Source organism: Capsicum annuum, chromosome 7 (genome assembly GCF_002878395.1).
Source record: "Capsicum annuum cultivar UCD-10X-F1 chromosome 7, UCD10Xv1.1, whole genome shotgun sequence".
Classification (NCBI taxonomy): domain Eukaryota; kingdom Viridiplantae; phylum Streptophyta; class Magnoliopsida; order Solanales; family Solanaceae; genus Capsicum; species Capsicum annuum.
The window spans coordinates 134,927,109-134,999,197 of NC_061117.1; positions in this window are offsets into that span (position 1 = coordinate 134,927,109).

Genomic DNA, 72,089 nt, shown 5'->3' on the forward strand with positions numbered 1-72,089 from the left:
TCAATGACCAGTTGGTTTGATTAAGAGATTTCCCATTCTCAAATAGAAATATAAGTGGTTCACAATGGACTTTGTTAGTGGTTTGCCTCATATTTTTGATGGTCCCAATGGTATTTGGGTCATTGTAGATTATTTGACTAAGTCAACACTTTTCATTCCCATTGATATTCCCTTTAGTGCTGAGAGATTGACCCATATATATGTTCCGGAGATAGTCCATTCGCATTACCTATGTTCGAGAGGCAAATGGTGTTCATGCGCCTCAAGTCAGGTGGATCTTAGTTCAACCTTTCATTCATAGACAGATGGTCAGTCGAAGTGGAATATTTAGGTCCTTGAGGATGTACTCTGAGCCCACGTTATGGATTTTGTAGGCCAGTAGGAGCAACACTTAGCCTTTGAAGAGTTAGCATATAATAATAGCTATTATTTGAGTAGTAAAATGGTTCCTTTTGAGGATTTGTATAGTAGGAGATGTCTTTCTTCGGTTGGATAGCTTGAGACTTCTGAGGTTAGACCTTGTAGTATTGATTTGCTTTAGGAGTTGTTAGATAGAGTCAGGGTGATTCAGAATAGGTTCGGAGTGGCTCAGAGTAGGATGAATAGGTATGTAGACTGTAGGCTTTGTTCCTTGAGATTTTGACTTAATGATCATGTATTTCTTTAGGTATCACCCATGAAAGGTGTGATAAGGCCTTGGAGGAAGGGCAAGCTTAGTCCTAGATATACTAGACATTTTTAGATTCTTCATACAGGGTGTGAGGTGTCTTTTGAGTTAGCTTTTCCTCTATATTTTGTTGCATTAAGTTTTCAATGTTTCTATGTAGCGATAATACATTCCTGATCTATCTTATGTGCTTTGATGGGACTCAGTCTAGTTAGAAGAGCTTCTGACCTTCGTAGAGAAGACAATGCTTATTTTGGCTAATGATGTTAGGAGGTTGCGCACTATAAAGATTCCTGTAGTTCAAGTTCAGTGGAGGTACTTCCCTGTGAGGGAGGACACTTGGGAGATTGAGAGTGAAATGTGGACCTAGTACCCTCATATGTACAAGACATCAGGTACATCCTAGTCCTTAAATTTTGTGATGAAAATTTATTTAGTAGTGAATATTGTAATGATCCTTTAGGTTATTTTCCATATTTCCACTTATTTTTCCATTAGTGCTTCTCTACAGCTATCCCAAGTCATTTATGACTTGCCGAAACTGACAGTTTAGCTACCAGACAATTCTTTTGGTTTCTTGAGCCATTTTTCTATTTTGAAGTCTTTGGTGATTCCAAATAGCAATCAAGCAAAAAATTCGTGAAACATTCTCATATACTAATTATGACTATGTTAGCAATTTCGGAATATATATTTTAGGCTAGGTGAACCTTTGGTTCAGGTTTTGAGACACTCAAACTCATATGAACCTATTGGTTAAAAAGTTAGGAAAATGAAATATGAGTATGGGACTCACATTTGGTCGAAATGACCTCAAATGGAAAATCCAAGTGTTCCATTAAGTCTGGAACATCGAATTATGTATGGTTACATAGTTCATTTGCGTATACAGGATTATGGATGAATCCTAAGGGCTTGGTGGGCACTTGAGAATTTCCAAGTCCATTGTTGTTAGTTGGTTCATCGCTATATCAAGCCAAGGGTCGTAATTGTGATACACTTGACATTAGTTATTATCACAATTTTTATAGTGTTGCAATCGCGACTAGCACCGAAAGGCTCAAGATTCTGCGATCTCATGTCTGAGTCTACGATAGCGGGACTAGAGTACCTAGACTGGACATAAAAGCACCTTTTTTTCATGATTTTTGTCCATTCTTCAAAACTTCCTTAATAGATAAAAAGCATAAGTGGTGCGAGGGCTAAAAATTAAAGCTTTATGTGATTGGATGCCATATTGACATTTATTTTCCCAATTATCTTCTAATTTGAGATTAAATTTCCCCCTTTTCTTAGTAAAATTTCTTAATTTTTAGTTCAATACCCCAAAACCTTGATGGCTTTATTTTAACCCTAATTTTGCTTAGTTTTCACCCCTTTTCAAAGGTAATGACTCCTTGAGCATGTGATAATGTTTGGTTGGTTTTAGAAATGTGATTTTTGTAAATGGGACCCATATGGGGGTTTTGATATGATTTTGGACTAGAATCACAATAGTGCTATATGTGTATCGTTATTCTCATATTAATGAGAATAATGTGTTTTTGATAGCTTTGAAACTTGAGGAGGCTTTTCGAATGGAAAAAGCGATGGTTTAGTGATTCATTGATCTTTCTTCGGCGTCGAGGTAGGCTAGGTTTATCATTTGTTAAAATGAGTTATTATTTAGTATTCTTATGATGCTGTGTCAGATTTAGGATGGGTTTTAGGTGTTGGATTGGTAAAATGCAAGACTTGGGATAGATGGATCATAGAGGCCATTTTTAATTCGTAGAGTTGAAACAATTTTCTTGTTTCCTTGTGCCTTAGGTTAATTTAACTCCATTCCTCATATTTAGCATGAGAATTCCTTAGATAACTCAAATTACATAACAGTGATTTAGTTAATCATTGTTAGGGTAAAATTTTCCATAGTTGCTTACTCTTATTAAGGTTTCTTAGTTCCTATTGGACTTAGTGTGTTTGGGAAGGATCTCTACCTTAGGGCTAATTATGGCTTTCTATCCATCTAAAAGTGGATTTATATACCTTAAGCCTAGTTATGGTAGAATTTTCCTAAAATATAAATCGAGATTAGAGGTGGACTCTCAACCCACCGTAGGATATTAACATGATTAGTTTTTGTGAGTCTTTTACACTTATTAGACTCTTGGAAATGTTTTTTTGAGGCTATATTGAGAAACCTTGATACTTGATGGTTATGTGGGTTAATGTGAGGGTCAACGCCTATTTATTATGTTATCGTTTATACTATTGATGATACTCCTTATGATGTTGATTATATATATAGATATACATATCTATATATATAGAGAGAGTAAGAACGAGAGAGAGTGTTCAAAAGATGATTATGTTATTGATTAATTAAATATACCTAATTTGAGTTTGGAGGATTATTATGGATAATGATTATGTACTGCTTCAAGTTTAGTTGGTGATTATGATTACAGATTGATTTTGACTAATTATTTTTATAGATTCAAGTTCGGCTATTGATTATATTTTTCGATTTGAGTCTGGATATGCATATTATACTATGATGATATTTCTTATGATAATTGATATCAGGGTAGCAGATTGAAAGTAGCCATTTGGCTAAGTTGGGAAAAATTAGGAAAGATTTATAATATGGGTATTATATTAATAGACTCTAGTGGTAAAATAATGATAACTTATTGTTAATTGACAAATGAAGACTATTGGATATATAATGACTAGCCGATAATTGAACTAGTGATAAGAAATTGATAGTTGATTAACAGACTAGTGTACAAATGACGATAAGGTTTCTATATGTTGATAAAGTTGTACAATGTAGGTACCTTCTCAAATATTGGTAATTGTGTAATGATGATTAAATAACAAGCCGATTATTTATAATCGATGAAAGGTTGCTTTATTCTATATTTTAGTGTACTCTCAATGGGTATGGGAGTCGGTGATTTGTTATTTATTTTTTATACCAATTGGCATATGTGAACCAATTCTGTAGTTTCTTATTTCATGTGTGATACCTTGTGTTGAATAATTATTCTAATTTATTTACTATTCTATGAACATCGATGTTGGAGCTACTTCAGGTTTGTCTATATCTTGACTTGTCTATGTTATCTTGCATTTTATCATACTTATATCATGATTTACCTCAGAGGACCGATGATGCCTAGGAACGACCCATTATTTTGGTACTCATACTATGCTATTGTACATTTTGGGTGCAGATTCGAGTACTAGTTATCACTATTGATTGTTGATCATTGTTCGTGTTGTGTTAATTTTTAAGAGATTGGGTGAGCTCTTAGAGTTGGAGTCACATATTTCCTTCTATCTTTAGATATTCAATATTTTGTTATCGAGATAGATTTTGTTGACTATTCAAAATCCTTGAGTTGTATTATTATTTAATGCTCTTGTACTGGATCTACCATGTCATGGGATGGTATCTTGTATAGACTACTTTAATCTATTTAGAAAACTTGACCTATTTATTTGTTGTGTTCTTGAAATTCTCCTATGTTAGGAAATTCCTACCAAATTCCCCATTTTGTTAGCTTCAGGTTATGGTTTGGCTTACCTATAGGCGGGATTTAGTAGGTGCCATCTCTCACAAATTAGGTTGTGACAAATATCGTATTAACTTGTGATTCAATGGATCAATTTGAGGGAATTTGGGTATATCTCTTCTTTCTCTTTCTATGAGTAGCTAATTTCTTATCTTGGGTTATGATTGAATAGGTTGTGATTATTGTATGAGTTTAGTTTATTTGTCTTCCTAATTAGGTAATCGATATGGGTTTTACGTATATTCCATGATTTAATCAAAAATTAGATGTTTAAACTATAATTACCCTTGAACCCACATCATCCTTGACAAAGGGCATGATGGTTAGGAATGGTTGTGAACAATAACTTGATTTATACCATTTAATAGTATCTCTTAGACGTACGGATATTAATTAAGGCCATAGATTGTTCTAATTGCTACCCTTATGAGGTGTTCAAAAGAACTCATTTGTGATATTTTGGTATTTGATTGACAAATTGACACTAAAGACCTATAATCTAGCCTACCCATGACCTTTAGATAAATTTATACAAAATCCAATTAACCATGAGCGAACCCACACCTAGTATAGCATAACCTACTCTCATTAACATTTGGTTACAATATAGTCTTTTTTGTCTTTAAAATTTCATTCTAATTACGATAAAATTGTTAACTCTAAACATGTTTAAACAAACCCCCAAATTTTACTTTCTTTTTTTGATTTAAACTACCTTAAGAACCAACTTCTAGTTGCTTCTAACGCTCAAGCTTGAAATCTGCGTCTTTATTCCCTGAGGATTCGACCTCAATTTTCATTTGATTACTACTTTAACAATGATCTCTTATCTATTATTCGTGTAATTTGAGCCTAATCAAATTTTGGCTCCATTATCGGGGAGTGAAACATAGTTTTCATTCTTGTAATTGTCTTAGTCACTTTGAGTAGGCCTTAACGTTTATTTTACATTGTTTATTATATTTGTTATTTCTCACGTGATAACTATCGTTAACACGATAACATGCGCCAACACAGTAGTAATAACGGTACTTATGATGGACATCTTGAGGATGATTAACTCCTCGAAGATACAGATCGAGCTAGTGATATTTGTATTTCATCAACAACTGAAAATGGAGTGTTTTTCATTACTAGCATGATGCTTCATTTGCTATAAATGAAAGAATTATTTGATGGTTAACCCCATGAGGATTCCAATCTACACTTGAAGAATTTCATTGATATGTATCTTGAATTTGATATCACCTACATTTCTCAAGAATAAATTTGATTGCATCTTTTGCCATTTTTATTGTTGGGAGAAGCAGTATTATTATTGCAGTAGTTTCTTGGGGACCAATCATTCATTAGTTTCTTAGATAGGTTTTTTCCACCTTCTCGGATATTGCAACTAATGGATGAAATCATCAATTTTTGCCAACTTAATTGTGAACCATTACATGAGGCTTGACAATGAATTAACAACAAGATAATGCTATGCCCAAACCATAACGTCCTGGATCTTGTGCTTCTGCGAATTTTATATAGAGAATTAGACCAATGGAACCAGACGATAGCCGATAATGCGGCGAGAGAATCTATGATAAGATAATCTTATGGTGTTGTGGCAACTTTATTAGATCAGGTGACTAAGAAAAGTTAAGGTTGGAATGCAAGAGATATCGATCTGGAAATAGGTCTCCCTCCACATCATTTGTAAGCTAGGATCAAAGAGAAAAGGATGAGGAAAGTGATGAGAAGATGGCTAAAGTGTCACGACCCCATTTTCGAGTCATGATGGCACCTACTAAATCTTTCCAATAGGTAAGCCAAACCATAACTCTTAGCTAACACAATGGGCTAATTCGGTAGGAAATGCAAAATATAGGATAAATTTCACAAATGCAACATCCAAATAGACAAGTATTCTAGATAGATAACATAGACAATACACGATACCAATCCCACGACCAGTTAGACTTAGTACAATAGAATTTAATGTTAATAATACAATCAAAAATATTTAGAATTATTCAATACATCTCGCTCAATATGAAAGAATAAATTACAATAGATAGAAGGAAATGGGCGACTTAGAACTCAAAGAGCTCACCTAATCTCGGAATGATTAACTCTGCATGAACAGGGTTAAAATGACAACAACTAGTATTCAAATCTGTACCAAAAAGGTACAAAAGTGTAGTATGCATACCAAATCAATAGGTACTCAGTAGGCATCATCAACCGACTGAGCTAAAACAGGATATAAAGATAATATAATGAAAGATAATCATAACTAAGTCAAGGTAGAAAATTGAACTTGAATCATCTACATCATCACTGTATATGATGAGCAATTAAATTAATATAATAGTTCAAAAATATAACACATCATAAAGCATCAACACAAGCAAGCAAACATATAAAATTGGATCCCATACGCCAACTTGAGCAAAAAGGTAATAACTCATCACAACATTTCTATTGGAGATCACCACGAGAAGCATAAAGGAATTTAACCAACAACATATCCACTCTTAATCATTAGTGACATGCCTCGAACTTTGGGCCATGTCATATGGGCACCTCAAGAATGCATGTACCGGAGGTCACCCCATAGACCAACCTAAACACTTCATCATATCATAGGATTTAAAGGAACTCCAATTCACAGGTTAATATCATAAATAAACATTAGGTTCATTATAATAACTATGTCCAAGTGCAAAGTTGTTCACAATACCTCTACACAAAATAAACATCAATAAGTATATCTGTCGGGATAAGACCCTAACCATAACCAAACCAAGTCTTAAGGAAGCTAATTCTAAAGATAAGGACTAAGAGATTAATGTCTTTCAAATGTAAAGAGGATCACCCTATCAAGTCAATGCATAAACTGCTTGATCGTCTAATCACTGCGTAGGTAAAGAAGAAGATTCTCAAGCCTTTACATCATATGGAGATATAGGGTCCAGAGACGTTTATTGATTGGAACGCTAGCACGTAACTCAAGGGTAAGGATAAAATAACATCATCATTTAACAACAAGTCAATATATCATCATCTCTTAATAACAAGTCAATATAGATATATCATCATTCATATTCATATACTTATCCTTACACATAGGTATTCCACATGCTAATCAAGAGATAAAGGCTCAACATTATTCTTGAACACATACTCATACGCATGGATATACACATCATGATCATATTAGTCAACAAGAAAAATGACTTAGCATGTATTCTCAAATCATTCAGTCATAATACATGGAGTGGAGAACTTTTCACCAAGTTAGCCCATTCGACCAACCTTAATCCCATCTCCTTGGACTAGGAACTTAAATTGCTCGTAGTATCACCGATCCAGGAACTCAAATCACTAGCCGTGTCTTTTAATTAAACTAGGAACTCAAATCGCTAGTCATATCATTGTTCTAGGAACTCGAATCACTAGCCGTGTTATTTCAATGAACTAGGAACTCAAATTGCTAGTCATATCATTGGTCTAGGAACTCAAATCACTAGTCGTGTCATTATACGAGGTATTCTAACCTCAAGAGATCTCTTTGGACTAGGAACTCAAATATGTAGTCATATCATTAGACAAGGAACTCAAGTCCCTTATTTTTTTATTGGCATTAATGGTCGACATTGAATTCTTGACCCATTAGCTCATGAATTCACATTTATACAATGTATGTCACATTTAAGGGCTTTGGCTTATTTAACCAATTCACTCATCACACATGACCACATAGTTTTTATGGGAACCTCCATTTCTCAACCATCTAAATAGGCCAATACCTTCATTAAATTCATCATGCAATTCAATTTGTGGTCCTCAAGACCCACACAAACTATTCATAATCATTAACATTATTACGTCACATTTTCACTACACTTGGTTCCATACAGAATTTAAGTTCATTTTCTTGTCTAGGACTATACCTTTTCATTAGCCTTCACCCAACAAAGTTATCAATTATACAATACATTGCTCATAACACCTTAATAATATTATTTAACAATCATTCATACTCATTTGGGCCATTGATTTAGCTCAACACATTTTCAACATACAACTAGTCATTTCACTTAGACATTTTTACAAACACCTTGGCTGCATACCTCTAACATGGCCATTCTAATTGTAGAAATCATCAAGACTAGGATCCCTCAACACCCTCATGTGAATAAACATACATCAATCACCCACATATACAATCTACTATCAATAAAATACATCAACTCACATATGAGATAGAATCATCATTATTCATAGTTAGGGAACAAAACCCTTTTAAGTTAATTCAAAACCACCATGTAAACTAATCCAAGTGTGAAATACAGGGGTTTTAGAGATATGTAAATAGGGGAAGAGATACATGCCTTAGAAAATATGAAACACCAATAATCTTAGATCCTCCTTGGCACTAGATGAACACCTCCAAACCCTAGCCTCTAATCTTTCTCTAAGAATCCTTTAGAGTGTTTTGGAGTGTTTAAGTGTTGTAAATGAAGACTTAGGAGGATACAATGCCTTATATAGTGAGAGGGTTTCGGGTTTTAGTCATGGAAAATAACCAAAAGGTCCTTGGTTAAAACTGAAAAGCTCACTCGTGTAGGGGTTCGTCTTCCCTTTATGGTTCCTTGAGTAATCGTACCCTAGGGTATGTGTGGTACCCTAACTCATACCCTAGGACTCTTCTAGGACAACCACACTATTGTGGGTATGCGTAGGTATCCTTGAGTCATAAACAAGGTTACCACTCATGCCTCAATCGTGAGCTCCATCTGTAACAAAAATAGTCCACTTGGTTTGTAGACTTCACTCTATACGTTAGAGTAGTGTATGACTCATATTCATGGTTACAACTAGGTGATGGTCTTGTCATATAGCGGACTGTATAGTACTCTACCATGCTTCCTAGGATACAAAAGGGGAGGGGGATAAGGGTACAAATTGTGACTAATGGTATGACTCAATGCTCCAAGTCGTACCCACCTTAGAGACACCAAAAGTTATTGTTTTTCAATGGTTCAAAGTCAAGTTGTTTCAATTAGTCAACCGCATTCCCATAATTATTATCAACTGGTCATTTTACTAACCATTCATTCATTACCTACATTGAATTTGTACCCATATTCAACACTATTACCATCATTAACCACTTAATCATCACTATTTCATTAGATAGTAATCATTAGTTAACCATTTTTTATTAACTAGATTGCTAAGTTACTAGTCATCACTTAGGTGACTATTTACCATATTTCATACAAAATTACACCATGGAATATCTATGTAAATCCACCATCTACCATTCTATCAACTAGGTATCTTTTATAACTAGCCATCAGAATATTTGTTAAAAGCGATCAGTCATCAAGGAATAACATTTATTAATTAACATCATTACTTAACCATATCCACCACTAGTCATTAACTGTACCACTTTGTTGTCATTAAATACTAGTGGTCTACAACTGGCATCTCCAATATCAATAACATGCCTAAATTACATATAAATATATATATATATAAGTGCCATTCATAGGGATAGCCAGACTCAAACCTGTAGATATACACATAGGCACATCAATATATCACCCTTCAACCTTGTCAGGTATTAATATCATCACAATGTCCTCCAATCTTATCGGGCATCATAATATAATCATAATATCCTCCCGCCGTACTGGGCATAATCATATCATTAGATTATCCTCCGATGTTGCCGAGCATCATCATATCATTTGGTCTTTTCAGACATCATCATATCATCATAATTTCCTTTGGCCTTCTTGGACATCAACATATCATCATAATCATAATTAGTGGCAAAATCAACATCATAAGCAATCATATGATAAAGTATCATGATTTTACACATAATAAATGTCATGACTTCCCAAAATAAACAACTAACATGATTTCTCATAATTTATAGCATATTTTCTAACATCATTATTAGGAATATGTTCTAGCATATTTCTAGCATAATTTCTTAGCATATAATAATCATAAGTAATATCATGAGAAATCACTCATTAAAATCCGATACTATGATCTATCATTATAATAAAAATAGCTTATCAGTAGCTTGATCAATAATAAATCCATGACACAGTCTATAACTTATTCATAGCATGGTCCCTAACATAATTTACAGCTTCGACAGTATCATAGTTAAGAGCTCATTCAATAGTATATTCAACAACCCAATCAATAGAAACAACAATAACATAATCAAGAGCCTATCATAAGCTTAACCAATACATCATACATTTGGCATAATCTTGAGGAACTACTTCTAATGTCATTAATAATAACCAAGCATCAAGATTTCCTAATTATTGCCCCACAAGGGCATTATATAAGCATATAACAAATGTACAAAGGGTTCAAGATAACTAACATCAATTTTACTTAAAGTGGATCGAAGGGCCTATTTCTAAATCCCTAAAAACATAATAAGTCAATTTCTACCAAAAATTTTGCTAACGTATCTAAATCTACTCTTAGATGAATAACAAGCCATGAGTAGCCCTATGAAAAAGGTTCTGCAAAAACACAACCACTAAGTCAATAATACCACTAAGGCAACCTTTCTTTGGTGTAAGAAACTAAGGCTACTTTACCCTAAGCATGTTTATGTAGAACATTTTACTAAATTTGAGAGAAAGCCAAGGCATTCTCATGCTAACCGTGAATAATGATATCTAATACACTAAGGTTAAAGACGGCAAGATAAGTATTTCACTCTATGATTCAAATGCAACCTAAAGAATCCAACTAATCCCAAGTTATGCATTTCACAAATCTAACACCTAAAACCCATCCCAAATCCAACATAGCATCATATGTCTACTATGTCAAATCTTAATCTAACAAAGGATAAACCTAGCCTACCTCGATGCCGAACGAAGATCAAAAACTGGTAAACTTTCATTTTTTACCAACAAGAAGCCTTTTCAAGATGCCAAGCAATCAAAAATACACTCTACTCATCAATAAGAAAATACTGATTCCCATATTGCACCCATTGTGCTTTGGGTCCAAAAATGATGCTAAAATTCAATGTGGGTCCCACTTATGGAAAATTACATATCTGAGACCAACCCAAAATATTATAAAGATCATGGAATAAAATACTCAAAATTAGGTAAACACTAAGCATATTTTCGGCCAAAATAAAGACCTAAAGGATTTGGGGCTTTGGTCAAATAATCAAGAAGTTCAGGCGTGAATTCGAAGGATTCTTACATGAAATTTGAAGATTTTCATGAAATTATATGTTAATCAAGCTCCCAAGTAACCCCCAAGACTCAATATATTGTTATCACACCCTTTACCATTTTTGCTCTCAAGAGAATGGGTGGAAATTGACAAATTTTGCAACCTAAGGGGGTCATTTTATACCCCTTCGAAGTAATTAGATACGGAAATCACACAAACTAGCTACAAATATTAGTATGGCGATCACCATACATCTCAGTATGATCTCACTACCCTCTGCACTTCATGTACGATTGTGGCCCACACTAGATGACAGCTGAAACTTACAATTTTTGAAGTTTTTGCTAAGGTCTCCGGATTCATTTGTAATTCAATATATGCATATGAACTATATACCCACATTAAATTCAACATTCCAAATGCAATGGAAAATTTGAATTTTCTATCCAAGGTTATTTCGACCAAATATATGTCCCACACCCATATTCTTAATTTTAAATTTTTTAAGCAATAGGTCAAAATAGCTCGGGCGCTTCAGGATCTGAACCAAAGGTCTACATTTCCTAAAATCAATATTATATAGGTGATGTTGTCGTCATAATTTGTATTGGAGATTGGTGATAATGCTCAACTTAAATGTGAATTTTAAGTGCAAGGTTGATATTGTCGATATATACCCAACCAACGTCAGAGTCAAATCCTCAAGGAGTGAAAACTAGCTTTCAAAGCTTACGTGTGTTGAGCATTACCTATGTGTTAATCCCTAATACAACATATGAATAAAATATGAAAGTAACTTGGGGAGTTTAATTTGGAATTTTGTTGAACATATGGATATGTATACCAAGTTGAGAGGAACCCTGGGGTTATGTTCTCCTATGTGATATTCATGCATAGGTAATGAAGATTTACACAAAGTTTTAGCTAATGGTTTTGGGTAGGCTAGATTTAGGGTCATAGTGTTAACCTTTCGATAAAAGAATAAATTTCACTCATATAATTTTTCGAACATCTCATGAGCATGACTAAGTTATCAATCTATTTGTGTCAAACTAGCATCCTTATTTCTAAGATAATGATTTTGTAAATAGCAACTTTAAGTAACACCTGTATTTCAAAGATAATGCAAGAAAGAAGCTAATTCAAGTGGTTCTTCATAATTACTGTTCAACCACATCCCTCTTTCAAACATGATATAGGATAGAAAACAATTTGGGTTTTCACCCACAATTCTTAATTAAATCAAGGAGTACGCCAAAACCCTTCACAATTAGATAAATAATTAGACAAACAATCAACCCCTACACATTAATGAACAGCTAATATAAAATAACCTCAAAATAATCATTTAGCTACTTATGGAATTAAAGAGGAGAAATATACAAAAATTGACATGCAATTCATTCAGCATAAGCCAAATAAATAGAAACCCAAGCTTTAATTTCAAACTATAACCAAAAATTGTGTTTGCACGATTTTTAGTTGTTGACTATTGATTCCACAATTGCTTGAGCTTATTAGTTGGAATTTGATAAGTGAAAACCCTAAATCTCTAAATAGGTTTGATGGTAAAAATCCTAAACTCTAGAAACCCTTTGTCATCCTTGAAAGAGGGACTAAAGTAAACATGCGGTAACCCATAACATCCTTAAAAGAGGGTTATAGGGGGTCAAAGTAATAGTGGAAAATTGTGTCTATGGTTTAATACCATTTGCAATCTTTGAAAGAAGGATGATAGAAGTGTAAGCCATGACAAGAGCATCATCCTAGAAATAGGGATGCTTGATTGAGGTGTTGAGTTATTATAAATTGCACTCCTGTTAGGAGCTTGAAAGAATCAATGGGTGAAATCGTTGTAGATTTATTAAAAGATTGACCAGAATGACTTTTAACCTAGCCTATCATCTAATCAATAATTAAAACTCAAGCTAAATCATCATTTACCCACACACTTTACCTTTAGGTAGACATAATCCCGAGACCCTCTCTATTCTAAATCTTAAATCAAAAGTGTTGTATCCGTGCTTTGTTACTTGATGAACCATATCCAAATCAAAATCCCCCCATTTTATTTTACATGCTTTGTTTATTATTATTTTGAGTAAACTTGTAGTAACTAGGACACCCATAAGATTTGAAGCCTATAAATCACTCTTTGTCGATTTGACCCCAAATCTAGTTGGGTTGTTTGACAACCACCACCTTACCCCTTAATCATGGGATTGAGTTGACCATTATAAAAATAGTGCCGTTGTCGGAGAGTGAAGTATAGATTTCACTTGTGCGGTGTGTATCTAACTTGGGAATACCCAGAGTGATATCATCTACTTTATTTATTATTTTTAATTCTTGTTTTAGGTGATCAGAGTATTAATGGAACAATGAGTGATAGCGCAAGCAACATAGGACCCTTTGATGCCCCTCTAGATGATGAGGGCCTACTAAGTAAAGCGGGGCAAACAAGTATAATCCCCATCCCACCAACTAATGGGAATAGAGTCTTCTATGTAACTAGTGTCATGCTTTACATATTGCAAATGAAAGGATTGTACGAAGGTCAAGACTTTGAGGACCCAAATGTCCATTTGAAGTATTTTATGGAAGTGTGTTCACCATTCAATATAGCACACATTACTCAAGAGTTCATTTGGCTTTGCCTTTTCCAGTTCTCATTAATGGGCGAGGCGGTTTCATGGATCCACTTGCTTCCACCGAGATCAATTACATCTCAAGACAAGCTTACTAAGGTTCTTCTTGATAGATATTTCACACCATAAAAATTCTTCAAAAGCGGGATGAGATTGTAAATATTTAGCAAATGAATAGAGAACCATTGTTTGAAGCTTGGGAGAGGTTTAATGGTAAGGTTTCTCAATGGGCAAATCATTAAGTCCCAAACAAAATGCTTCTCGAGATCTTCTACTGTGCCCTCGATCCATTAAACAAAACAATGGTAGATAATGCGGCGGGTGGTTCCCTAGTGAAGTTGCACCACTATGTGGCCTTTATATTGATTGGAGAAGTGTCTAAGAAAAATTGGGGTTGGCATACCCAAGAAATAGATGATCCCAAGATTCCTTCTACCAATTCCATGGTCGATAATGAACAAATAAAGCGGAATAAATAAAAAGAGGATAACATGGTGAAAATTATGACCCAACTCAAACTCTTGACAAAGCATATTATGGGAGCAGCCACGAAAGCATTCAACACTAAAACATTAAAATATTACTAAGACGATGAAGAGGCAAAGAAGTTGAATAAGGAAATCCACTATTTGTCTAACTAGTTGGAGACTTCCTATCCTACCTATTAAAGATAAGGTGAGAATAAAGGGTGGATGGACCATGAGAGGGATAGAGATTGCAGGGATTGGGAATTTGACAATGATCATTATGTTCCTCCTCATGATCGGGCCAAAGCCAAAGAGTCCAATATCTTTAACCCCTAAAAGTTCAAGATCAAGGATGTGTTGGTTAGAATATTGAGTATAGTGAAAGGTGTAGACAAAATAGCTGAATTAAAGGGCGTTCTTTCCTAACTTTCTCAAATAGTTGTGTCTCACTCTTCATCTATCAAGCTATTGGAGAACAAAGTTCAGAAAATCTCTATACAATTAAATGTAACGCCTAGAGGTGGACTTCCAAGTGACATAATTGCTAACCCAAAGAATGGCGCACAAGTCCTAGCAATTGTCACAAGGTGTGGGAAAACATTTGATGAATTCATTAGGGGAAACGTGTCCAAAAATTTGCCCAAAGCTAAGTCCAAGGAGGTGCAGCCTCAAGGAAGAGAAGCAAATGATGAAGAAGTGGTTGAAGTTGAAAGCCACAAGATGAATCAAGACCAACCATCCACGTTGCTCCCCCGTTTACTCAATGATTGCATAAAAAATAGGAAAATGACAAATTGAGGAAGTTCAAGGAAAAACTTAGAACCTATCGATAAATATCCCGTTGCTTGAAGCTATTGAAGAGATATCGGGATACGCTAAGTTTATGAAAAAGTTGATGACTAACAAGAAACTTGTTGTAGGTGATACCATTGAGGTCAATCATGGGTGTAGCGCTATTATGGATTGCAAGGTTGAGGAAAAAAAGATGACCTCGAAGCATTCACTATCCCTTGAACAATTGGGATACATGAATTTGAAAAATCTATATGTGACCTTAGTGCGAGAATCAACCTAATGCCTTTTCTTATCTACAAGATGCTCGGATTGGATAACCCTGCGCCGACCTCGATGTGACTTTTCATGGAGCACCGGTCCATCAAAAAGCCAGTAGGAATTTTTTTTTATGTCCTTGTCAAAGTGGACAAGTTTATACTCCCAATTGACTTTATGGTATTGGATTGTGAAATGGACAAAGAGGTACCTATCATCCTTGGCCGCCTTTTATTAGCCACCGAGAGAGATATTATTGATCTAAATATAGGGTATATACAGTTTAGGGTGAAAGAAGATAAGGTCTCTTTCATAATTTGCAAGTCAAGGAAGCAAACCGCAGAGTTTCAAGTAGTATTTATGGTGGATGTTAAAAATGAGAAAAGGGATGAGGAGGAGTTTGAAGACCCACCTTGAGAATGACGGACGGAAAACATCGTGTAACAATGATAACTAAGGCACTAGGTAGGAGGCAACCCATAAATACTATGAGAGTGGCTCATATCCTTTTTGTTATGTTTTTGTAGGGTATATTTCATCTTTTTCATATGAATAACCCATACATATGTGGCACTATGGAGTGCATTGGATGAGATTAAGAATTGGAGAAATGTGTCAAAATAAAGTAAAATGCTGAACATAGGAAAACAGGGGAGAAAAATTCCTCTCAGTTCTATAATCACAGTCACGCGGGTGTCCATAATTACGGTCCCTTGACCGCGGTCATGTCCATTTCAGTCATTTAACCCTTAGTTTCCCTCATTTCCCTTAGACCTCCTTTCAAGATTGTACTCTATAATTTGGGCTGATTTTCGGCAAAGTTTGTGAGATCTCAAATAACACCCTTACATTCCTCCGACGTCACAACTCCGATAAGTGTCATGAATCTGTGCTTTGATTTATAAGAATAGGCCATAGAATGCATAATTAAGAGACGGCCTAAAGTTGTCATTGTTATTCTTTTCATATTTTCTTACATGATATTGTTGAGATGCTGGCTGCTTGAACAAGTTATGCATATAAGTGGGAAATCTTGAGTACCCAAGTATGTTTGGAAAATGTAGACAAACGAGATGTGCTCACCAAGTGTTTGATAATTTTCCCAAATAAACTTTCACTAATGATATTTATATCCATCCACCTGTTAGAATTATTCAAATGATCTTCATATGCACTAATATAGTAGAATATGTTTGTAGCCTAAAATTGGAAGAAATATGAGCTTGCAAAGCTGAGAACGGAACCACCCTTAGGCATCGCGACTGTCATAGACCGCGATTGTGATAATGAAAATGCTGTCTTGAATCATGATTATGGTAACTGAAAATAGTTTCCTGCCATGTCAAAAATCTTGCACTTCCAATTTTTGTCAAGCAACACCAAGCACCTAGTCTAATGAACTCTAGTGATCAATATAGCACAACTTGTATGACTAAAAGATCATCAAAAAATATAATGTGTGCTTAGTGATTTTAGGACAACCTCATCGATAAGTATGATCACATTTGGTTCATGGTACCTGAGTGCCACACTCACTTCTACAGTGATCTTCTGAGGACAAAGCTGCTCTCATAGAGAGGAATTTTGCTTGGAAAATATGCCAGAGAAACTACCGGCACTTTATGAAAAACTTGAATTAATAGGGTGGCGGTGCTTCCCCATGGATCCATAAATTGCAAATGAACAATGGGTTCGTCAATTTTATGCAAACATCGGTGAAGTTTCTTTTTTGGACCCACTCAATATGACTGTCAAAATTCAGGGAAAATTGGTAAAAGTTAGGGCTAAATAAATCAATGATGTTTATGGGCTCAAGCATGCTAACATGAGTGGATTTAATACAAAGGGTTGTAAATTGAGAATTTGGTTAGCAGAACAACTATGCCTCAAAAATAAAGTCCCATAGACAAAAACTAAAAGCAATATTTCCATGAATGACTTTATTTTTGAGGTTCAAATATGGTTGCACATCATCTGTAGTCGCATTTATCCTTGCACACACATGATAGCAATCCCATAATTTCATGCTAGGATTGTTATATGTATTCTAGACGACACCCCTTTAGATATTGGTCAACTTAAAGTTAATGAAATAGATTATTTCAAGAACCAAGGTGGTACGCATCTATTCTTCCCCTCCTTGATTACAAAGCTTTGCAAAAGAGCTGGGCTGGAAGAGTATTCTAGTGATACATGGGTGTACCATTATGCTCCGATTTACACATTGAGGATTAGAGGTGAGGGCGCACTCAACAAAAGAAAAAAATAAAGATATACTTGTAAAAGCCAACATGTAGTGAGCTTGAGTCTTATAGGACAACCACCACGGGACCTTTTGATAATATTATAGTAAATATTGCAACCATCAAAGAGCTTGTGTCTAGTTTGCCTCATTCTTATGTGTCATGCATAGACCATAAGAAGTACAAGGAGGACCAAAAGAAGCAAGAAACTACCATTGATAAGCTTGAAAAGGCCTACTCCTCTTTCATGGAGCCATATTTAGACCTTTAGATCGCACATGAAAAAATAGTTACAAGGGAGAAAAAGAGAAACCAATCCTTTATCAGGATATGGAAGGGAATAAAGGGCTTATGAAATGTCCTAAAGCCCTGAGATAGACTACCTTATTTTTAGGTGGACAGTGATGATGAGGCCCTAGTCGAGTGATCTGATATTTAGGAAGATGGTAATGATGTATTGTCCGACAGCTATAATAGCCCTTGATGCAGTTTTAGGGAGCGCCCTTATCAATTTTATCCTTAATTATTTATGCATTAGGGACACTGCTACCTTTTCAGTTGGGTGTGTCTTCTTATTCTTATTCATTTAATTTGGGTCTGCTAATATTGATATTTCTACATACTTTTTGCTCTTTTGGACAATTATTATCTTTATTTTTATTTGGGTTGTATTATTCGGGAACTCTGATGGTGCCCACATTTGCATGGAATAGTTATTTTGTTCTAGGTGTGTCACTTTAATTTAGTTTTAGTAGACAAACTTTTTCATTGTGATTAGGTTTCTAACCATGGGTGCAGGGGATGTCAGAGTACCCATGGCACTGAGGTCATAGAATGCAAGAGTAGTCTGATTACCTGTAGCATTAATGATCTAGGATTGTATTAATATCCATTAGTGAAGTCTGAGTAACCATTTGGTGGGTCGTCCGTATTATGATTTGCAATGTGAAATGATATCTTCGATGGTTTCCATGATTAATAAATTATGTGTGGTGCATATACAAAAGCAAAAAACCCCCTTTAAAAAATTTTGCAAAACTCAAAGAAATGGACATGAGCCACTTGGTGATGAAATTTTTTATCTTTCTATGACTCCGAAAGTTGACTTTAGAAAAATTATGAATACTCCATCTTTGTATCGAGTGGGTAGAATAATTGAACCCTCTTGATAACATTCAAATGCCATGTGTGTGAGGTTTGTTGGTAAAATGATCATAGGCTATCTTGCGATTTTGGAAGGCCACTTTAACCTAAAGAACCTACCAATATATAGGAGTTACCCCTTGTTACCCTCTTTGAGTCTTTGGACTTTTCTTTGGCAAACACATTAGAAGCTGTGACCCTTCTATTCACCCCCCATTGAAGCTCATCTTCCTTCAACTTAAGAATATGAATTGAGGCTAAGAGCCTAAGTTAGGGTTGGTGGAAAGAAAAAGAAAGTGTAGTTGAGCCACGAAGCCATAAGAAAGTTCCTACGAGCTTAAATAAGCAATCATTTTTCCTTGAAGGAAGAGATATCCCTTTAAAAGAAAGAAATGCATGAATTATAAATATGTGCAAAGTATGAAAAAAAAAAGGCAAAGAAAATGTGAGTAAAGAAAGAGGCAAAGTAGGAAAATTTGTAAAAGAAAAATATGTGGCCGAAAAAGGGATTATGATGTACAATCTCAAGGAGGGTTTAACCTTATCATGCTAATCTAATATCCTACCCTACACTAAACATATATTACAAGCTGAAAAGGCCCTTTTTGATTCCTAACCAAGTATGTTCATTGTAGTGGTGATTGAAAATAGGGGCAAGCCTATGGCATGGTACTTGTTAAGATGGAGAATTTCTTGAGAAAGTGAATGTTTGCACTTAAAATTCCTTATTGCATGATTGGTAACAAGGTGTGTGAATTTTTCCTTTCTTATGAGGAGGCATGTGAACTAGTTAAGTGGGGTGATTTTGTTCTCTTCCATCCAATAAGGTAAACAAAGGTATAGCATGATTTTAGTCAACATGTGATTCATTTCTAGAGTGTTGGTAGTTGTTATAGGGTTTCTTCCCAAAGTCTATTGGATCCTTCACTATTTTATTTTATGATGAGGGTCGTCGTTTAAACCCTATTTTCCTATGTGTGAAAAGCTTTTGGTGGTATCAATTAAGTATGAGTCATCATGATCATCGAGTGATACAATGAACATATGAAGCTCTCATAATATGGGGTAGTATTGCTTGAGTACAAGAAAGGTCTTAAGTTGGGGGTGTTGATGAATGGTGATTTTTCCATGAATTCTTACTAAATATTTGTGCACATTACATTGTTTTGAATAAATGAATGAGACATATTTGTGATAAAATGCACTATTATCCACTCTTTGAAGGCATAGGGTTTAAGAGATCAAAAGATATGGATTGGAGCTGAAAGTGATAAAAAGGAAGCAAAGAAAAGGACAGTTGAAGACCTGGACTACATAAACCTCAATTACTACAACCATGGTCCTTAATCCGTGGTTGTGTTCATTCAAGATGGTCAGCACAACAAGTTCATAGAATACAACTGCATTCGTGTGGACGCAATCACAGATTGTCAAGCGCGGTTGTAGTTCAATGGGAATATGCCTAGGGGATGACCTATAAAATCCCTTAGATGCATCCCGAACCATATATAAGCAAAAAACCCTTTCTTCTTTGTGAATTTTATATCTCATAAAAAATATTTTGATTTGAGAAGAAGAAACACTAATTGGTTAAGTGTGTAACTACTCTTGGAGGCTTAATTTCTTACTTATCTTGTGAAGAATAAATGTTTGGGATAATCTACATGGTATATTTCTCCATAATTTCATCATGAGTAGATAAGTAATTTAGTCTTTGGATTATGTTGAACTATAGTGTAATTGTGTGTGGGAGTTTTTATGTTTGCATGATTTTTAGTTGATGACTATGGATTCCACCATTTCTTGATCTTATTAGTTGGAATTTGATAAGTGAAAACCCCAAATCTCCAAATGGGTTTGATGGGTGAAAACCCTAAACTCTAGAAACCCTTTGTCATCCTCAAAAGAGGGACTAAGGTGAACTTGCAGTAAGCCATAAGATCCTTGAAAGAGGGTTATAGGGGGATAAAGTAATGGTGGACAATAGATTTTATGGTTTAATACCTTTTGCAATCTTAGAAATAAGGATGATAGAAGTGTAAGCCATGACAAGAGCATCATACTAGAAATAGGGATGCTTGATTGAGGAGTTAGGTGATTACAAATTACATACTTGTTAGGTGCTCCAAAGAGCCAATGGGTGAAAAATCGTTGTAGTTTTATTGAAAGATTTACCACAATGACTTTCGACCTTGCTTATCCTCTAATCAATAACTAGCATGCAAAATGATCATTTATCCGCACACTTTACCTTTAGGTAGACATAATCCTAAGACCTTCTCTATTATTAATCTTAAGTTAAAACTGTTATATACGTGCTTTGTTATTTGATGAACCATCTCTAAATCAAAATCTCCCCATTTTATTTTACATTTCTTGTTTATTATCATCCCGAGTAAACTTGTAGTAACTAGGACAATCATAAGATTTGAATCCAATAATTCTCTCTAGTGGATTTGACCCAAACTCTAGTTGGGTTATTTGACAATGACCGCCTCACCCCTTAATAATGGGAGTGAGTTGGGTGTTATCACCCTTCTGTTGGCTAAAAATGGCCATCCAATAATGGTAAAAACTTTATGATCAATCGCACAATTGATCACAATAAAATCAGCTAGATATATCAATCGATCAACATTTATCAACACGTCATATAACACCCCAATCAATTTCTTAATTAAGCAATCGACCATCTATTTCCTCATGGTGGAAGGCTTAGGAGTACCCAAGATGAACTTGTGAAAAATGGCAAATCTTATTAAGTTGATACTTGCCCCAAGATCAAATAATGGTTTAGCAAATTTAAACATCCTAATGGTGAAAGGGATGGTCAATTCACCCAGATCCGCCTTCTTCAATACCATTGTTCTCGACATGATAACACTACAATTGTCAGTCACTTTTATAGTTTCATAATCCACAACTCTCTTTTTGGAGACCATGTATTTCATGAATTTAGCATACCCTGACATTTCTTACAAAGCCGCTATCAATGGAATATTAATGGATAGGTTGGTAAATTTCTTAAAAAAACATCTTAAATTTGGCATTATCGTCTTTCTTATCGAGTCTTTGTGGGAATGAGTGAGGAATTTTAATTGCTTTCAGTGGGACAACTCGAGGTTTATTCACTTTTGGATCATCACCTTTAACCACTCTAGGAGGCTCTTCCCTCTCACTCATGTATTCCACTACCTTTGGTTGTTCACCAATTGCTTTATTTGGCTAAGGAGCCTAATTACTAGGATTATCAAACCACTTCCTTTACACATTAGCTTTCCTATAACTTGAATTGCATCGAAGTTTTTACCAAGATCAACAAACTTCTCACCAAGAGCTCTACCACTCCTAGTAACGATAGCCTCGATGAGAGAATTATCTTACGGGCTGGCCACCGCGTGATTAGGTTGTCCCCCTCTTTTATTATCTTTAAGTTGTGCCTATATTTGGTCTATTTGGTCCTCTAACTGCTTGATGGATGTAAAATGGGATGTCACTATTTGGTTTAACTGAGACAAATCACTTCTCATTTCCCTTACCATCTTGTTGGTCCATTAAACACTTCTTAAAATTTAAGCCAAAATATCTTCATTTTTGTACATTTCATGATTGTTCCAACCTTTATTCCCACCTTGCCTTTGATAGATAAGGCTAGAATCCTCTAAATGATTTTACAAAATCCTTATCTCTTGATCAAGTTCTTCCTTTTCCTTATCATTATACCTTAGTTCTTTTGGAAGCAATGACATTGACCTCTGCAAAAGGAGTCCCTATCATATGTTGAATAAAAATGTTGAGTTGGGTTATTAGCTTGTGCATATTTGCATCTATCTCCTTATAACTTCTCCTTTTTTCTCGATAGCTTCACCATTTGATTCTGCAAATTCAATGCAACCCTATAAGATAACATGACAAGAGACCCTCCGGATGCATTATCAACAATAGTATAATTTAATTTGTCTAATTCATGGTAAAATAGTTGGATAATAATCTTCTACAACACTTTATTGTTTGGGCATTGCATGATTTTGTCATTTAATCTTTTCCATACATTATATAAGGGCTCACCTCTAAATTGATGAAAATTTGTAATTTTATCCCTTTGTTGTAGCATTCAAGAAGGAGGGAAATATTGCCAAAAAAAGGCCTCCATAAGTTCGATCCAAGATATAATAGACCCTGCAGTTATAGATCTCAACCATAAAACTACTTTTTCCATAAAAGAAAATGGGAATTTCACAACTGAATGGACTATTAAGATACATGGGCAATATAAAGAACAGAGCACACGTTAATGAAGTTTCTCAAATGCAAATTCACATCTTCATATTGTTGACCCCCCAAATAGACCTTTCATTTAAAGTAGATGTAGTATTGTACTAGTGACATAAACTTCTCAATTCCCTTTTACGGGTGGAATATAAATAGCACTATCATGCCATACGTCATTATGATTATCCATATCTCTTATATGACCATTAAAAAAACCATTATTTCTCCCATGTGTAAGACCCCAAAAAATCCCTATCTTAACACAGACCTTTAACGCTTGTTAAGGGGTCCCAGACTTAGAAATTTTTAGCCAAGTGTTCATACTTAGAGTTATTTTAACCTTCATAAGTTGGCGATCCTTTTTCATGACCCTTATGACCTTTAAATATCAATTTTTAGGTTAATTCATGATAAAGAGTATCAGTAGGTGTTCTCGGACACATTTTGAATTTTTTGAACTTTGTTTGAAACATATTTGAAAGCTCAAACCAGTGGACCGACGCGATCTCGACGTGCCGCGTCGCCCATCGTGTCAATGAGTATTTTTCCCTATCTTCCAATGGAAATTTCAGTGAACCGATGCGGACACGACATGGAACGTTGTCTATTGCATTGATGCCAAAGATGCGGCGCATCGATCTGCGCATTGCTAGTCCAGTTTTTAGTAATTAAAAAGCTTCATCCTCAGGGGTAATTGGGTCTTTTCACACCTTATGTTAGCCCCCAAAACATGAAATTAAGCCCCTTTAGAGGCAAAATCCATTTATCTTTCTTAAAAGTTCTCAAGAAGCAAACCCTAGGATATCTAATTCAATATTCAGCCTTTAAGAACACTCCATCATTTTTCGCAAATTTGAATACCAAGGTATGTGAAGTGTTCATCCAAGCATTTGATTCCACCCTTAAAGTTCAAGAAACTTTTTATAAATACAAGTTAATTGATTTCATGGATTTCATGTTGGATCTTGAATTTATTAATGATGATCTAATTCCATATTTTCTCCCAAGTTTCATGCAAACTAGTTTAATTGTGAATTGAATTTTGTAAAATACATGTCAAACTCTTGAATTGCAAGTTGAATATAGAATCCATGATATTACTACATGTTTATTGATATGTGAAATACCCATGATCCCCATGTGTTTGTAAAAATTCTTATATCATTAGACTAGTCCAAGCATAACATATTATTGTATGATATCAATCGTGTATAAGCTCATGTATAACAAGTGTTTGATCAAAGATGTCTAAGTGAATGTATTATTAGAATGCTAGTACCATGATGCTACTAAAGTCATGCAATGATTTACTTTTAATGCTATCAAGTCTTAGGGGTATTTAATACCCGACAATTTAGTGGCTACCTAGAGCCAGTGTTAGTTGCAGAATAATTTCAGTCATGTCACGATAAATAGTACTCTCAATAAGTTACAGAACTCATGGAAAAGTCAGTAGACTCAGATTCATTCTAGTCCAGTTCAGACCTCAGTAAATTTAGTCAATTAACAGAATTCAGCAGTGTTCCATCAGTCAACAGAACTCAATGAACTCAGTTCAGTTTAGTTAGACAGTATAATTAGTAACAGTTTAGTCAAGCCTAGTATGGACTAGAAATTAGTTCATTGATATTTAGTTGGGAGTATGATTCAGCACTGAGCGAACCCAGGGATGGGGGTAATCCTATCAATAGAGGAGAATTGGAAATCCCTCCCAAAAATACAAACAAAAGAAGAATTGGAAATTCGTCAGCACCTCAGCCCGTTCAGGAAGATCCTCTGGATAAACGTATCTCCCACGCTATATTTAGAGCAGTTTTTACCACTTAAGCTCATTTTGTGGAAGCCTAGAATGAACACCCGGCTGCCGTTCCGGCCAACCCAGTGGCCAATACTTCTACAACCAAGATTCAATACTTTATTGAATGAACCTTCTATCTTTTATGGGGTCTAAGTCAGATAAGGACACACAAGAATTTCTTGATTAGGTACATAAGGTTACAGATATTATGGGGGTGATAGCTAGTGAGAGTGTCGAGTTAGCTTCATATTAGTTGCAGGATGTGGTTTACTCATGGTTTAAACAATGGAAAACAGAGAGGGCTATAGATACCGGGCCCATAGATTGGGAGGAGTTTTTTTTTGCTTTTCTGGATAGGTTCTTCCTGCTAGAGTTGAGGGACGCGAAGGTTTTGGAATTTATAAATTTGAAGTACCGAAACATAATAGTGTAAGAGTATTCTCTCAACTTTACTCAATTATTCAGATACGCTCCTCATATGGTAGAAGATAACAGATCTAAGATGAGTAAGATTGTGTTTGGCGTGTCTAGTAGTATGGTCAAGGAGTGTAGGACTGATATATTGATTAAGAAGATGGACATATCCAGGCTCATGGTCCATGATCAGCAGATAGAAAAGGCTAAGAATAGGAAGAAGGAGAGGGAGAATAAGAAAGCGAGAATAGACAGTTTGAACTTTGTTCAATCTAAGTCAAAGGGTGGGAATCATTCTCAGTTCTGCCCAAAATCCTCTATCTAAGATCCGTCCTCAGCCAGTGCTCTTATGCCAAAATTCAAAGATGATAATAGAGATACGACATCAGGACCTAAACTGTAGGGTAGTGTTAGCAGTTCCTGAACAAATTCTCTCTGCCAAAAGTGCGGTAGAAATCATTAGGGTATCTACAGAGCTGGTAGTGACGCATGCTTTGAATGGGGAAAGTCAAGTCACAGAGTAAGAAAATATCCTCAGGTGGGTTCACAGAGTCAGCATAACATCCCTCAGTATAGTCTGATCACTCGAATCAGCAGGGTACGCTTTCAGTCCCATCAGTGGGCAACGCCCAAATAGACTTTATATACTTTATTCCCTACAGGATCAAGAAAGTTCTCCCAATGTGGTAACTATTATGCTACAAGTTAATTATTTACAAATTTATGGTTTGCTAGATCCAGGAGCTTCTTTATTATTTGTTACTCCTTATATAGATGTTGACTTCAAAGCCTATCCCAAACTCCTAGCAGAGCATTTATTAGTCTCTACCCCAATGGGTAAATCCATCATAGCCCAACGGGTATACAGGAACTGTCCGATTATGGTATTTTAGAAAGTCACTTTAGCAGACTTAGTCAAATTAGAGATGGCTAATTTTGATTTCATTCTCGGCATGGACTATCTTCATTCCTACTATGTTGCAATCAACTACAAAAATAGAGTTGTCCAATTTTAGTTCCCAAATGAGCCCATCCTAGAGTGAAGGGGTAGTACTTTAGCTCTTAGGGGTCAGCTTGTTTCCTACCTTAAGGTAAGGAAAATAATATCTAAGGGATGTGTCTACCATCTCGTTTGAGTCCAAGAATCTAGATCATAAGCCCCTACTCTTAAGTCAGTATCAGTAGCATATGAATTCCCAAACGTGTTTCCCAAAGATCATCCTGAAGTTCCTCCCTAAACGGAAATTAACTTTGGAATAGACCTTCTTCTAGATACTCAGACCATATCTATTCCTACATATAGAATGGCTCTGGTAGAACTCATAGAATTAAAGGAATACTTAAAGGATGTCCTTGATAAAGAATTCATCAGATCTAGTATTTCCTCGTGGGGCACACCAGTTTTATTTATGCATAAGAAAGATGGTTCTCTTAGAATGTGTAGTGACTACCATCAGCTAAATAAAGTGATGGTCAAGAACGTGTATCCATTTCCCAGAATCGATGAATTGTTTGACCAACCTCAGGGTGCTAGATAATTTTCTAAAATAGACCTCAGATTAGGCTATCATTGGCTTAGAGTCAGGGAATGTGACATCCCATAAATAGCTTTGAGAACTTGGTATGGTCACTTTAAATTCTTTATCATGTCCTTTGTTCTTACCAATTACCCAACAGCATTCATGGACTAGATGAACCGTGTGTTCAAGCAGTACTTGGACATGTTAGTCATAGTCTTCATAGATGATATCCTTGTTTACTCTTGTAGTGAACAGGATCATGCAGAATATCTCAGAATAGTATTACAAACTATCAAAAAACATCATCTATTCACTAAATTAAGTAAGTGCAAATTTTAGCTAAGTTCGGTTTCTTTCCTCAGCCACATCATTTCCTTTTATGGCATTAGAGATGATCCCTAAATACAAAAGTAGTGAAAAACTAGCCTAGACCCATCTCTACATCAAATATTAGGGGTTTCTTGGTCTTGGCCAGCTCTTATCGATAATTTGTTGAGGGATTTTCTTATATTACATCCTCTATGTCAATATTGACTTATAAGAAGGTCAAATTCTAGTGGTCAGATTCTTGTGAGAAGAGTTTTCAGGAGTTGAAGACTCGAGTCACTACAACTTTAGTTTTGACCTTGCCAAATGGTTCAGACGACTTTATTGTGTATTGTGATACTTCCAGGGTTGGTTTATGGTGTTTTTTGATGAAGAGAGGTAAGGTCATAGCCTACGCCTCTAGACAACTCAGACCTTACAAAAAGAACTATCCAACTCATGATCTTGAGTTAGAAGTAGTAGTTTTGCCTTAAAGATTTAGAGGCACTACTTGTATGGTGTACGCGTCGATGTATTCACTGACCATAAGATCGTACAATATGTTTTCTCTCAAAAATACCTAAACCTCCATAAGAGAAGGTGGTTTGAGTTGTTGAAAGATTACTACATGAGTATTCTGTATCATTCGGGAAACGCCAATATAGTGGATGATGCCTTAGTAGGATGTCTATGGGTAGTATTGCTCACGTAGATGATGGTAGGAAGAAGTTAGCTCAGGAAGTTCATTAGCTTGACTGACTAGGTGTTTGCTTAGTCGATTTAGCAGAAGGTAGTGTATAGGTCCAGTGTAGTTCAAAATTATCCCTAGTTTATAAAGTGAAGGAAAAATAGGAATTGGATCCCAGCCTTTTTAATTTGAAAGAATCAATCAGAGATCAGAAGATACAACTTTTCTTCTTAGGGAGAGATGGTGTATTATGTTGTTAGGGTCAGCTATGTGTGCCAGGTGTAGATGACCTGAGACAGCGAATTCTTGCAGAAGAGCTTGGTGCGTGTTACACTATTTATCTAGGGGCCACTAAGATGTACCATGATTTGTGGGAGATTTATTGGTAGAGTGGGATGAAGAGAGACATTGCAGAGTTTATAGCTAAGTGCTCAACATGTCAGCAGATTAAGATTGAGCATCAAAAGCCAAGTGGGTCCATGCAGGAGTTTAATATTCCCACCTTTAAATGGGAAGAACTAAACATGGACATCATGATGGGTTTGCCTGGTACTCATTGTCAACATGATTCAGTTTGGGTCATTATAGGCAGGATGACAAAATTAGCTTATTTCCTACCAGTCCATACCTCTTATTTAGCCAAGAACTATGCCAATATCTATGTTAGGGAGTTGGTTAGATTTTACAGATTTTCATTATTGATTATCTCTGATAGAGATATGCATTGCACCTCTCATTTCTAGAAGGCATTCCAAAAGGGTCTTAGTACTTATTCCACCTTAGTAAAACTTTTCACCCTCAGATAAATGGTCAAGCAGAAAGGACAATTCAGACTTTATAGGATATGCTACGAGCATGTGCAATAGACTTTAAATATAGTTGGGATGACAAATTTTCTTTGATTAAGTTCACATATAACAATAGCTATCAATCCAGCATTCAGATGGCTCCATTTGAGGTGCTCTATAGGAGGAGATATACATCTCTGATTGGTTGGTTTGAAGTGTGTGAGGTTGTAGTAGTAGGGCTTGACTTGGTGTTTAACACCTTAGAGAAGGTTCAATTGATCAGGAAAAAAGGCTTAACACAGCTCAGAGCTAACAGAAATCATACATAGATGTGCAAAGAAAAGACCTCGATTTTGAGATTGATGATTATGTAAATTTGAAGATCTCTCCTATGAAAGGGGTGAAGAGGTTTGGCAAGAAGGGTAAACTTAGTCCCTGAGATGTCGATCCTTACCGAATTCTTACTCATTTCGAAAAGGTAGCTTAGAGCTTAGGTTGCCTTCAGATTTAGCTTGATTATCAGATTTGCAGACTGAGGAACAAAGAGGTCCCTCTAGTCAAAGTTCTTTGGCGGAATCAGTCCGTTGAGGGAGCTACTTGGGAAGGAGAAGCAGACATGCGGACTAATTATCCTCATCTCTTCTCTGCAAATTTAGACTCAGCCCAAGGTAATAATTTTCCCTTGAACTTACTCAGTTTCATTGTCAAATTTTCTTTATAAAATTGGTATCAGTTACCATAGCATATCCAGTCATACATTCATGAGTCCGTTCAGTCAGATATTCATGCATCAGATATGCATGTTCAGTATAAGACACTCAGCTTATCAATAGTCCCAGCCATGTACTCATTCATTAGATATACATGTACAGTATGTAATGTATGTATATTAGTAATGTTAGTCATGAAATCATGTTGCAGTCATGCATGACTAATAAACAAGTTTAGTCATTCAGTATTCCCAGCTTAGTCAGTCTAATTTGAGGATGAATATTCTCAAGGGGGAGATATTTTAAGACCCCGCAAAATCATAAGTTTAACCCAAACCTTTAAATCTTGTTAAGGGGTCCCAAACTTAGAAAAAATCAGCTAAGTGTTCATACTTAAAGTTATTTTAGCCTTTGTAAGTTGGCGATCCTTTTTCATGACCCTTATGACCTTCAAATATTGATTTTTAAGTTAATTCATGATTAGGAATGTCAGTAGGTGTTCTTGGATAAGTTTTTGATTTTTTGGACTTCATTTGAAACACATTTGAAAGATCAAACCAGTGAATAGACGCGATATCGATGTGCCACGCGCCCATCACATCAATGAGTATTTTTCCCAGCTCCCAGTGCTAATTCCAGTAAACCGATATAGACTCAATGCGACGTAATGGATATAGCGTCAAAGCCAACAACATGGTGCGTCGGTCTACGCATCGCTATTCCAGTTTCTAGTAATTAAAAATCCGCATCCTCAGGGGTAATTGAGTCTTTTTCCACCTTATGTCAGCCCCCAAAACATGAAATGAAGGCCCTTTAGAGGAAAAATCAATTCATCTTTCTCAAAAATTCTCTAGAAGCAAACCCTAGAATCTCTAATTCAAGATTCAGTCTTCAAGAACACTCTATCATTCTTTGTAATTTTGAATACCAAGGTATGTGAAGTGTTCCTCCAAGGGTATCCTTCCACCTTTGGAGTTCAAGAAAAATTTTCTAAATACAATTTAATGATTTCATAAATTTCATATTGGATCTTGAATGAATTAATGATTATGATGTTAATGAAGATCTAATTCCATGATTTGTCCTAAGTTTCATACAAACTAGTTTAATTGTGAATTGAATTTTGTAAACTACATGTCAAACTCTTGAATTGCAAGTTGGATGTAGAATCCATGATATTACTACATGTTTATTGATATGTGATATACCCATGCTCCCCAAGTGTTTGTAAAAATTCTTATGTGATTAGACTAGTCCAAGCATAACATGTTATTATATGATATCAATTGTGCACAAGCTCTTTTATAACAAGTGTTTGATCAAATATGTCTAAGTGAATGTATTATTAGCACACTAGTACCATGATGCTACTAAAGTCATCCAATGATTTACTTTTAATGCTATCGAGTCCTGGGGGTATTTAATACCCAAACATTTAACTACTTCCTAGAGCTAGTGTCGGTTACAGAATAATCTTAGTCATATCATGATTAGCAGTACTCTTAGTCAGTTATAGAACTCAGGAAAAACTCAGTAGAATCAGCATCAGTCCAATCAAGTTCAGTATCTAGTTCAGAACTCAGTAAATTCAGTCAGTTAATAGAATTCAGTAGTATTCCATAAGTTCACAAAAATCAGTGAACTTAGTTCAGTTTAGTACGACAATATAATCAGTAACAGTTTAGTCAAGCCTAGTATGGACTAGGAATCAGTTTATTGTCTATTTAGTTAAGAGTAGGATTCAGCACCGATCAAACCCAGGGATAGGGGCATTCCAATCATCAGAGGGTTTGACCCTTTGTAGCAACCCTGATATTATATAACTACGTAGCCAACATAGGTTGATATATTTTTCTACCAGACTAGCATTGATTTATCTCATATGAGTTTTCCTATCAGTGATGGTTGACAAAAGGGTTTATCTCAGAGAGGGTTAACTCACCATTATCTTTACCCATGGCATAGTACTGACACCCTTCTAACTGGGGTTATAGGTTGGACCTCAATTTTTATGCCCCACATTTTGGGCTACAATATAGACCACAATTCCGATGTGTTGATAAACCCTGAATCCATAAAATCCTATGCCAATACGGCATGTTAATTATTTATGTAGCATGTGAATCCATTCAAGCTTGAATTTATACCATAGAGGTCCTTCAAATCAAGAATGAGTTGAAACTAGTTTGATCGACTAGGTTTTGGTGGATGATGTAAATTATGTTAGCTTTCATCGACCCTAACTCTCTGTATATGCCGAATTAGGTATCCTACTTTGTGTCAAATGATAGGTGATACGTTTTCAATTTATCTTTCCAACGATACAATTTTTTCTAAAATCTAACACCCGACCAAGAAGTTATGGTCTCTCAAAGTGATATGCATCGCCTAACCAATCGCCCATGGCCACTGGAAAGTATAGGCGATAGCCTAGGTGGCACCTATGTAAACATAGGCGATATCCTAGGTGGCGCCTTTGTGAACATAGGCGATGGGATGGGCGGCATCTATATAAGGAATTTAAGTGACTTAAACACTCCATTTTTGGGGCAAAATGGTCCTTTTGCACCCTTGCTTAGCCCTAAAACACGAAATTTAGTTCCAAGGACCCCAAAATACACCTTCATTCATCAGAAGTGCCCAAGGATTCTCCTTAGGGTTTCAAAATAAAAACCCAAGAAACTCACGATTTAATCGGGGTTTTAGGAACTAATTGCACATTTGGAATCCTCTCAGTGTAGGCTTCAAGAAGCATCTAATATTAATAGTAATCAAAGTACGTGGGGTTATCTTAAAAATCTCATGGGCTTTAAAAAAATTCATGTTTTCAAAAGGGGGTTTTGAAATTTCAAATATGATTATGTTTTAAACATTTTATGATATTGATTTGGCCCTTAGGCCGACTCCCAAAGTGATTTGTTATATGATACATGTATATGCATGTATTCCAAAAAGATGTTAACTTCAGAGTATGTATGAAATGAAATTTCCTCTCTTGATGTGAATTAGTTTAAATGTTCAAATGGTGTAAATTGTTTGAAAACATCTTGAAGAGCATGACATGAAATATTTTGAGAATTGATATGATTTTGACTTGAAAATGAGAAGGTTATTAATGTTGAATACAATGGTTGAATGATAATAATAATGTGATATTGATGTCTTGCAAATAGGGTATGACGATACCCAACAGAATATGATATGTGACTGAATCAGATGAAATTTGAATGCATTGATTTTACATGAGATAGGTGGATGCCCAAAGAAGGCGTTTGAGTGTAAGGGCTCATCGCTGGAAATCGTGTTTGCCAGCACAAAAATTTGGTACCTGGCTAAGTGATCTTGTGTACTTGACTTTATGTCATTCCCAAATTGGGACTATAGGTAGGAGCCCAGGCTAAGTGATCTTGGGCACTACCATTGGGTTGAGACACCTTGCTTTCGGGTCTTGTGCGTCTCTCCCTCACTTATACTCTAATCTCAGCGGCAATCGAGGTTTGACCGTTGGTGTAAATTATGTAGGGTATTCCACCTAGATCAGTTGCATTTCATTGTTGTTGAGAAACTATTGCATTATGCCCATGTGTTTTCAAATGATTTGATTCAAAATTGCATTAAAATGGCTCTCAACTATATTTTGTAAAAATATTATGTTTTGTTTTGAAATCTCTGCATGCCAGTACTTTTGTGCTGACCCCCTTCCCCTCTCCAACCTCTTAGGTTTAGAGGCCCAGTCTAGGGGTCAAGAGAATTAGTAGATTATTCAGATAGAGTTGTAGAGACAAGCTGTGAGCCTTCTATGTATTGAAAGACCTTATGTCCTGCAGTCGTTTTATCTTATATTTAGTTTTGGGGTCTACTGGGGGACTTGTATCAATTTATATACAGTTACTTGACTCAGTCATTTGTTAGAGATTTTCACAGACAGTTGTTTAGAGGTTGATTTATGTTGGGGGAACCTTATTTCCCCGTTATTGTTTCTTTTCATATTTATGACCATGTTTCTAAATTATTGTGTTTCTTCCATATTACTTTGACCATATGAATTAGCTGCATGATTACCAGACAGATAGGGATGTTTTGGGCCTCTATGGTTCAAAATGCTCATCACAGCCAGGCCCTGGTTTGGGTTGTGACTAACTTGGTATCAATGCACGGTTCATGGTCCCAGGGTGTCTGCGAAATCGCGTTGGTTAAAGTCCTATTTATGGGTGTGTAGCGCGCCATACTTATAAGCAAAAGGCTGCTAGGCATTTAGCAAATATTTCCCTTCTTTGTGATTTAGTTCATGCTTCAAAGTCTGAACTGTCCCCTAATCAATGATCAGTTGTGTTTAAGAAACATAGTTATGCCTCCACGTCGTATCATCGATCAGAATACTCAGGCAGATGAGGCCCGTCCCACCATGGGATGCAGACCCATACAAGGTTCACACTCAAGAATTTGTCCCTACTTTGGGAGTCCCTTCAGTCCTAACCAGTCCACCTTGGACTCCTCGAACTAATGTCAACCAACCCTCAACTACTCAAGGAGATATTTCAAATACAGAATTCAGATGTTCTATTAATATATTGAGACTGTTGGTAGCTAACCAGGCTCAATGATTGGAAGATATTGGTTCTGCATCTATTACGTCTAAGGCTACTAGAGTCGGACATTTCATGAAGATAAACCCACCTAGGTTAACTGGCACCAAGGTGGAGAAAGATCCACAGGTGCATGGATAAGATGGAAAAGATCTTTAAGGTGATGCATGTGGATAAGGTTGAAAGGGTAGAAGTAGCAACCTATAAGCTCAAGAATGTTGCGAATCAGTGGTATGTCGACTGGGAAAAAGCAAAAGGTGAGAGTGTTGAGCCTACAGGTTGGGGCAAATTTATGGAAGCTTTTCTTGATCGATTCTTTCCTCTGGAGTTGAGGGAGACCAAAGCGGAAAAGTGCATGAATCTGAACCAGGGTAGTATGAGTGTCTAGGAGTACACTTTGAAGTTTAATAAACTAGCCTGCTATGCACCAGAGTTGACTAGTAATATGAGAGACCGGATTAGGAAATTCGCATCTGGCCTTGCTGATAACCTGGTACTTGAGTGCCAGGGGGCTATGTTGAATAAGGAGTTAGACTTTTCTCGACTGAGCATTCATATGCAGCAGGTGGAAGAGAAGAAGAAAAAGATTGCTGAATCTAGAGAGAAAGACAGATAGGCTAAGAGAGGTAGATCTGCCGACCAGTACCAGAGTCAGCTGCAGAGTGGTAACTGGGGTAATAAGTGGTCGAAGAAGAAGAAGTTTTGGAATAATGCACAGTCAGCAGCCAGCGCCCCAGCACCCAGGCCACCGACAGACAAACAAAATTAGAATCTTCAGACTCCTTATGGATCCAAAGCTCTAGCTACATAGTCTCAAGGAAGTGTGGCCCAGCAGCATCGTACTTATCCGCGGTGCGAGGGTTGCGGAAGGAATCATCTAGGGAAGTGCTTGTTTGAGGGGAGAAACTGCTATACTTGTGGCAAAGTGGGTTACCTTCAGAGAGATTCTCCTTCTTCCGGAGGTAGGGCTAAGTCCCAAGCCACCAGCAGAACTCCTCTTCCTAAGGGTGCCCCTTTAGCTGCCGGGAGCGGTCACAACCTATATATTTTTTGACTAACTGACAGGAAGTGGAAGCTTCACTAGATGTTGTCACCGGTATGTTATGAATCTTTTCTCGTGATGTTTATTTATTGATTGATCTCGAGTCTACTTTATCTTATGTGACACCTTATGTGGCTGTTGGTTTTGGGTTTTAGCCCAACGTTATTGTAGAACCCTTCTCTGTTTCTACTCGTGTAGGTGACTCTGTTGTTACTAGAAGGTTGTATAGAAATTGTGTCGTGTCTATTCATAGTAGGAACACTGTGGCAGACCTTATAGAACTTGATATGATAGATTTTGATGCCATCCTTGGGATGAACTGGATCCATTCGTGCTATGCCACACTCAATTGTAGGACCCAAAAGGTCACTTTTTCTTTCCCAAATGAGACACCAATTGTATGGGTAGGGAGTTCTGTAAAACCTAGAGTTCACTTTATCCCTTATCTTAGAGCCCGAAAGCTTATCTCCAAAGGACGTATGTACCATCTAGTCCTAGTAAAAGGTTCAAAAGTTGAAAATCTTTCTCTACGGTCAGTCCCTGTAGTGAATGAATTCCCAAAAGTCTTTCCCTAAGATCTCTCAGGGATACCCCCTGATAGGGAGATAGATTTTGGCATTGATGTGTTGCCAGAGACCCATCATATTCCGCCATATAGAATGGCTCCTGTGGAACTAAAAGAGTTAAAGGAACAGCTTACAGACCTCCTAAACAAAGGTTTTAATCATTTTAGTGTACCCCCATGGGGTGCACCCATGCTCTTCGTGCGGAAGAAGGATGGGTCACTTCATATGTGCATAGACTATCGCCAGTTGAACAAGGTCACGATTAAAATTAAATATCCTCTTCCTAGGATTGACAACCTTTTTGACCAGCTTCAGGGTGCCAAGTTTTTTCAAAAATAGACCTTCGTTCAGGTTAGCATCAGTTGAAAGTTAGGGAGTCAGACATACCTAAGACAGCTTTCCGAACCCGATATGGTCACTACAAATTTCTAGTCATGTCCTTCGGGTTGACTAACTCCCCTGCAACCTTCATGGATCTTATGAATAGAGTTTCCCGTTAGTTTCTTAACTTGTTCTTCTTTGTATTTATTGATGATATTCTAATCTATTCTAAGAGTAAAGAGGATCACGCTAATCACCTCTGAATTTTTCTTCAGACCCTTGCCAAATTTTCTAAGTGTGAATTCTGATTAGATGCTATTGCCTTCTTAGGGTATATGGTGTCCAATGATGGGATAAGAGTGGATCCGCAGAAATTTGAAGCAGTGAGAAAATGTCCCAGACCCACGACTCTAATCGATATTCGGAGCTTCTTGGGTTTGGCGAGGTATTACAGAAGGGTCGTAGAGAGTTTTTCTTCCATAGTTGATTCGCTTACTAAACTGACTCAGAAAAATATTAAGTTTGTGTGGTCTGACTTGTGTGAAAACAGCTTTGAGAAGTTGAAGGACAAGCTGACTACTACTCTTGTTTTGACCCTTCTCGAGGGTGTAGATGATTTCGTGGTTTATTGTGATGCATCCCGTGTGGGACTTGGTTGTGTATTGATGCAGTGTAGTAAGGTGATAGCTTATGTATCTAGGTAGTTAAAGGTGCATGAGCGCAATTAGCCCACTCATAACTTGGATTTAGCAGCCGTGGTGTTTGCACTTATAATCTGGAGGCACTATCTCTATGGAGTGCATGTTTATATTTATACTGATCATAAATGTTTGCAGTATGTTTTCTTATAGAAAGAATTGAACCTCAGGCAGAGGCATTGGATGGATCTTTTGAAAGACTATGATATGAGTCTACATTACTATCCGAGTAAGGTAAATATTATAGCCGACGCCCTCAGTAGGTTGTCTATGGGCAGCCTTTCTCATGTAGAAGAAGGTAAGAAAGAGATGGTGAAGGATATTCACCGCCTTGCAAATCTGGGAGTGTGACTCTTAGATTCCAAACTTGGAGAGGTGATTTTTTATGAGTTAGCTAAGTCATCCCTTTGTACTGAAGTTAAGGAGAAGTAGGTTGAAGATCCCATCTTGATGCAAATCAAGAAAGATGTGGGTCAACAAAAGGTTATGTCATTTGAAATTAGTGGTAATGGTATTCTAAGATTTCAGGATAGGTTGTGCGTTTCGAATGATGATGGACTGCAGGAAAGAATCCTTGATGAGGCGCACACTTTAAGGTATGTCGTTCAACCAGGCTCTACTAAGATGTACCATGATGTGAAAACCTTGTATTGGTGGAATAACATGAAACATGATGTAGCTGATTTTGTGTCCAAGTGTTTGAACTATCAATAAGTGAAGGTAGAACACATGAGGCCAGGCGGTACTTCCCAAGAGATAGCCCTGCCTTTATTGAAGTGGGAGGTGATAAACATGGACTTCAACATAGGACTTCCGAGATCCCAAAACCAGGATGATTCTATATGGGCGATTGTAGATCGGTTGACAAAGTCAGGCCACTTTTTGCCTGTGAGGACTAATTATTTGGGAGAGGGTTATGCTAAGATTTACATTGACGAGATAGTTTGGTTGCATGGGGCACCGGTGTCCATTATATCCAATATAGGTAAGTAGTTTGCATCTCAGTTCTGGAGATTTTTTTAGAGGGGTTTAGGTACACAAGTGAATTTGAGCAAAACTTTCCTCCCCAGATGGATGGGCAAGCTGAGCATACCATTCAAACCCTCGAAGATATGTTGAGGGCATGTGTCATTGATTTTAAAGGTAGTTGGGTAGATCACCTGCCACTGATTGAATTTGCTTACAATAATAGTTACCATGCCAGCATCAAGATGGCTCCTTTGAGGCTTTGTATGGGAGGAGATGTAGGTCTCCGATAAGATAGTATGAAGTGGGTGAACCTTAGTTGTATGGGCTTGATCTTGTTCATCAGGCGATAAAGAAAGGAAAGATCATTAGAGAACGACTCAAGACTGCTCAGAGTTATCAGAAGTCCTATGTTGATGTTTGGAGAAGAGAACTAGAGTTTGAAGTTGGTGATTGGGTGTTTCTCAAGGTTTCTCCTATGAAAGGAGTTATGCGATTCGGAAAAAGGAGTAAATTGAGCTCTCACTACAGAGGGCCATATTAGATTCTGAAAAAGATTGGTGCAGTTGCTTATGAGCTAGAATTGCCTGCAAGTTTGGGTTCCGTTCATCCGGTATTCTATGTATCCATGTTGAAGAAATGCATTGGAGATCATTCTATGGTATTTCCAGTAGAGGGTATCAAAGTGACAGACTCCTTTTCTTATGAAGAAGAGCCCGTTGAAATTTTAGATCGCCAAGTTTGAAAGCTAAGGAGCAAAGAGATAGCCTCAGTAAAGGTACTGTGGATGAATCAGAAACTCGAAGAAACAACTTGGGAGTCAAAAGATTCATGTTGAAGAAATGCATTGGAGATCATTCTCATGGGCTTTAAAAAAATTCATGTTTTCAAATGGGGGTTTTGAAATTTTGAATATGATTATGTTTTAAACGTTTTATGATATTGATTTGGCCCTTAGTCCTACTCCCAAAGTGATTTGCTATATGATATATATATATGCTTGTATTCCGAAAAGATGTTAACTTGAGAGCATGAATGATATCAAATTTCCTCTCTTGATGTGAATTTTTTTTTAAATGTTCAAATGGTGTAAATTGTTTGAAAACATCTTGAAGAGCATGACATGAAATGTTTTGAGAATTGATATGATTTTGACTTGAAAACAAGAAGGTTATTCATGTTGAATACAATGGTTGAATGAGAAGAATAATGTGATATTGATGGCCTTCAAATTGGGTTTGACGATACCCTACAGAATATGATATGTGATTGAATCAGATGTAATTTGAATGCATTGAATTTACATAAGATAGGTGGATGCCCGAAGAAGGCGTTTGAGTGTAAAGGCTCATCGCTGGAAATTGTGTTTGCCGACACAGAAATTTGGTACCAGGTTAAGTGATCTTGTGTACTTGACTTTATGTCATTCCCAAATTGGGACTATAGGTAGGAGCCTGGGCTAAGTGATTTTAGGCACTACCATTGGGTCAAGACACCATGCTTCGTGGTCTTGTGTGTCTCTCCCTCACTTACACTCTAATCTAGGCGACAACCGATGTTTGACAGTTGGTGTAAATTATGTAGGGTATTCCACCTAGATTAATTGCATTTCATTGTTGTTGAGAAACTATTGCATAATACCCATTTGTTTTCATATGATCTGATATGAAATTTCTTTATAATGGCTCTTATGTATATTTTGTAAAAATATTATGTTTTGTTTTGATATCTCAGCGTGCCAGTACTTTTGTGCCGACCCCCTCCCCTCTCCAACCTCTTAGGTTTAGAGGCCCAGTCTAGGGGTCAAGAGAATTAGTAGATCATTCACACAGAGTTGCAGAGACAAGTGTGAGCCTTCTATGTTTCGGAAGGTCTTATGTCCTACAATCCTTTTATCTTACATTTAGTTTTAGGGTCTACTGGGGGCCTTTTCCCATTTTATATATAGTTACTTGACTCAGTCATTTGTTAGAGATTTACGCAGACAGTTTTTTGGAGGTTGATTGATGTTGGGGGAGCCTTATTTCCCCGTTATTGTTTCTTTTCATATTTATGACCATGTTTTCAAATTATTGTGTTTCTTCCGCATTACTTTGACCAAATGAATTAGGTGCATGATTACCAGACAGATAGGGGTGTTTTGGGCCTCCATGGTTCGAAATGCTCGTCACGGCCAGGCCTTGGTTCGGGTCGTGACCCCAATTTATTCAGAGAAGGGCATGTCGGTTAGATGATTACCTCCCACAATCTCAGTTTTAGTCTTCAGAATAGAATTTAGTTCAGTTCTATAGAAATTAGGACTGTCAAACACAGTCACTCAGTTTAGTACAGAGCTCAGTACAGTTCCACAGAATTAGGACTGTTAGATACAACTATTCAGCTATTAGTTATACAATATTAGTAAACTCATGTATCAGTAAATCAGTAATTCAGAACTTAGTATGCCGTGTTATCACGACCTCAGTTATAGTTTCCGTATTCATGAATATAATCTCATTCAGTTATACTCATGTTATTCAATCAATATTGGTCATTTATATGAACCCATGCATCTCATCCTACCTCATTTAGTATACCAGTACATTCAAAGTACTGACACATACCTTTTTTTGGCTCGATGATGTCTTATATCATAGGTTCAGATGCACGGGCTCTCGATGATAATTAGTAGCCTGATCCATCAGCAGCAGACTAGTGGTTAGTCCTCATTGTTCGAGGATATATTTATTATTCCAGTATTTCAGTACTTGATTTATTTTAGTAGTCGGAGTTAGTTGGGGACTTGTCCTATCAACTCCTTGTTCAAACAGTAGAGGCTTTTCAGACTAGAGTATTTCAGACAGATGTATCAGTATTCTATTTTCAGTACTAGACATTCATTTATAGTTTTGAACATTATGGTAAGTTTCCACCTAATTTCTCCACAATACAGTATTATTATTCAGCTATTGCAACATGTACCAGCCATGTATTAGCTTGTGGTCCCTCGAGATTTTTAGCACCGTGTAGATCCGAGGTATAGAATTGGGGCATTACACCATGTTAGCTCACGGCAATGCAAATGTTATTAAAGTTACCTAATAAAAGGAAATAAACAATACATAAAGTACAATAGCACACTACTACTAACCCAAGTTCACTAACAATACGGGAATCAGGAAAGCCATGTCTCACACTATGACGTCCCAAGTATTGGCCAATGAAAATACTAAATTCTTGAACTAAGTGCACTGAGTATGACTCACTTTATAAGTCTGTAATACCCGGCATGTGTCCAAACTAGGAGAAGAATCAGTTCTCCTACGTATGAAACCTCGTATCATGTGATTCATATTTGAGTACATGATTTACAATGAGTATCCTTGTGATAATATAGTTTATGATGTGTTAATAATGCTCATGTGAGTCACTCAGAGTAAGGCAAGCTCATAGCTTTTGGATCCATCAAGTTTTAGTGTGTGATTCCACAAGAGTGGCATTTGAATGAGGATAACTTGATTTATATGTGACATTTTGGCAGATTTAGACCCACCAAATTGTAGAGAATCGAATTAGCTTTCCAATGATTCAAATTTTATAAAAATATCTGACACCCGAGCAAGAATTTATGGCCCTACAAAGTAGGAGTGCGACGCATAAACAATTGCACATGGCTACTAGAATAAGTGTGGGACAGGTTATACGGCGCACACCCTTAAGTGTGCGATAGCATGTACGACACACACCTTAGCTTATGCGATAAGATGTGCGGTGCAAACCTTATCATGTGCGATGATATGTACGACGCACACTTATGATTTTATCCCCAAAAAACACTTAGTTTTTGAGTTATTTTGAGGATAATTAAGTCTTTTAACACTCCTTACATGTCCCAATACTTAAACTCACGAAATTTATAGCTTCTAATCACATTACAACCCTATTCAAATATTGAGTTCATTATCCAAGAGCACAAGAAGGATAAAAACTACTAGGGTTGCATAATACAGATTGAAGGTCTAATCTTTCAACAATTTCATCGCCATTAAGGTATGCAAAATGTTCATCCATGGATCCCTTTCGTTCGTGGAGTTCAAGAATCAATCGTTGATAAAAAAATCATGATTTTTTTGTGGTGATATAGTTGTAATCATGTTGTTGTTTGTGGTTTGTGTTATATAGTGGGAATTTGATGAACCTCCAGGAAGATTGTGATCATATAGTTAGAACCCATGAATTTTGGTGGATTAAAGTGGTGTAAGTTTGTGAATACACCTATGGCTTAAAGAGTGCATGTAAGGTGTTTGATAAAATACCTAAGAGACTAGAAATTGTGACTAAGTGAAGGATTCATCATAGGCCTCAATGATTCAATGTCATCCATGTTGATAATGTGTCTTGTGAACACTGTTGGATTACTTATGAACAAGTCTTATGGAATTATGCTATGCTTACTTGCAAAACCCACTCATGTATAAGGTGTAGAATACCCATGTACTTCATGAAATTTCCCAAGTTATGATATTATCGATTGTGGTTGTAATATGTAATGAGCATGATATTTAAAGCTATGCAAGTATATACATGTTGTATGAAATTCCTTTCCATAAAATAGATTCTTGAGAACCATTATTAGTACGAAATTCCTTATTTATGATATTATGGATTATGGACTCTACTCTTATGATCAAGTCAATCATGTGTGTCAGTTTCCTTCCATCGAGTCCTGGGCGTACTTGTACTCGAAAAATGTAGGTGTGTGCTTAGAGCCATGTCATTTTTTCACGATACTCTCAGTCAAGCCATGATCTATAGAAATCAGTCAGTCATGTGACTCAGGATAACTCAGTAATCTAAGTAGTTCAGTATTCTCAGTAATATCAGTGCTCAGTAAACTCAGTAATCACAGTAAATCTCAATATCTTCAGTATTCTTAATCAGTCCTCAAAACTTATTATATTTCGTACGTCATCGAAATCCAGTAAACTCAATTTTAGCTCCGCTAAACAATACCACTAGTATTAGTTCAGTTAATCAGTACCATTTCATCAAATCAATTTAGTGAAGTCATTTAGTTTAGCCCAGTTATTCAGTTCAGTGTCTTTTGGATGGGAGTAGGATTCAGCACAGAGCGAACCTAGGGATGGGGGCTCACCTACAAGAACAGGACTGAGATCTCTAGAATCAATCCCTAAGTTCCAGAACTACGTTGCCAGTATAGGTATAAGATTTCACCCATTAGATAGGATAGACATACTCAGGGGGTCACCCATTAGCACATTTATATGTACAAGACTGATCCCAGGAGTCTCCCGCTAGATTAGGACTGACTCCATAATAGATGTCTTTACTGGTGGCGCAGTACTAAAACCCTTCCATTCAGGGCATAGTTGGACCCAAGTCAGCTTAGCTTGGAGCACGTCGGTTAGATTAACATAACCCATAGTTTTAGTTACAGAATTAGTGGTTTTATACACAATCAGCTTAGCTTATTAGTACTGATTCAGTACTATTAGATACAGTCAATGCTAATCATTGTAAATAGACTTTAAGATTAGCTATGATTTAGGACTGATCTCAAGTATGATTAATCAGTATCAGAATCATTAGATTTAAAGATCACCTGCCAGATAGGACTGATCTCAGACTAGGTCAAATCATCCTTATTATTAGTATACTCATGATCACCTTCTAGATAGGACTGATCTCAGATTTAGTTACACCAAGTAGAAAAGGACTCAAATAGTTCTATCAAAACTTAGACTGTCAGATACAGTCACTCAATATTGGTTATATAGATTAGTCTGATCATTACAGTTATATCAATTATATCAGTTGTCATATCTCACGTTACTAGTATTTAGTTTTAGGACTGTTAGACATAGTCATTCAAACCAGTTCTTTATAATTTGAACTATCAGAAATAGTTAATAATCTATTCAGTACCTCAGTAACAGTAAAGTCATATTTTCAGCATTCAGACTTAGTAGTCAGCTTCATCCCAAGTTCAGTTATAGTTCTTTATGAATGTATTTATTCTCCTGTTCATGTTAGTTAGCATTGTTCATGAATATAATGCTTTGCATTTAGCCTACCTCACTCGTATACTCATTATATTCAGACGTACTGACGCATTTGCACTATGTTGTTTTTTCTTATGTTACACTATAGGTTCAGAGGCACCAGCTCCAGATCAGCAGTAGTATTCCAGTATTTAAAGTTTGCAGTGAGTCCTTCTTATTTGAGGACGATGAGATTATTGCTACATTTATTATTCTGTTGCTAGGTGGATTTAGTTAGAGACATGTTCCTTTAACTCCTTATTCAGTTTAGTTAGAGGCTTTTAGTCGATATGTCAGATTAGAAATTTAGATCTCATTATTTTTTAGTATTTATTACATATTTTGGTATTATTATACCTTTTTTAGACATTTTGTTATCAGACGTTTATTCAGTTCGAACCTTATGGCCTTTCATGTTCATGTTTCTATATTTTATTTATATTATGAAGTATACAAGTACATATATTAATCATGGGTTAGCTTGTGGTCCTTTATGGTCATGAGCACCGTGTAGCATTCTGGTTCATAAAATCGAGGTGTTATAAACTTGGTATCAGAGCCTAAGGTTCAATAGAGTCCTAGGATGTCTGAAAGCCGGACTAGTAGAGTCTTGTACAAGCATGTGTTGTGCAGCACACTTATGTGCAGGAGGCTATAAGATATTTTAGGAATAGTTTCCCTTCTTTTAGTATTTATGTCATTCTAGTGAGCATAATCTCAGTCTAATCTATTTCTCCCTTTCTTTTACAGACATGCCTCCTAAAAGAAGAAATGGGAATCAGTCAGCCCCTTAGCCCGAAGACCCTTTGGGCGATCATGTTTCTCATATGGAGTTTAGTGCTGCATTCACCACTCTTTCTCAGTCAGTCGCTGGCCAGAATGAATGACCAGCTATTGTTCTTGCCAACCCAGCGATCAATTATGCTGCAGCTAGAATTCGGGACTTCACCCGAATTAATTCTCCTTCCCTCACAAGGTCTAAGTCAGATGAGGACCCGCAGGAATTTGTAGATTAGGTTCATAAGGTGAAATATGTTATGGGGGTTACTACTATTTAGAGTGCTGAGTTAGCCATATACCAATTATAGGATGTCACTCATATTTTGTAGAAGCAGTGGAAGTTAGAAAGGTTAGATAATACAGGCCCTATAGAGTAGGAAGAGTTTGCCTCTACTTTTCTTGATAGATTCTATCCACTAGATCTTAGAGAAGCTAAGGTACTAGAGTTCATCAACCTTAGGTAGGGCAGTATGACTATAAAGGAGTATTCTCTCAATTTTACTCAATTAGCCAGATATGCCCCTCATATGGTTACAGACGGTAGAGCTAAGATGAGTAAGTTCGTGTCAGAGGTGAATGATAGTATAGTAAATGAGTGCATATCTGCCATGTTAAATAGTGATATGACTTTAGCCAGACTTATAACACATGCTCAGTAGATAGAGGAGTAGAAAATTAAGATGAGAGAGACACAGAGCAAGGACAGGTAGTTTTAGCTTTGCTCAGCCTAAGTTACAGGGTGGTAACCATTCTCAGCATAATAAAAAAATTTTAGTCCCAGCTTTATCCTTAGCTAGTGTATCAGCACCTAAGTCCAAAAATAACCATCATGATGGAGCGCCAGGCTCCGAGGCCTAGGGTAGTGAAAATAGAGGTCTTACTTATCTGCTTTGTGAAGAGTGTGGTAAGAATCATCTAGGTGCATGTATAGCAGGTAGTGATGTATGCTTTGGGTATAGAAATACAGTCCACTGGATGTGAGAGTGCAGAGTTCCAGCACAGAGGGATAAGGAGTTGCGTCATCAAGGTACCAATAGTGGTCAGCGTCAGAATAAACTTTATGCACTCCAGACCCATCCTAATCCAGAAAGTTTCCCTGACTTAGATTAGGGTATGTTACTAGTCTTTCATGTTCATAGTATGAATTTTTAGATCTCTTTCTCTCATTTGAGCATATATTTTAGTATGAGTTTGCTAGTAAAACCAGCAAGTCAGTTTAGCAATCGAGCATTCAGATTTTTATTGCTTGTTTTCTTATCCTTGCATCTATTCATGCTATTCAAAATCTCAAAACCTCCTATTAGTTGCAAGTTCAGTCCATTTCATGCATTAGTTTTAGACTCCCAAAGTTTAGACTTCCAAACTACTAGCATTGCATAATCAAGCTTGAAGGTCCAATCTTTCAACAATTTCAATGCCATTTTGGTATGCGTAGTGTTCATCCACGGATCCTATTCATTCTTGGAGTTCAAGAATTGATCTTTGATAACAAAATCATGAATATTTTATGGTGATATTATTGTATTCATGTTGTCGTTTATGGTTTGTGTTATAGAGTGGGAATTTGATGAACTTCCAGAAAGATTGTGATCATATTGTAGGAACCCATTAATATGGGTAGATTAAAGGGGTGTAAGTTTGTGAATACAGCTATGCCTTAAAGAGTGCATGTAAGGTGTTTTATAAAATACCTAAGAGACTAGAAAGCATGCATTATAGCTAAATTTTGACTAAGTGAAGGATTCATGATAGGCCTCTATGATTCAATGTCATCCATGTTGATAATGTATCTTGTGAACACTGTTGGATTACTCATGAACTAGTCTTATGGAATTATTCTATGCTTACTTGCAAAACCCACTTATGTACAAGATGTAGAATACCGATGTACTTCATGAAATTTCCCAAATTATGATATTATGGATTGTGGTTGTAATAAGTAATGAGCATGATATTGAAAGCTATGCATGTATATACATGTTGTATGAAATTCCCTTCCATGAAATAGATTGTTGAAAACCATGCTTAGTATGAAATCCCATATTTATGATATTGTAGATTATGGACACTTCTCTTATGATCAAGTCAGTCATGTGTGTGAGTTTCCTTCCATCGAGTCCTGGGGGTACTTATACCCGAAAAATAAAGCCGTGTGCCTAGGCCATGTTATGTTTTCACGATACTCTCAGTCAAGCTATGATCTGTAGAAATCAGTCAGTCATGTGACTCAGCAAAACTCAGTAATCACAGTAGTTTGTTATTCTCAGTAATCTTAGTGGTCAGTAATCTTAATAATCATAGTAAATCTCAATAACTTCAGTACTCTTAATCAGTCCTCAGAACTCATTATATTTCATCCGTCATCAAAATCCAGTAAAATCAATTTTTGCTCCGCAAAATAATACCACTAATATTAGTTCAGTTTATCAGTATCAGTTCTGCAAATCAATTCAGTTAAGTTTTTTAGTTCAACCAAGTTATTCAGTTCAATGTCTTTCAGATGGGAGAAGGATTCAGCACTGAGAGAACCTAGGGATGGGGGCTCACCCGCTAGATAGGACTGACATACTCAGGGGGCAGCTGTTAGCATATTTATATATATAGGACTGATCCAAAGAGTCACCCACTATATTAGGACTGACTCAACAGCAGATGTCTTTACTAGTGGTGCGGTATTGGCACCCTTCCAGTCAGTCCAGAGATTGGACCCAGTTAGGTTAGCTTGGGGTATGTCAGTTAGATGAACACATCCCACAGTTTCAGTTACAGAATCAGGGCTTTCAGATAGTAGTACAAATTCAGTACTGTTAGATATAGTTAATGCTATCATTATAAATAGACTTCAAGATCACCCCTTATCTAGGACTGATCTCAACTATGATTAATCAGTATCAGAATCATTAGATTTATGCATGTATGTATTATCACGTTCATATTAGTTAGCACTGTTCATGTATATAACCCTTTGCATTTACCCTACCTCACTTGTATCCTCAATACATTCAGACGTACTGATGCATTTATTCTATGATGTTTTCTCTTATGTTACATCATAGGTTCAGAGGCATAAGCTCCAGATCAGCAGTAGTATACCAGTGTTCAGAGTTTGCAGTGAGTCCTTCTCAATCGAGATAATATGATTATTGCTATATTTACTAGTCAGTTGCTAGGTGGAGTTAGTTTAAGGCATGTTCCTTCAACTCCTTATTTAATTTAGTTAGAGGCTTTCAGACTAGATGTCACATTAGATATTTAGATCTCATTATTTTCAATATTTATGACTTTTTTTGGTATTGTTATACCTTTTTTAGACATTTTGTTATCAGACATTTATTCAGTTACCTTATAACCTTTCATTTTCATGTTTCTGCATTTTATATATATTATGAAGTATACAGGTACAAATATTAGTCATGGGTTAGCTTGTGGTCCTTGGAGGTCATGAGCACCGTGTAGCATTCTTGTTTAGAAAATGGGGTGTTACAGAGTCATAATATATCATTGCAAGTCATTGGACCCCAATTGTTGGGAGTCATATATAGGTAGCTTATGTTACTATCCTGCTTATGAGTTGATCCCAATAAGTCGTAAAAACTCAAAATGATGCATATGGTCCCATCTGTTGCCAATCTAGTGTATGTCCCAAGTGTTTCTATCTTGACTATGACTTAGACCATAAGAGTCATAGGGTCACCTGCCAAGTCGTATGGCGTGAATTGTAGGGTCACTAGTGATGAGTCCTTCAGCTACTGCCTTGAATTTGACTCATGGTGATGAGCCATAAAATTCCCTTACGATTCATATAGTGACACATAGTCACTAGCGATAATTTTTATCTTTTAAATAAGGGCACTTTGGAAATTTATCCTTTTCCCAAAATCATGAACCATAACTTTAAACCCCTTTAGGGTGTCATTATTACTGCCAAATAAATCAAAATAACTTCCAAAAAACTCTAAATTCTGAAAGGTGAAAATACTTAGGGTTTCCATAAAGTTTATCAATTATAGCTCCCAAGGGCGAATTCCCTCCATAACTCTAGATATTTTAAGTATGTTACTCTTCCCTAACTATTACTTTTTAAAAGCACGTGTTTTATTTATGGTTTTGAACTTGTGGAGTGCATGCACATGGTGAATAAACTAAGGGATTATGATTTCCCCAAATTTTGTGCTTAATGACCATTGAATTGGTAACAACCCCCAACCCAAATTTTATCAAAGTGGCTTAAGTATGAGTAAAATTTCATTGAACTATTTTTGAAACAAATGCATGATGTAAAGAGGTTATGGAAACAAAACAATTTGATTTAATGAACAAAGGGTGTAAGTGTTCTTTAACCTTGTATTAATGAACAAAGGGATTCAGTATTTCCCAACCTTATAATAATGAACAAAGGGAGTTCTTTGCCAAACATAATGTAATTTAAATAGCATGATGATGTTACCCTGCAAGTACAGTTGGTACGACCAGACTAACAGTGTATGTATAAATGTGTATTATGGTTCAATGAATGGGAGTATGTGACAAATATTTTCATAGGGCTTAAAGAGGCTGTGTAGCTAGGCCGTGAGAGTGGCAGTCCCAAAGAACAAATACTGGAAACTATATTCGTAAACATAGAGGTATAAATTACATAGGGTTTGAGTCCCCTTACTTATTACCAGGTGGATCGAGTTAACTTATTATATGATTGCGAAGTTCAAGTCTCCCATAATACATTACATAATTAGGTGCTTAATTTACCTTTAGTATATGATTGAGAGGTTAAAGTCCCCCATGTATATATGTAATACTATTCTCTAGTTCGTGCAGTAACACGCACTGGGCCCAACCAAAGGGTGAGTGTTAGGGCCCATATAGCCTGTGGGTAATTATATATGATGGTTAATCTACACAACCTAGATTAACATTTTGAAAGGTCATGTTAAGACGTGTTCCCTATCCTAATATTTTATATAAGTATATATATATGCAAATATTTATATGAGCATTTACATTGATTTGAATTTTATTTTTAATTGTAATTACTGCATCTTTATCCTTGAGTTGCATTCTGGTGCTCAACCTACAAATCGTCTTCGAACATTGTGTCCCCATGTAATATAGGGTTTGAAGGTAATCATACTTTTCTGGCATAGTGTTAGGTTGATTGACTCAGTTTATCGGTACTTTGTAGTGAAGTAGAGTGCACTCATTCTCCAGAAGACTTGATCATTACATCAACTTTCTTTTGTAAACTAGACATAAAGAGTTCACATTAAGTTTTTCATTGTTAGGTTCATAGGCATGCCCCGACGTTGGTTATTTTTAGATTGGTAAAGATTTTAAATATATTATTATGGATTGGTTATTGATGTTCAAATTCTTAGTTATCTTTGATTTTATTAGTTTTTAATCTTGTTTAATATATTGAATTCAGCCACTGCTAGGCATTAAGTTCTGTGTTGACTAGGCAAAAAGGGTGGTCTCTGATCCTCGGTGGGTTTGGGGTACTAGCCATGGCTAGACCCTAGTTTAGGTCATGAAAAAGATGATCTTAGAGAATGGTTTGGTGTCATTGGGTGTCCATAAAGCTATGTCAAGTAGAGTCTCTTTTATGTGTGTGTTGTGCACCACACTTAAAATGGAGAGGCTATGAGAAATTTAGTATTGTTTTTCTTTCTTATTGTTCTATTTTTCGCCATAGATACTAAGGTCTTGTATCTGATCTAATCTTCATTTTTTTGTATTTCAGATCATTCCTCCAAGAAGATCTGATGCATATGGAAACTCTTCTATCTATTTTTTGACAATGTTGATGAATCTTGCTCCCGAATGGAATTTAGACCTATTTTAGAGCTCAAACTCTTGATTGTACTTCCCCACAAAGAGTTCCACCAGTCCCTACCAGTCCTCCTTGGGCCCCTTAAGTTGATAGTGATCATTGCTCACCACCCTCAGGAGATATTTCTAATGCTGAGTTTCACCGATCTATTTATTTTTTGGCCCAGTTTGTGACATCTCAATCTTGTTAGTCGGACCCTGATGGAGCTGCTGTGAGTTTTTCTAAGGCCACTGGATTTGGAAAGTTTATGAGGTTAAATCCTAAATTTTTCATTGGAACTAAGGTTGAGTGAGATCCTTAAGGTTTCATAGATTAGATGGAAAAGATTTTCTTAGTCATGCATGCTTCAGATGTAGAAGGTGTGGAATTCCCAACTTATCACTTGAAGGATGTATTGTATCAGTGGTATGAAGGGTGGGAGTAGCTTAGGGGTGATGATGCTAAGTCAGCCTTATGGTATTACTTTTTGAGTGTATTTTTGGATTATTTCTTTCCTCTGGAGTTGAGGGAGGCTAAAGCTGAGGAATTTGTGAATCTAAAACAGGGTAGAGTTACTGATAAAGAGTATGCCTTGAAGTTTCACTAGTTGTCCCATTATGCTCCTGAGAAAGTGTTTTCTATGAAAGCAAGGATGAGGAAAATTTATTCTAGGTTATCCCATGACTTGCTGTTGGAATGCAAGACTACCTTGTCGAATAAACACATGGACATGTCTAGGTTAGTGGTGTACATGTAAATAGTGGAGGATGAGAAATACAATTAGGAAAAATCTAACAAGAGGTAGAGTAAGAAGTTTTGGCACTTAAAATAGGGTGGAGGTCAAAAAAATAGTTGTGGTGATGGCAGGAAATACTAGTGTAGTGGAATTTTTGTAATTTTAATGTAATATGAATTTTGAGTCTAAATATGGGTTTTTCCACTCAATCCCCATATTCGTGTTCTTTATGAAGCAGTGAAACATTAGAGTAGGCCTCAAAGTGAGTAACTAGTGATTTTATGTCAAGTTTTATTAAATCCAAAACTAGAATAATGTATTAACTTGTGATTCAGTGGATCAATTTGAGGAGAGTTTGGGTATATTTCTTCTTCCTCTCTCTATGAGTAGTGCATTTCCTATCTTAGGGTTATACTTGAATAGGTTATGATTATTGTATTGGTGTTCTTTATTTGTCTTCTTAATTAGCTAATTGATTTTTTTCATCTATTCCATGTTTTAATTTGTAATTAGAGGTTGCAAAATCCAATTACACTTCACCCCTTATCATCCTTTACAAAAGGGATGAGGATGAGGTATGGTATGAATAATAACTTGATTATATCATTAAATAGCACCTACTACAAGCAAGGATACAATTGAGTCCATAGATTTTACTAATAGTTACACTTATGAGGTGTTCAAAAGAAACCATTAGTGATATTTAGGTTTTTGATTGACAAATTGAATCTAAAGATAGATAATCTAGCATACCCATGACCTTTAGCTAAATTTAGAAAAAATAACTAATTACTCACCCACACTTAGTAGAGCCTAACCCTATGTCTAGCTAACATTTGGTTAAACTCTAGTCTTTTCTAGCTTTGAAATTGGATTCTAAATATGTTAAAATTTTTAACTCTAAAAATTTCAAATAAACCCCCGTGTTTTACTTTCTTGTTCGATTTAAACTACACTATAAGAAAACTACTAGTTTCTTCTAATCATCAACTTGAGATCCGTGTCTTCATTCATTGAAGATTTGACCCAAACTCTTATTGGGTTACTATTTTAATGACAAACTCTTATGTTTTAGGGTTGTAGTTTGAGTGTCATTAGTCCCTTGACTTTGTACCCTATTATGCCAATGTTTCTAACTATTTGGTTAGTGACATGATGCCCAATAATTTTAATTTCCATCAAAGAGTAAAATTTTATTATGATGTGGGCAATGACTTCTATGATAAGCCCTATCTATTTTTGACTATTTTCTGACAATATTATTAGAAGATGTGTGCTAGAGGTAAAAATATTGAGTATTCCGCAAATATGTCATTCAGCCCAGCAAGGGTTATCATTTGGTTGATTACACTGCCAGAAACACATAACAGTATGGGTATTACTGGCCAACCATTCACAATGATTTCCAAGAATTTTTTAAGGAATTTGATTAGTTTCAACAATAGGGTTCAATCTCTTAAAAACAAGAAATGCCTATGTCTAATATGATGGAAGTAGAGTTGTTTGTTATCCAAGACATTAATTTTATGGGCCCATTGAGTTTATATGGTTATAAGTATATCTTTATAGTAGTACATTATCTATCCAAATAAGTAAAAGTTTTAGCCTTAGCTAACAACTAAGGTAATAGTGTTGTGGCTTTCTTGAAGAAGAACATTTTCACTCATTTTGGTACTCTCCTCACCATCATATGAGATGGGGGATCCTAATTTTGTAACAAGTTGTTTTGTGCAACTCTAGTCTAGTACTAAGTAAAAAAACACAAGGTGGTTACTCCATATCACCCACAAACTCATGGGGAAGTGGAGGCATCAGATCGAGAAATTAAGTTGATATCGGAAAAACCTGTGAATCCTAATAGTAGCAAGTGGTCTTGGAAACTTGATGATGTATTATAGGCTTGTGACACTGCTTTCAAAATGCTAATAGTTATGTCCCCTTACCAACTTGTCTTGGGTAATGCTTGTCAGTTACTAGTAGACCTTGAACATAAGGCCTTGTGGGCTCTTAAAAAGCTTAATCTGAGTTAGACTGAGGTTTTAGACATGAGGTTGGAGAAACTAAATGAGCTGGATGGTTTTCAACTATTAGCTAATGAGAGGACCGATCTTTTCAAAGAGAAGATAAAATTGTATCATAATAGGAAAATTTAAAAAAGGCAGTTCATAGTAAGGGACTTGGTAATATTGTTCAATTAAAGGTTCAAATTGTTTTTAGGTAACCAGAAATCAATATTTTTTGGAGCATTCAAAGTTACTCAAGTATTTCCATCTAAAGTAGTGAATTGGAAAACAATGATAGAGATTTATTTATGGTAAATGGTCCAAATATTACATTGGAGTGTTGAAAGAGGTAAAGTTGTATCAATAGTGTATCTTAGCAACATTTTAGTAGTCAAGATCCCCAAGTCATGCCACGGTGTTAATTAAGGCGACAATGGGAGGCAACCCATATTTCGTTTTTGTAAAATAACTTTGGTGTAGATTCTTATTGTTGAGCATGGTTGATGTTTATAGTAAGTGCAAAGGAAAAGAATGTGGAGGTGAAGATTTTAATTTGAATTAAGGTTAACAGTTCACCTTATGAAATGTCAGAGACCTAACAAACTATCAATCCAAGTTTCCATAATGAATAAAAAAATCATTCATACTGGTAAAGGTCTGATGGTTCACTTGATTAATCGGTGAAGCTATGATACACCATCAACCTTGACAATCGTAACTGGCATATAAAGGGATCATTCTAGTTAAGAGTGAAGGCTCAGGTGAAAAAACATCATGAGTCTGATGAGTCGACACCCTGATTCATCAATAATGAATCCCAAGCTTCATATTTTTTAGGTGTGGGGTCTATTTTAAAAATTGTCACACCTTTGGTGAACCATTACATCCTTGGTAATCCAGTTAAGGAATTTTTTTTAATTTATTTTTGATCGATCTGATCCGATCCACTATTTCTCAAACCCTAGACTTAGTATCCAACCCAAATTCAACCTATATTCAATCAACCTCAATAATTTAAGAGAATTGTTTTGAAATATTAATCAATTTCTCCTCCTTTTCTTTTTCCATTAGTGAACGAAAAATCCACTACTCAAAATCGTACTTGTTGCCATCATATATTACCCATGGCCTCAAGCCACTATCCCCATCACCCACATCCCATTACTACATATACTATATGCTTCAAACATTCCAAACCTCAATCAAACTATATCCATCAACCCATTCATTTAGTCACTTGCTCAAAGTTAGTTAACAGAGCTACTTCATTTTATCATAAAAAATCCTTGTATGCTCATAATCAAAGAACATTACTTTTAGTTTAATTTTTTAATTTTATTTTTAATTTCTAGTGAAATGGAGACAATACAACACGCAATTTGAATGTTAAAATTTAAAGTAGGTTGTGGTGGTCTTAATAAATTTATCTATGGAGCAATATAATGGGTAAAAGCTGCATAATCTAAAGCATAAAAGAAATCATGTATTTGTTGGATGTGTTCATGTGAAGGCACATTCAAATGAGTAAGTAAGAAACAAAGGTTGCAAGTCAGTGGTTTTCCTAAATGTCTCAATAACTAGGAATCCTTATAAGTTGGACCTGACGGCTCAAGTTACAAAGCATTACAAGTGTGACGAAACCACCATAAGAACCATCTTAATAATAAAATAGCCCATAGATTCTGTTTCAGGCCAGGCTTATGTTGAGCCATCAAGATCAGTCATTGTTATATACTGATTTACTAGAAAATCTTGATGGTTGGGGTTGAAGAACCATCACCCTGACTAGTCAAGAGAAAACAATTTGTGTCCTGAAATGATTTTGATTGATTTTTTCAACACATTCACTAATTTATTCCCTCAACATGTATCATGCATCAAATACTTACCATGTCACATAGTAGATAACAAAAGAGTATAGATAGGTCTTCAAAAAATAAGAGACAACAAAATGAACTAGAGAATGTGGTCAAGGAGACTGAAACACCATGATACTATGCCAAGAAAATTTCCAGGCAGTAAGCTCATATCTACCTCGTTGATAAGAAGAACAAGTCTTCAAGTGAAGAATCTAGTAGTTATAGTGAGAGTAGTGACAACCTAAGCTCGAATCCAATTAATGAAGGTGGTGTTGAGGCCAACACTATTCTAAAAAAAGAACCTGAAATGGAGAGGGATACGATAATAAAATGAAAATCCCTAAATATGATGGAATATATTTGATGGAATGTTTGAGAGGCAAAAATGCATTACTAAGATGGACTCCTTCTAACCAAACAAGGAGTTTAAAAAGACCAAATGAAGAGGAACACAAGATCATAATAATTGAGTTTCCATAGTGCCCAAACATTGAGCAATGATTTAATAAATATGGGTTGGTTAGATGAGTACAGCACCTGGGAGTTACTATCTTGCCATGTTTTATGATTTCTTTTTTAACTAATTGGTTGTCTTTAATAAAAATTACAAGAAGAGGCAGAAAATATCTAATACACCATTTTTTATCAGGATTTTAGTTCAAGGGGTTTCAATTTATATTTCAGATAAAAAAATCAATCAAACCCTCTTTGTCCAAAACTATGTACCTCTAGCTTCCACTCTAGAGTATGAGCATTGGATAATGTCGGTGTCACAACAATGACCATGGATTATTGATGCTGACTAAGGGAAAACATTCATGGTTGCTGAATAAGAGAGGGAAAATATCCAACATTATAGAGTGGTGTAGATGATTAGTTGGTGGTCACCAAATCCCAAGATATTGATCAAATGCAAAATGATACTACATTTGAGTTGGGGGAACAAACCTACATCTTTTAGACATTAGACTCAAAATATTTTTGGGATGTCTAACACTCCTTAAGTTACTCCCTTATACATAGTTTTTTGAACCACAAGGTTCATCTGCTGTATCTGGGGTTAAGGCTGCTATCGTAACTGTTGAGACTATTAATGTAACTTTTATGCGATCTACATATTATGATATTTTGGCCACTTTACAAAATTTTATAAAAATGATAAAGAGGCAAACAAAATTGAGAAGTAATTATCGGACTAGGATAATAAATTCAAGACCTTCATGGATCATACAATAAAAGAAGCATTGTGGCTATATAAAATTCTTTATGCTTGTATATATAATATGGAGTTGTTGTTAATAACATTTTGAAAAAACTGTCAATTCCATATTTGGCTAAGTTCATGGCCAAACTAAAAAAGGTCCAAGCCGATATTACAACATTATATGGTTACCTTGATTAAACAATGGTAGAGGTAAAAGAGAATTGACCCATATTTCATTCGATAGGGAAACTAATTAGTGCTATTATTAAGAGGTTGATTGAAACAATGGAGAAAAAAGGGCCCAAAAAAAATCATAGGACCCAAGAATAAAGAAATTTGAGAAAGGCTGCAAAAGTGGTCTTAGGTTGATTTATGCGCCTATGTGTCATCATCCTAGGTATTTAGCCTAGTTTTGAGGACTTTTAGTGTGCATAATGAGTGGATTTTAACAAAATTAAGCATCTACGTGTTAAAATACATGTTTTTTTTTATGTAAGGTTTGTTTAAAAAATGTTTGGAAAGTAAACGATCACTTAGAGCTAAGTTGAGAAAACTAGTTTTACTAGCTTGAGTTTTATGTTGTTCTACTTGATCTTGTTGGATTCTACTCCTCTTAAGAAATAATTTATGGTGTTTGATAATGTAGGAGGTCATGAAATATTTCAAGGTTTATATCTAGGAGCAAATCAATGTCTAATGATGACGGAAAAGCACCCACATTGTGACAAAATCAACACTACATTGATTGATCTTACCGAGAAAAAAACTTGAAATTTTGAGCACAAGGGTGTTCCATGACCTTGGATATCTACATTAAGGGAACGGTACACCCTAAGACAGAAGAAAAAATTGTCAAATTCTAGAAAGGATCCATGATAATGATGTGCCACGCCTTTATCGTGCCAATGAAAGAGTGTGGAACACCCATGGTTCCAAAACAGGAACTTTATTCAAACTATAAATACAACACTCCTATGTTTTTGTACACACTTGGATAACCTTTGGGTCTAAAAATACATTTGATGAGGCTGTAATCAGGGTTCTTAATCTTTCCCTAAGTTTAATTTTGTTCTTCATACATGAATTTCAATCTTGTGATTTGTTGTAAACCCATGAGTAATTAAACACCCTTATATAGGGTTGAGGCCAAGAATATGATTAGTTAGTCTTATTTTAGTGTTGGCTTATGTTTATTATCATTATTGGTTGTTCATATATTCTTGTATTTATTTGTAAGACCCTACAAAAATTTTTAACTTAAATCAGTCCTTTAAGCTTGTTAGGGATGCCAGACTTAGAATGTGTTAACTAAGTATTTAGAATCAGTGCCATTTTAGCCTTTGAAAGTTAGAAATATTATTTCATGACCTTTACACCATTTAAATATTGATATTTGATTTAATTCATGATTGGGAATGTCAGTAGGTTCCCAGATAAGTTTTAGATTTTTCAGACCTTGTTTAGACCATGTTTGAGTGCCCAAAATAGTGGGCCGATGCGATGTTGATATGTTGGATTGACCATCATATAAATAAGATAGTGTTTCCCCATCTTCAATGTAAATTCCAATGAACCAACGGAGACTCGATACGATGCATTTGTCATCGCATCAATTCCTACAAAGCGGCGCATCGGCCTGCGGGTTGGTAGCACAGTTTATAGGCATTAGAAGGCCGCATCCTAAGGGTTAATTGGTCCTTTTCCCATGCCCTTCATCACCCAAAATAGTAAATTAAACCCTTTGGAGAGCAATTATCTTCATTGCAATTATCTTCATTCTTTTAGTAATTTCTCAAGAAGAAGAATCCTAGGTGTTCAAATTTCAAATCAAGAACTCAATAACTCACCATTAACATTTAGAAATTCATCTACTAAGCTATGTAAAGTGTTCATCCAAGAGTCCCTTCCACCCTTGGAGTCCAAGAAACTATTTTTCAACTTCAAGTTTATGGATTTTATGAATTCCATATTGTGTTTTATAATGTTCTTGTTTATAATGATTAAATGGGATTCTAATCCATGATTTATGATATGTTTCATGTGAGGTTAAATGATATGTATGTAATATCATGAGGATCCATGTAAAACCCTTGAAATTGTCAATGGGGATTTGAATTATGATAGCTATTTGTTGTTTAGTGTTATGTGCATATGTATGGTCACCAAGTGCTTGATGAATTATTCATGTGAACTAATAAGGGAAAGAAATCATGTCACGTTAGCTTATTTGCACGTTATACCATGCAAAAGTTTGGTAAGATGTCTCTATAGATGCATTATGAATTCAATATGCATTCTTATGCTAAGCAAGATCATATGATGCTTTATTTCCATGTTATTGACTCCTTGGGGTATTTAATACCTAACAATTTATCTGTTTACTTAGAGCTAGTGTCAGTTACAAAGTTATCTCAGTAGTGACTCGATTAGTAGAACTTATCTAGTTACAGAAAACTAGGAAATCTCAATGGTATTCGTAATTCAGTCACAGTACTCAGATCAGAACTCAGTAGACTAAGTCAATTAACAAAATTCAGTAGTATTCTATTAGTCCATGAAACTCAGTGAACTCAGTTCAGCTTAGTCAAATAGTAATATCAGTAAAAATTCAATACAGTCTAGTACATACCAGAAATTAGTTCAGTGTCCATTCAGTTGGGAGTAGGATTTAGCACCGAGAGAACCCAGGGATAGGGGCATTCCTGTCGATAGAGGGATTGACCCATAGTAGTAATCCCAGCATGAAAGAACTACGTAGCCAGCGTTACAAAATTACATAGCCAGTGTAGGTTGAGATGTCTTCCTACTAGGTATTATGAGGGTTGATACAAGTCATTTGAGTTTTTCTACTAGTGAGGGTTGACGAAGAGCTTCCTATTAGAAAGAGTTAACTCACAGCTTGCCTCTACCCATAGTACAGTATTGACATCCTTCTAACTAGGGTTACAGGTTGGAACCTAATCAGTTCAGAGAGGGGCATGTTGGTTAAATGATTACCTTCCATAGTCTCAATTTCAGTCTCAGTCTCAGAATAGAACTTAGTTTAGTTGTAGAGATTTAGGACTATCAGATATAGTCACTCAGCTTAGTACAGAAATCAGTATAGTTCCACAAAATTAGGACTGTCAGATACAGTCATTAAGTTGTTAGTAATTCAGTATCAACATACTTAGATAATAGTTCATCAGTATTAAGATTCAATATTCAGTATTATTAGGATCTCAGTTATAGTATATGTATTCATGAATGTATTCTTATTTAGTCATACTCATGTTATTCAGTTAATATTGTTCATACATATGAACCCATGCATTTCATCACCTTACTGAGCATACCAGTATATTCAAAGTACTGACACATGTTTTTCTTTTGCTCTATGATGTCTTATATCATAGGTTAAGATGTACAATCTCTAGAGCACCCTTAGCAATTCAGATTTTTAGTAGTTAGCATAGTGGTGAGTCCTTATAGTTAAAGGACATGGTTGTTTTCAGGATTTCAGTATTATTTTTAGTAGTCAGAGTTAGTTGGGGACTTGTCCCATCAACTTCATAGTTTAGAGAGTTTAGAGGCTTTCTAGACTAGAGTATTTTCATATAGTTGTTCAGCTTTCTGTATTGATGTTCAGTTTTTGTATTATGATACCATATCCAGTATAGTTTATAGTATTGAACCTTATGGCCTGTTTTTTGTCTACTTTCTGCATATATACCATATTATTATTCAGTTATTATAGCAGGTACTAGTCTTGGGTAAGCTTGGGTCCTTTGGGATTATAAGAATCATATAGTGTCTAGGGTATAGACTCAGGGACTTAGAAACTTAGTATTACAGCGTAAGGTTCAACAGTGTTCTAGGAAGTCTGAAAGCCATATCTAGTAGAGTCTTGTGTATGGGTGTGTTCTGCGCCCCACTTATGGACAGGCAGCTACAAGATGTTTAGGAACAGTTTCCCTTCTTTTACTGTTCATGTCGTGCGAGCGAGCATGGGCTTCAATAACACTCTCCTTCTAATCCAAATTTCTCTTTTGTTTATAGACTATGCCTCTAAAAAGGACTAAGGGAAAAGGAACGGGCGATCAGTCAGAACCCCAGTCCATCTATCTAGATCCTCTGGATGAACACGTCTCCTACGCTGAGTACAGAGCAGGTTTTACCACCCTAACTCATTCTTTGGTAGCCCTGAATGAATGTCCAACTACTGTTTTGGCCAACCCAGGGGTCAATACTGCTACTGCCAGGATTTTGGATTTCACCCGAATGAACCCTCCATCATTTACTAGGTCTAAGTCAGATGAAGACCCTCAGGAAATTCTTGATCAGGTGTAGAAGATTATTAATATTATGGGGGTGACTATTGTTGAGATCACTAAGTTAATCATATATCAGTTATAGGATGTGGAACACTCATGGTTCAAACAGTGGAAAGCAGAGAGGGCCATAGGTGCAGGGCCCAAAAAATGGGAGAAATTTGCAGCTGCTTTTCTGGATAGGTTCTTCACTGCTTGAGTAGAGGAAAGTGAAGGTTTTGGATTTTATAAGACTGAGGAAGGGAGATATGGAAGTACAAGAGTATTATCTCATATTTAATCAGTTAGCCAGATATTCCTTACATGTGGTTGTAAATACAGATCTAAGATGAGTAAGTTTGTGTTGGGGGTGTCTAGCAGTGTTGTCAAGGAGTGTAGAACTGTAATGCTGATAAAAGAGATAGACATATCTAGACTCATGGTCCATTCTCAGTAGATAGAGAATGCCAAGAAAAAATAAAATGAGTAGGAGAACAAGAAAACTAGAATAGGTAGTTTCAATTTTGCTCAGCCTAAGTGAGAGGGTGGGAATCATTCTTAGTTTCACCTAAGATCCTAAGTTCCACCTCTGTCCTCAGCCAGTACTCCTGTGCCAAAATTCAGAGACAGTAACAAGGATGGGGCATCAGGACCTAAGCCTAAGGATAGTATTATTAGTGCCTGAACCAATCCCCTTTGTCAGAAGTATGGCAGAAACCACCAGCATATCTACCGAGCTGGCAATAATATGTGTTTCATTTATGGCAAGCCAGGTCACAGGGTTAGATCGTGTCCTCATGTGGGTTCAAAAAGTCAGTATAATCATCCCCTAGCTCAGTTTAGTCACCTGAATAAGCAGGGCACCTCTTTCAGTGCCACAAATAGGTAACGCCCAAACAGACTATATGCTCTTCAGCCCCGGCAGGATCATGAAAGTTCTCCTAATGTGTTCATTGGTACATTACAACTTTTCCATTTGCATGTTTATTCTTCGCTAGATCCAGGAGCTTCTTAGTCCTTTGTTACTCCATATATAGTAGTTGATTTCAGAGTCAGTCTCAAAATTCTATAAGAGCCTTACTGAGTTTCTACTTTAGTGGATAAATCTATCATAGGCAGGCGGGTATATAAGAACTATTTGATTATGATATCTCAAAGAGTCACTTCAGTAGACTTAGTCCAATTAGAGATGATTGATTTTGATATCATCTCGGCGTGGATTTTATTCATTCCAGCCGTGCCTCAGTTGACTGCAGAAACAGAATTGTCTAGTTTCAATTTTTGAATGAGCCCGTCCTAGAGTAGAAGGGTAATACTTTAGCACTTAGAGGTTTGTTTGTTTCTTACCTACGGGCTAGGAAAATGATAGCAAAGGTATGTGTCTACCATCTTGTTTGGGTCTAGGACTTTAGCTCAAAAACCCTTACTCCTGAATTAGTGTCAGTTGCTTATGAATTCCTAGATGTGTCTCCCGAAGATCTTCCCAGAGTTCCTCCTAAAAGGGAAATTGATTTTGGAATCGATCTTCTCCCAGATACTTAGCCCATATCTATTTCGCCATATAGAATGTCTCTAGCAGAACTCAAAGTATTAAAGGAGTAGTTGAAGGATCTCCTTGATAAGGGATTCATCAGACCTATTGTGTCCCCATGAGGCACACCAGTTTTATTTATGCATAAGAGAGACGGTTCTCTTAAAATGTGTATTGACTATTGTCAGTTAAATAAAGTGTATGTCTAGAACAAGTATTCACTTCCTAGAATTGATGACTTATTTAACCAAATTCAGGGTGCTAGTTACTTTTCTAAGATAGACCTCAGATCAAGCTATCATCGACTCAGAGTTAAGGAATGTGACATCTCAAAAATAGCTTTCAGAACTTGGTATGGTCACTTTAAATTCTTTTTCATATCCTTTGGTATTACCAATTCCCCAATAGCTTTCATGGAGAAGATGAACCGTGTGTTCAAGAAGTACTTAGACATGTTTATCTTCGTCCTCATAGATGATGTCCTTGGTTACTCTCATAGTGAACAGGATTATGTAGAACATCTTAGAATAGTATTACAGACTATCAAAAATCATTTGATATTCGCCAAATTCAGTAAGTACAAATTTTAGCTAAGGTCAGTAGCTTTCCTCAGCCACATCATTTCCAGTTATGACATTAGAGTTGATCCCTAAAGACCGAAGCAGTGAGAAATTGGCCTAGACACATCTCTCCATCAGATATTAGGAGTTTCTTGTGCTTGGCCATCTATTACCGATGATTTGTTGAGAGATTTTCATCTATTTCATCCTTTATGTCTAGATTGACTCAGAAGAAGGTCAAATTCTTGTGAGAAGAGTTTTTAGGAGTTGAAGACTTGAGTCACTACAACTTCAGTTTTGACCCTACCAAATGGTTCAGATGGATTTGTTGTGTATTGTTAAACTTCCAAGGTTGGTTTGGGGTGTTTTTTGATGCAGTGAGGTAAGGTCATAGCCTATGACTTTAGACAACTCAAACCTCTCAAAAAGAACTATCCAACACATGATCTTGAGTTATAAGTAGTAGTTTTGTCTTAAATATTCGGAGGCACTGCTTGTATAGTGTGCAGGTCGATATGTTCACTGACCATAAGATCCCACAGTATGTGTTCTCTTAGAAAGAACTAAACCCCATTAGAGAAGGTGGTTGGAGTTGTTGAAAGACTACTGCATGAGTATTCTGTATCATCCGGGCAAAGCCAATACAGTGGATGATGCCTTAGTAGGATGTCTATGGGTAGTATTGCTCACGTGGATGATGGTATGAAGAAGTTAGCTTAGGAGGTTCATCAGCTTGACCGGCTAGGTGTTCGCTTAGTCGATTTAGCATAAGGTAGTGCATGGATGCGGAGTAGTTCAGAATCACCCCTGGTTTATATAGTGAAGAAAAAATAGGATAGGGATCCAAGCCTTGTTAAGTTAAAAGAATCAGTTAGACATCAGAAGATAAGAGATTTTCTCCTAAGGGGGAGATGCTATTTTATGTTGTTAGGGTCGTCTATGTGTGCCATGTGTAGATGAAATGAGACATCAAATTCTTATAGAAGCACATGGTATGTGTTACTATATTCATCAAGGGGCCACTAATATGTACCATGATTTATAGGAGATCTATTGGTGGAGTGGGATGAAGAGAAACATTGCAGAGTTTATGGCTAAGCGATCAACATGTCAGCAAATTATGATTGAGCATCAAAATCCAATTCGGTCCATACATGGGTTTACTATTCCCACCTGGAAATGGGAAGAAGTAAACATGGACTTTGTGATGGGTTTGCCTCGTACTCGTTGTCAGCACGATTTAGTTTGGGTCATTATAGACAATATGGCAAAATTAGCTTATTTCCTTCCAGTCCATACTTCTTATTTAGCCAAGGACTATGCTAAGCTCTATGTTAGGGAGTTGGTCAGATTACACAGAGTTCAGTTATAGATTATCTCAGATAGAGGTATGCAGTTTACCTCTAATTTCTAAGAAGGCATTCCAAAAGGGTGTTAGTACTCATTCCATCTTAGTACAACTTTTCACCCTCAGACAGATCATCAAGCAGAAAGGATAACTCATACTTTAGAGGATATGATGCGAGCATATGTAATAGACTTTAAAGGTATTTGGGATGACCACTTACCTTTCATTGAGTTTGCATATAACAACATCTATCATTTTAGCATACAGATGGCTCCATTTGAGGTGCTCTATAGGAGAAGATGTAGATCTCCCATTGATTGGTTTGAAGTGTGTGAGGTTGTAGTGGTAAGTCCTAACTTGGTGTTTGACACCTTAGAGAAAGTTCAATTGATAAGTAAAAATCTTAACACAGCTCAGAGCTGACAAAAATCATACACAGATGTGCAGAGAAAGGATCTCGAGTTCAAAATTGGTTATTATGTAAATTTGAAGATCTCTCCTGTGAAATGGGTGAAGATATTTGGCAAGAAGGGGAAACTCAGCCCCCGAGATGTTGGTCCTTATCGAATTCTTAGTCATTTCAAGAAGGTAGCTAACGAGCTTGAGTTGCCTTCAGATTTAGCTTGATTATCAGATTCACAGACTGAGGAACAAAGAGGTCCCTCCAGTGAAAGTTCTTTAGTGGAATCAGTCCGTTGAGGGAGCTACTTGGGAAGTAGAAGCAGACATGCGGATCAAGTATCCTTATCTCTTCTTCACAAATTTAGACTCAGCCCAAGGTAATAGTTTTCCTTTGAACTTACTCAGTTTCATTCTCAAATTTTCTTAATAAACTTGGTATCAGTTACCATTACATATCCAGTCATACATTCATGAATCCGTTTAGTCAGATATCAGATATGTATGTTCAGTATAAGAGACTCATCTTATCAAAAATCCCATCCAAGTACTCATGCATCAAATATGCATATACAGTATGAAATATCAGCATATTAGTATGTTAGTCATGAAATCATGTTGTAGTCATACATGTCTAATAAACAAGTTCAGTCGATCAGTATTCCCAGCTTAGTCAGTCTAATTCGAGGATGAATGTTCCCAAGGGGGAGATATTTTAAGACCCCACAAAATCATAAGTTTAAATCTTGTTAAGGGGTCCTAGACTTAGAAAAATTCAGCGAAGTGTTATACTTAAAGTTATTTTTGCCTTCATAAGTTGGAAATCCTTTTTCACGATCCTTATGACCTTCAAATATCCATTTTTAAGTTAATTTATGATTACGAATGTCAGTAGGTGTTCTCGGATAAGTTTTGTATTTTTTGGACTTCATTTGAAACACATTTGAAAGCTCAAACCTGTGGATTGACACGATCTCGATGTACCGCATTGCCCATCACATCAATGAGTATTTTCCCCAGCTCTCAGTGCTAATTTTAGTGAACCAATGCGGACTTGATGCGGTACAATGGCTATAGCATTGAATCCAACAACATGGGACGTCTCTAGTCCAGTTTTCAATAATTAAAAAGATGCATCCTCAAGGTTAATTGGGTATTTTACCACATTATGTCAGCCCCCAAAACATGAAATTAAGCCCCTTTAGAGGACAAATCCATTCATATTTCTCAAAAATTCTCTAGAAGCAAACCCTACAATCTCTAATTCAAGATTCAGCCTTCATGAACACTCTATCATTCTTTATAAATTTGAATACAAAGGTATGTGAAGTGTTCATCCAAGGGTATCCTTCCACCTTTGGAGCTCAAGAAACTTTTTCTAAATACAATTTAATTGATTTTATAGATTCATTTTGGATCTTGTATGTATTAATGATTATGATATTAATGATGATCTAATTCCATGATTTGTCCCAAGTTTCATGGAAACTAGTTTAATTGTGAATTGAATTTTGTGAATTACATGTCAAACTCTTGAATAGCAAGTTGAATGTAGAATCCATGATATTACTACATTTTTATTGATATGTGAAATACCCATGCTCCCCAAGTGTTTGTCAGAATGCTTATGTGATTAGACTAGTCCAAGCATAACGTATAACAAGTGTTTGACCAAAGATATCTAAGTGAATATATTATTAGAAAGCTAGTACCATAATGCTACTAAAGTCATGTAGTGATTCATTTTTCATGCTATCGAGTCCTAGGGGTATTTAATACCCAAAAACTTATCTGCTTACCTAGGGCTAGTTATAGAGTAATCCTAGTCATGTCATTATTAGTAGTACTCTCAGTCAATTACAAAACTCAAGAAAAACTCAGTAGATTCAGCATCAGTCCAGTCTAGTTCAATATCAAGTTCAGGCCTTAGTAAATTTAGTCAGTTAATAGAATTCAGTAGTATTCCATTAGTTAACAGAACTAAGTGAACTTAGTTCAGTTTAGTTAGACAGTATAATCAGTAACAGTTCAGTCAAACCTAGTATGGACTAGGAATCAGTTCATTGTCTATTTAGTTGGGAGTTGGATACAACACCGAGTGAACCTAGGGATGGGGGCATTCCTATGAGCAGAGGGTTTAACCCTTAGTAGCAACCCCTACATTACAGTACTACGTAACCAGCATAGGTTGAGATATTTTTCTTCTAGACTAGGGTTGATATATCTCATATGAGTTTTCCTATCTGCGATGATTGACGAAAGAGCTTTTTGTCAGAGAGGGTTAACTCACAATTGTCTTTACCCATGGCATAATACTGACACTCTTCTAACTAGGGTTATAGGTTGGACCCTAATATATTCAGAGAAGGGCATGTTGGTCAGATGATTACCTCCTACAATCTCAGTTTTAGTCTTCAGAATAGAACTCAGATCAGTTCTACAAAAATCTAGACTATCAAACATAGTCACTGAGTTTAGTACGGAACTCAATATAGTTCCACAGAATCAGGACTATTAGATACAACCATTCAACTATCAGTTATATAGTATCAGTAAACTTAGCTATCAGTAAATCAGTAATTCAGAACTCAGTATGCAGTTTTATCATGACCTCAGTTATAACTTACGTATTCATGCATATAAATTTATTCAGTTATACTCATGTGATTTAGTTAATATTTTTCATGCATATGAACCCATGTATCTCATCCTACCTTACTTAGCATACCAATATATTAAAAGTACTAATGCATACCTTCTTTTATGCTATGATATCTTATATCATAGGTTCAGTCTCACAGTCTCTCGATCATACTTAGCAGCCCGATATATCAGCAGTAAACTAGTGGTTATTCATTATTGTTCGAGGATAGATTTATTGCTTGAGTATTTCAGTACTCAGTTTATTTCAGTAGTCAAAGTTAGTTGGGGACATGTCCTATCAACTCTTTGTTCAGACAGTAGAGGCTGTATAAACTAGAGTATTTCATACATATGTATCAGTATTTAGTTTTCAGTACTCAGTATTCATTTATAGTTTTGAACCTTATGGCAAGTTTCCACCTAATTTCTGCATAATACAGTATTATTATTCAGTTATTACAACATGTACCAGCCATGGGTTAGCTTGTCGTCCCTCGAGATTTTGAGCACCGTGTTGTATCCGAGGTACAAACTCAGGGCATTACACTATGTTAGCTCAAGGCAATGCAAATACTATTAAAGTTACCTAATAAAAAGAAATAAACAACAAACAAAGTACACTATCACACAACTACTAACCCAAGTTCACTAACAATACGGTAATCAAGAAAGCCATTTCTCACACTATGACACCCCAAGTATTAGCCAATGAAAATTCTAAATTTTAGAACTCATTGTACTGACTACGACTCACCCTATGAGTCATAATATGTCATTGCAAGTCATAGGACCCCAATTGTAGGGAGTCACGTATAGGTAGCTTATGTTACTATCCTATTATGAGTTGATCCCAATAAGTTGTAAAGACTTCAAATGAGGCATATGGTCCCATCTGTAGCTAAACTAGTGTATGTCCCAAGTATTTCTATCTTGACTATGACTTAGACCATAAGAGTCATAAGGTTACCTGTAGAGTCGTATGGCGTGAATCATAGGGTCACTAGTGATGGGTCATTCAGTTATTGTCTTGATTATTACTCATGGTGATGTGCCATAAAATTCCCTTATGAGTCGTATAGTGACACATAGTTACTAGCGATAATTTTTATCTTTTAAATAAAGGCACTTCATATATTTATCTTTTTCCCCAAATCATGAACCATAACTTAAAACCCCTTTAGGGTGTCGTTGTTACTCTCAAACTAATCAAAATAACTTCCAAAACACTCTAAATTCTCCAAGGTAAAAATACTTAGGGTTTCCATGAAGTTGATCAATTAGATCTCCCAAGGGAAAATTCCCTCCTTAACTCTAGATATTTCAAGTATGTTACTCTTTCCTAACTATTACTTTCTAAAAGAATATGTTTTAAATAGTTATCTATGTTGTTTTTAATTTTTTTTTGAAATATGATTCCCATGGTTTTCATATAATTGTTCATGCTTTATTTATGGTTTTGAACTTATGGAGTGCATGAACATGGTGAATAAATTAAGGGATTATAATTTCCTCAAATTTTGTGATTAATGACAATTGAATTGGTAACAACCTCCAACCCAAATTTCATGAAAGTGGTTTAAGTATGAGAAAAATTGCGTTGAACTTTTTTCGAAACAAATGCATAATGTAAAAAGGTTATGGGAACACAACAATTTGATTTAATGAACAAAGGGAGTAAGCGTTCCCTAACCTTGTATTAATGAACAAATGAATTCATCATTCCCCAACCTTATATTAATGAACAAAGGGAGTTGTTTGCCAGACATAATGGAATTTAAATGACATGATGATGTTACCTTGGAAGTATAGTTGGTACGACCATACTAATAGTGTATGCCTAAATGTGTACTATGGTTTAATGAATAGGAGTGATAAACATTTTAAAAGGGCTTAAAGAGGTTGTGTAGCTAGGCCGTGAAAGTGCTAGTCCCAAATAACAAATACTGGAAATTGCATTTTCCAACATGGAGGTATAAATGACTTGGGGTTTGAGTCCTCTTGTTTATGACCAGGTGGCTCGGGTTTAACTTATTATATGATTGGGAAGTTCTAGTCCCCCATATTATATTGCATGATTAGGTTCTTGATTTACCTTCAATATATGATTGAGAGGTTAAAGTGCCCCATGTTTATATAATACTATTCCCTAGTTTGTGCAGTAACATACATTGGGCCCGACCAAAGGGTGAGTGTTAGGGACCATATAGCCTTTGGGTAATAATACATGATGGTTAATCTACACAACCTAGATTACTATTTTTAAAGTTCATGTTAAGACTTGTTCCTTATTCCAATATTTTATATAAGTATATATATATATGCACATATTTATGAGAACATTTACATTGATTTGAATTATATTTTTAATTGTAATTACTATTTCCTTATCCTTAAGTTACATTCTGGTGCTCAATCTACTAACCGTCTCAGAACGTTGTATCCCCATGTAATATAGGGTCCGAAGGAAATCATACTTTTATAGCGTAGTGTTAGGTGGATTGGCTCAATTTGTCGGTAGTTTGCAGTGAAGTGGTGAGCACTCATTCTCCAAAAGACTCGATCATTTCATCAGCTTTCTTTTGTAAACTAGACAAAAAGAGTTCACATTAACTTTGTCATTGTCAGGGTCAGGGGCATGCCCCGATGTTGGTTATTCTTAGATTAGTGGAGATTTTAAATATATAACTGTGGATTGGCTATTGAAGTTCAAATTCTTAGTTATCTTTGAGTTTTTTAGTTTCTAATCTTTTTTAATGTATTGAATTCATCCACTGCTAGGCATTAAGTTCTGTGTTGACTAGGCAAAAAAGGTGGTCTCCGATCCTCAGTGGGTTTGGGGTACTGGCCATGGCTAGGCACTGGTTTGGATCATGACAAAGATGATGTTAGAGAAAGGTTTGGTGTCATTGAGTGTCCATAAAGCCATGTCAAGTAGAGTCTCTTTTATGTGCGTGTTGTGCGCTACACTTTAAAGGGAGAGGGTATGAGAAATTTAGTAACGTTTCCCTTTCTTATTTTTCTATTTTTTGCTATAGATTCAAAGATCTTGAATCTCCTCTAATCTTTATTTGTTCGCATTTCAGATCATTCCTCCAAGAAGATCTGATGCATATGGAAACTCTTCTATCTATTTGTTGACAATGTCAATGAATCTTGCTCTCGAATGGAACTCAGAACCGATCTAAAGCTCAAAATCTTGAATTTACTTTCCTAGGTGGAGTTCCACTAGTCCCTACCAATCCTCCTTGGGTCCCTCAATTTGATAGTGATCATTCCCTACCACCCTAAGAAGATATTTCTAATGTTGAGTTTCACTGATCTATTTATCTATTGGTACAGTTTGTGACATCTCAATCTTGTCAGTTGGGTCCTTATGGTGCTGCTGTAAGTTCTTCTAAGTCCACTATTGTTGGAAATTTTATGTGGTTAAATCCTAAAGTTTTCATTGGAACTAAGGTTGAGTAAGATCCTTAAGGTTTCAAAGATTAGATGGAGAAGATTTTTTGAGTCATGCATACTTCAGATGTAGAGGGTGTCGAATTCCTAACTTATCACTTGAAGGATGTATCGTATTAGTGGTATGAAGGGTAGGAGTATCTTAGGGGTAATGATGCTAAGTCATCCTTATGGTATTACTTTTTGAGTGCATTTTTGGATTATTTCTTTCCTTAAGAGTTGAGAGAGGATAAAGCTGAGGAGTTTGTGAATCTAAAATAGGGTAGAGTGACTATTAAAGAGTATGCCTTGAATTTTCACCAGTTGTCCCGTTATGCTCCTGAGAAAGTATCTTTTACGAAAGCAAGGATGAGGAAAATTTATTCTAGGTTGTCCCATGACTTGCTGTTGGAATGCAAGACTGTCTTGTTGAACAAATACATCGACATGTCTAGATTAGTGGTGTACATGTAAATAGTAGAGGATGAGAAATAAAAATAGGAAAAAATTAACAAGAGGTAGAGTAAAGAGTTTTGACTCTCAAAATAGGGTAGAGGTCAGAAAAATAGTAGTGGTGATGGCAGGAAATGGTCAAAGAAGAAGACCTGGGGAAATTCTAGTTCATATTTTACAACTAGGGCTCTATAACCTAAGTCATCTGGTGACCATCATTTTCAAAGCAATAGTGGATTTAGGGCATAAGGTGCCCAGTCTCAGGATAGTGAAGCTTAGTCAGCCCCATCTTATTCCTTTTGCCATTTCAATGGGTAGGTGCATCATAGATTTTGTGAAGAAAGGAGGAATAAGTGATTAAGTTTGGTTAGTTAGGCTACCTGCAACAGGATTGTCAATTAGTAAGGGTTGCTACTGGGGATGATAAGGTTTAGGTTGTCACGCCATTAGCTCTTGCACCAAAGAGTGCTACTTTTGTCTTTGATACTAGTCCGAATCACCTTAATTCTCTTGACACCCTGTAAGAATTTGAGGTAACTCTAGGTGTTGAAACTAGTGCATTACTACTCTTTTCCCGTGATGTGTATTGTCTCATTGATCTAGGGTCTACTTTTTCTTATATGACCCTTTATGTTGCTAATCATTTTAGTTTTGGTCTTGAGTGTATTCCTAATTTTCTTTTCTCTGTATACCTCATTGGATAACTCTACTATGGCTAGAAGAGTCTGTAGGGGTTCTATAATATCTACATGGTAGAGAGGTGTTAATGGATCTGATAGAGTTAGGTATGTTAGATTTCGATGTGATATTGGGAATAGATTTGTTGCAGTCGTGCTATACGTCTCTTGACTATAGGACCCAAAGGATTTGTTTCCAATTGCTTAATGAACTGGTAATTGAGTGGGAAGGTAGTTCCTTAGTGCCTAAGGAAAGATACATTTCTTATCTTAGAGTTCGAAATTTGATTTCAAAGATGTGCCTCTATCACTTGGTCTGAGTTAAGGATTCTAAATTGGAGGGTCCTTCATTACAATCTTTACCTGTGGTCTTTGAGTTTCTCGAAGTATTCCCTGATGATCTTTGTGTTGTTTCTCCTGATAGGAAGATTTATTTTTGGATTGAAATTCTTTTGGACACTCACCATATCTCTATTCCTCCTTAAGAATGGCTCCTGCTGAGTTGAGAGAACTTAAGGAGCAGTTGAAAAACTTCCTTGATAAGGGATTCATTCTTCCTAGTATTCCCCCATGGGGTGCTCATGTACTCTTCATGCCTAAGAAGGATTGGTCCCTTCAAAGATATATAGATTACTGCCA